Source organism: Anser brachyrhynchus (genome assembly GCF_964034855.1).
Source record: "Anser brachyrhynchus genome assembly, chromosome: 4".
Classification (NCBI taxonomy): Eukaryota; Metazoa; Chordata; class Aves; order Anseriformes; family Anatidae; genus Anser; species Anser brachyrhynchus.
Genome location: NC_137698.1, coordinates 68,097,439 through 68,162,150, shown reverse-complemented (window position 1 = coordinate 68,162,150; position 64,712 = coordinate 68,097,439). Strand labels below are relative to the sequence as shown.

Here is a 64,712-nt window from a genome sequence, read left to right as displayed (position 1 = left end):
GACTAAGAAACCTTGGTATTTCAATTTGCATTCCACTGCTTGCTTTTCTGCCACACTTTGTATTGCTCAATAATAGCTGGTTATCCACAGACCATGCCTCACCTGACGTGCTTTTGCTTTTGGTTGAGTATGCAACATCTCTTCTATAAAAAATGAGACTGCTTCCTATTCACCCAGGAGAATTTAGAGAAGATCTACACCTGCAGGGAAGTGTAGAGCAGAGATTTCTGCAGGAGTATTTCAAGCAGGAAATCATACATATCAACTCTGTAATTTGGCTTAGCAGCAATAAATAGATGTACATCAACATCAAGTGTCCCTGAACACTTGGGATTAGTGTGGGAGGAAGTAACTTGCATATCTCTACAACCAGAATGAAGGTAACAGCACCTTAGATTTGCTTATTGAAGTTAAACAAAAAGGAAAGATTTTGCAAAAATGAGTAGTTCCCTCTGTCAGCTTTTGAGGGTTAACTAACACCTAGTTTGACCTCTTCTTCACAGGCACTTTTTCTAGGGGGCAAAGTCTGATTTTAAATTTTGACTTGCAATTGTCAGATTGTCCATGCTGATGTGTACCAAAAGTATTGGATCACCAACATGCTTGGAGTTTGAAAAGGAAAAAAAAAAAATACATCCCACTTCATATTGGTTCAAATAAGGAAATGATGAAACTGCCAACTCCAGATTCCAAATGAATTAAGACGTTTATATTTAGCTCCTACTATTTCTGTTTCAATTATAAAGCATTTCTTGTTGAATACACACCACCATCTCAAATGCTCCAGTCTACATAGTTACTTGGAGCCCCATAATTCATCTCTATTTTTAGTTTGTTCAGAGATAGGGGCAAAGGACAGCAAGGAAATGATCCAAGCTGGTGTTTTTACAGGACCTTCACAGTTGCTGCTCTAGGAATTGCTCTGGAAGAGACTCAAACCTGGCCCAATTCCCATTGAACAATTTATCCTACTAAGGTAACTGTCACAGCTTAAGCAACCCTTTCCCAGCTTTTGGAAGGGTGGGAGAAAAGTGTTCTCTGGTAGAGCAGAAGAAGCAGTTTTTCTCAGTAGGCATCTTAGACTTACTAAATGGTACTTTGTGGCCATGAAGAGAAGAATTAAAATGGTCACACCTTGAAAGAGAGAGACATTTAATTTGAATACCAGGCCTGGACATTAAAGGGATATTAGTCTGTTGGAATCTTTTATCCCCACTATTCAGATTTTCATGAAAGATTTGCTATTCCCTAATTGTACATTAGAAACAAAAGCATTTCCATCTTATATACACTAAAATTTCCAGAGACTTTTAAAAATGCTTAGTATGTTGCATGTAGACTGCAGTGTGCCACAGAGCATTTCATATTTACCCGTAGCTTGGACTCAGGAGGTGAAACACGGAGTGGAAACACAGAAATAAGATTCGGTCCCAATGAAGGTAAATGGCAGTGGCTGCAATGGACTGAAGAAGACATTTTTTATTGGCTAAAAATGCAAGACTTCAGTTTTGTAAGTAGAAAAAATCAATTTCTTAGCAGCTGGCATGAAGAGATATTAAACTGATGGAAAGTCTGGCTGGATGGCGGAGATACGGGCCCAAGATGTGAGTTTTCACTTAGACTTACACCAAGATGTGAAGGTGTTTGGGTCTCAGAAACCCAACTCAACCCTTGGGAGAGTGTTTTAGCTTTACCATTCAGACAGGTGCATGGGGCTTTTCCAAGTTCAAGGGAAATTAGACTCATCAAATTTGAATTTAGCCAGCATAAATTTGGCTGAACTAGGTTTGGCTCAGTTGCTTGGTGTAATTAGATGAGCTCTCATAGGAAGAAGTTAGGAAAATTTAAACTGGAATACCATTTCTACTGCTAAAATGAAGTAGGATTCTTGTGTCTGAAATATTAATAAATGAAATATATAATGAGATATATATATATACATATAAATAAATGAAATATATAATCTGGACCACACAAAGTCCTAAGTACTTGTCCCATGAACAATCAAATACTGGCAGGAACATGGAAGGGATAAGGTAATGTAAGATAGATATCAAGGCCCTCTTCAAGGTACAAAGAGGGAGATGCATATCCCCAGTATAGTGTAAAAGACTGGCAGAGAGGTTAAAGGTTATCTCCAAAGAAGTCAGATCTAATTGACTAATACCCTAAAGTCATAGGTAGGATATAGAAAACTCTCATTCAGCAGCTGTTAATCCCAGAAACAGCTACGCTTTACTGTTAGCGTAACTTTTCTCTGTAAAGTCTCCCAAGTGCACATGCGTGCTTTCCTCACCACGACAGACCAGAGGTCAAGCCTGGCCAGGAGCACTTTTAAGTTGCATGAAAACTTGGAAGCCCTCAAAAGGAAGGAAAAAATAAATAAATAAATAAAATCAACTAACTTTTGAGCTCTCAATTCCTAGCCCAATCTGTAGGCATTAGGTTATGACCTAAAAGGTTAATGTTGGCTCAACCTTCTCTACCTCCAGCTACTTTTGAGAAGTCATCTCTGAGCTGTTTCTTTGTGAATGCGTGAGTTTTACCCTGTCTTCTGAGGCTGGAAACCCAGATGATGCATGCTAGTGCAATGACAACACATCTCAGTGGCCTCCACGGAGGCTTTCAGGAAAGTCTACGCGTGAAGGTTCTGGTGCTCAGTGGTTCCCAGTGCCCATCTGTGGTGCTGGGTGCATTTCACCTGTCACAAGCCCCACTCTGCAGTACCAGCCCAATGCATGTCATCTCCACCCTACCAAATTTAGATAAATTCATTAAGTTTGAATTTCAGTCTTAATTTAGCTATTCTGTTAAATATGGGCTTAAATCTCCTATTAGAGCTACAGACAGGATCATACACAACAATGTCGTATATCCAAACTCAGTCCTAAATATTAAACTACTTAACTATACTGGAGTAGTATGTATATACAAGCTGTCTAGGAGGTAGAAGATAAATGTTAATGTCTTAGTGTTTATAGGAGAGTAACAGCACTTTCTTCATAAGAGTAGTTTGAAACTTACAATACAAAATGATCACTAGTGTGTTTTGGAAAAAAAGTATTTACATCAGAAGGTTATCCAATCTGATTAGAAGGATTTTAGAAAGTAAGTTTGGCTTGAAATAGCTGCACATCAAACAGCTACTATCTCAAACAAAATTAATGATTAGAGAATAAAGCTCTATATACCAATATGTCACATACAGGCTGAGTTAACAAAATTGTCATAAATGTTGCAGACAACATGAAATTGTGTGGGAGGCTGATTTGCCAGAGGGTCATGCTGACATCCAGACCTCAACAGGCTGGAGAGGTGGGCTGACAAGAGCCTCATGAAGTTCAACAAGGGAAAGTGCAAAGTCCTGCACCTGGAAAGGAGTAACCCCAGGCACCAGTGCAAGGTGAGGACCACCCAGCTGGAAAGCTTCTCTGCAGAAAGGGATCTGGGGGTCCTGGTGGACACCAAGTTGAACACGGGCCAGTGATGTGCCCTGGTTTCTAAGAAGGCTAACGGCATTCTGGGCTGCATTACGCAAAGCTTTGCTAGCAGGACAAGAGAGATAATCTTTCCCCTCTGCTCAGCATTGGTGAGGCCACACCTGTAGCACTGTGTGCAATTCAGGGGCCCCCGGTACAGGAGAGTCATAGATATACTGGGAAGAGTCCAACAGAGGGCCACCAACATGCTGAAGGGCCTGAAGCACCTCTTCTGTGAGGAGAGGCTGAGAGAGCTGGGACTGCTCCTCCTGGAGAAGAGGAGGCTTGGGGGGATCTTGTCAAAGTCTATAAATGCCTGAAGGGAAGGTTCATCGGGGAAGAAGCCAGGCTCTTTTCAGTGGTGCTTAGGGCCAGGCTAAGAGGCAATGGGCACAAAGTGGAACAGAAGAGGTTCCCTCTAAACATCAGGAAGCACTTCTGTGCTGTGTGGGTGAGTGAGCATTGGAACAGGTTGCCCAGAGAAGCTGTGGAGTCTCCTCCTTGGAGATCTTCAAAAGTCACCTGGACATGGTCCTGGGCAACCTGTTCTGGGTGGCCCTGCTGGGGAATGGGGGTTGGACCAGATGGCCTCAAGAGATCCCTTCCATCCTTGAGGTTGGATTCTGTGATTCTGTCTCCCATACTAAACAATAATTAAATATAGATTATTTTTAAAACAACTTGAAAATTAAGAGAAGCTTGACACTGTAGGAGATCATTTTGAACAGCAATATTTCTTTTAGCAGCATATATCTTATAAATAACCAGAGAATTAGAAAAGTCTTCTAGGAAATATGAAAGAACTTTTTAATAAAATAATCTTACAAGGAAAAAAAAAAAAAAGAACAAAGGAAAACAATAGTGATGACTTCATTGTGACCACAGACCTTGACTGAATGCTGAAGTTGCACTTGCAAAGGTATTTGTTTTGCAAACTATAAAATTTTCTGTAGCCTGTTCTGAACTGCCTGTGTCTAGCACATTTATTTTATCAGTGTTCAAATAACATCTAATGTTTTTGATCCTCTGGAAGATATTTGTTTTGTAGAGCTCATCCAAGTCCACACACCCAATGATGTCTCTTAGACTCCTTATCCTCATACGACAGACTGATTTTTCATGTGTTGCAGCAAATTCCTGAAAACATACAGCAACCTGGAAATCATCCTAAATCAACTGCTTCTTCTCGGAATAACACATACTGACTTACTGCATTATGAAGGACTGAAAATGCATAACCAAATTTTGTAATAGATTGTCCCAAATGGCTTTGAGACAATTCTCCAAGGATTTTTACTCTGCTCAAACTGATATCATGCATTTATTCCATCTCAGTGTGAAATCTGAGCAATATAATGAACCATGGAAGTGCAGATATTGCACATACAGACTGACTAAGAGGCTGGAACAAACACCATGAAAAACAACACCAAAACATCCACAGACCTCAATGAACTTTGGGTCAGACCTTGAAAATTCTCACTGTTTTGTAAGATGATTTTCTTCACCTGTACACACACTCACAACCAAATTCCTTTATCTATTAGTCAATTATCTGAGTTGCAAATAATACTATGGACATATATGCAATCCAGCTGGTCATTACAGATTCTTCTGAGATGATTAGACGATGTGCCACATTTCTCCATTGTGTCTCTTCACTAGTTTGGACATGACAATGTTGCTTCAGGTCCTAAGAGAACTCTGTGTACTATTGAAGAAGCACTGTTGGGTGAGGGCAATGCTCTCTCACAGGATTGTACTGACCAACAGTCTTTTATTTGTTTGTTTGTTTTTTGTCTGAATGTCTTTGACTTTCATTACCCTGCAATTGGACGCAATTGAAATAGAATAGAGTTTTAGTGGCTGAAGTTTGTTGTTGTCTTTTCCCTAAAGAACTAAAGTGTCAAGGATTCATCAAATAATGGTTATGCTTGTGTTATCCAAAATCAGATCACAGACAACACATTTCTAAGTGCTAGTGCCAGATTACCAGCATCAAACACTTGGCATACTTGCCATAACTAGCTTTTGAAAACACTACACAAAAATTGAATGTTTACAATATCTCTATAGGAAGCAAGTCTTCCCTTGAAACATGTTTGTTTAAGGACTGTTCCCCAAATGTAGGGGAGAGAAAAGTGATTTATAATTTGTTCACAAAAATGCTGTCTAAACATTAAGGTGGGTGTCATTTTGGTGTATTCTGAAGAGATGAAGGACTTATGCTTGCCTAGATGAAACACTATCCAGCTTTAGCTGTGCCTGGTAATGGTATAAACATAGCTGTGCATATATGCATACGCTTACACTTGTATAGCTGATTTTGGCCACGGAAAGAATTATACCAGTAAAAACTTTTTATTAATATACATTTTTATCTCTCTCCAAACCAGCTTTATGCCAGGATATATACACTGGAAAAATAATAACGTTCTTAAGCAATCCCAGCTTCATGATTATAAGCACTGCCTGTCTCCCTTGATAGATACTTAAGAAGCTTTTGATCCCTCTTCTGAATGCTTACTTCAAGGATGAAACATATAAAAGAGGATAGCTCTCTATCTTTCCTGCAGAAAATGACATAGGGAATGGACCATTTAATGCCTCAAAATAACATTAAGTGGACCAAAAAATTGAAAGTTGGATTTGGCATGTGACACGTTAGTAAATCAGCTTTCCCTTGCATCAAATCCTCCATTATTTTTAATAATGAAATTAATGTTTTAGCTTTTGCCTAAGTAAAATATTCACTTAATATCACTGAATATTTCAAAGAAGTATTCAAGGCAGGACTGAGATTGTTACGCTATGTATGTTGTGCTTAGAAGCTGAGGAAAGTCTCAGTCTAATGGAAACCAGTAAGAGATTTCCCAGAGGACTTTGGATGTGTTCAGAGCTATTCTACAGGGCAGGTGAAAACAGGTGTACATGGTGAGGAGACTTTCCAGTGGCAGAGCAGAAAGGTCTGCCTCAGCCTCCCTTGCTTGCTCCATCCTCAGAAGTATTTTTGTATATGAAGATTGATTGTAAGAACTATTTAAATTTGTAAACAATAAAGTGTGCACATAAAGTTTAAACCTTCAGTTACCGTTTGGAGGGTTATTTTCTAAGAGATTCTGGCAAATTAGGAAATTCCTCCTGCAGCTGTGAGTCCTTCTATTTGAACATCTGAAATTCCTCAGCTATCAGCACGTTAGCTCAAGCCTTGGTGACTTGTAAATCTTTCTTGGCATTTTATTTCACAAGGTCTAGTTCAAGCATTACATGGAAATTACATTTGCAAAGAGGCCATAGTTGAAAAACCTGACTCAAAGAGAGGCAAATGTTTGTTTTTTTTCACTTTAAAGGCAGCCCAGGTAGATACCAGTGACCATTTAGAAAAGCAAAGATGCATTTGGAGCTAGACAATCAGTGTAGGTCTTTAACAGGAAAAAAAAAAAAAAAAAAAAGGAGAGATTTTCCTCATTACTAGTGACATAGAACACAAGGGATATCTGAAGATCTGAGACAAGAACGCACTGTCTGAAAATCCAAACTTGAAGGCAGGCACAACCCTGACACAGCATTTACCTTGCCAATAGCTGGTGACAAGCAGATCCGCCCACCCAAAGAATGCTGTTTCAATTCCCACTTCTTCAGCCTCACTTTAACACACCCTGCAGGCAGTGGGAGAGCTGCCTGCAGCAATTTGAAGCTATCAAGGGCTATTTGAGCCTGTGTAGGAGCTTTATAAACATCCGTCCTGAGCTGACCTATGATATAGGTAATGGTATACACAACTGAGAAACAAGAAAACTATTTCTATGATGTTCCTGATGGTTTTTCTGTGAGTGCCACCCTGAAATCCATTTTCCCTGGTCGTTGAGAGCCATGACCGACTTGTGCCTGTTCAGAGACCCAGTTCATTTTTTTCCATATCACTACTGCATGAGTGTCTCAACTCACCCAACACAACCCCTTACCCCTTGGTTAGGGACTCCTGCTCAGACGCATAAACCTGAAATTTCCTGAACTCTTGAGAACCTAGATCAGGTCTTCTGCTAATCTATTCTGTCACTGGCCTATGGATTGTCATATTCTTCAAAATGTATGTTTTTTGTCCCCTTAGGATCCAGAATAACTTTTTGCTAGAATTAGACCCCAGCTTAGCCTAGCGCCTTTCAGTGAAGCACCTTAAATGAAGAAATAGATGCCTCTCATTTCCAAATATTCACACAACCTGTGTACTCATTATGTAGGGGACCTTGGTTTCCATTGCCTACATTCTAGGCATGGTGCCTTAGCAAGTGATGGCAGATGGTATTTTCACAACTTTCCTCCACAAAATGAGTGATTTTTCAGTAGATATCCACAGCGTTATATTTCCATCACAAAAGTCCAAGAGCAGCCCAATATTTTGAATCCCCTCTGACAGACTGGCATGCACTCACTCAGACGTGCACTTGTTCTTGGATAGATGATGTTCACAAAAGACTGAGGGGAACTGCAGATGTGAAAGGGTTCAGTGACCTTCATGAGAACATACAGATATCCTTAAATTTGCCTGAGTTGACAAGAGAGTGTCAACGATGGAATGCCTTGATCATTGCTCTGTCAACAATGAAAAAGGGATTTCACCTTCTGCTCAGGTTTTGTTCTGCACAGAGTTGGAACACGTCCTGAGAGAGAGGGGACATGGACCTTAGGAGGAAGACTGACAAAACATGTGAAGCCTAGGGACACCGAGAGGACTTAAATACTGATCTGCTAACAGGATTTTGAAAGAAATCCATATTTCCAACACTAACAATGTACACTTCTAGAAATCTGCACAGATGGGAATTCTATTTCTTTGAAAGATATGAAAAAGTTCCAAGGATCTATGTTTATTATTTAAGTACCTTACACTCCTTTGCAGACTTTGGCCTTTCCTTTTTATTTCTGACACTGATGTTATTCACAGCTTCCAGATCTTTACAGGGAAAGTGACATAGTATTCTACTATGTGCAGTCAATAAAAATGCAATCAGAGATGCAAAAGGCAAAAACCTTTTTTTAAACCCTAAACAGGAATTATGTATTATTTAATGGACTACCTGTAGTGCAGGGAATTGCTTTGGGGCAGTTGGAAACAGGGTCCAAAACTCCTGCATATATTCAAAGCAAATTGTTTCCAGACAATGACAAAGTTTTCAGGATTAATAAAAAAGATGATATAGTGCAAGTAGGTGGCCTTCAAAGAGGTAAATTCTCCACCCCTGCTTCTTGAAAGCCAGCTGTGGAGCTTTTGACTGTGGGACAATCCTCTCCAGTGAATTTGCAGGCAGATGTTGCTGTCAGAACATTACGTTTTTCAGAATCAGTGATATAAAGTCGGATGTGGGACACAGGTTGCATTTGTATGCTAAACTCCAAAATGGTGGCCTTTTGGTGTCTCCATTTGCATCAGTAACTTATAGGCCTGGTCAACACCTCCCACGTATGCTCTAGTACTGACAATGGAGAAAAGTCTGGCACATCAGTTACCTCAGAAGACAACAAATTTCCTTTTCTCTCTCTTATACATTAAAGATTTTTACAGCATGTCTACTGGGCAAGGTTCTTCATGGAAATGCCAGCAAAAGTTTTGGCGGTTGTAAGGTTGATTTGTCATCCATAAATGCATTGGGCAGAGCACTCACGCAGCCTGTGAAACACCTATTTCCAGTTGTGTTTTTTTTTTTTTTTTTTAGCCTAAGAAATATCAAATACATGTGTCCCAGGAATGGGATATAAACATTGAGCTGTTGGAGGATGATTTCATGCACCCCTCTAGCCAGCCAAATTTCCCTGTAGTTATAAAAGAATCACTATGCCAAAAGAATATCCTGCTTTCTTCAGTTTAAAGAATTCCTCTGCAACGGTGGACTTGGGTTGCCGTCCTAACTGTAAGAACTGTTTAGGTATCTTGTCTAGTTACTATGGATACTGTAGAAATAGGATGCACAGTTCTCAAATGCAGTAAAGTTGGAAGAGTGTCTTCCAATCTTTCAGGGAAAGGACCCAACTACTAGATTAGAGTGTTGATTTCATTGCTTATTCTGCCTCATTCACTCTTTCTTGGGCAAGCCTTAAGAATGTGATCAACACTTATTACAATACCATTGCCAGAAACTTTCTTTCCTTCATCCTTAAAGGTTCACTTCATTTCTAATTTGCACATTCCATAAGCATAGCATAGGAACATACTCTGTTGTGTGCTCTCATTGTTTTATAAAACTAGTTGAAAATAATACGACAAAAAACAACGGCAAAAAAATCCTGATGATATTGAGCTTCCATTGCCTTCCTTGCAAAATATTTCAATCTGAAGACATTTAGTATTAAGCAATACTTTTAATATTCAGCTTATAGTTACACTGAGTTCATCCTCCTTACTCATGCCCCTTGGGCTATCACTCCCCTTGCTGTTTTCATCCTTAAACAAATAATTTTAAAAGGTTTTCTTTTATCTCTTATTCATCCTTAGGCCAAATTTGATTTTTTTTAAACTTTCAGTGCATGATTTGTTGAATTAACCCTTTGATTTCTCATTCAATACTGTTCTTCAAATTCAACATATATTTTTATTATTGTTGCAATTAAATTATCTAATACCTATCTGATTTTTACATATTAAGCTCTAAAACACTCTCTTGAGTGTAAGTACATTTGAGTCTGGATGTATTTAGTGTTAGAGGTTTAGTTTTCACTTCATGATCCTTGTTAAATCTTCTTTATTGAAGCTAATATTTTAAAGCATCTTTCTCCAGTTGAATGTCTTAGTTCAAAGCAAATCAAATGGGGAATATAATTTCACCTTTTTTTCAGATTTAATCTTATTTATTCAACCTGAAACTATTTCAATTATCTAACTACTACAGTCTTCCAGGCTCTCTCAAAATCTATACTGCTTCTAGACAGTAGGTCCTTGCTCTTAGTCTGGTTACTTCTTTTTGAGTTACCTTTTTCTCTCCGTTTTTATCAGGAGAATTTAGAAAACTATCATGTTCTAGCAAGTAATGCTCAGATGGCTGAAGCTCGGCAAGATGACTTCTCCATCTTCCACCGGTTTTGGCAACTGCTTTGATTTCAGTATAGTTTCCAGTAACAAAATAAATAATGGCTTTTAGTAAAGCTGGGCCTAGCACCAATTTTTGCAATACTCCTTATGTTCATCTTCCCTTCCAAATTGGTACTTTGCCATTATCATTAACCTTGATTTATGGTCCCTTGTCTGCTTGCCAGCCTACTTGAAAGCATAGTCATCCAAGTCATTTTTAATTCATTTCTAAAATGAGACTCCATGCCATGCTATTATAGAGTCCAGATTCAGCAAATATTCTGAATTCCTATTGTATATTAATCCTGCCACTCCACTTTACCAGAGATGTCAGTCTGAGGAGAATACAAAGTCTAAGGAGTATTAAGAACCAGCATTCCCAGAACAGAAAGAATAAGGGAAATATGTTTGACAGGTTGAAGAGATGACTCTAGAATTCAGAAATACTCATATGCCTTTTATGTACAGCAGCAGTACAGACCTCTTATTTTACCATTATGCCAAGGAATCAGCTTGACATTGCCTTTATTCATTTTCTTCAAGAATTCATAAGTGTGAGCTCAATTCATCCACATTATTAGAAACATAGTTTATTCGTCTTGGTATTAGTCTTCTAAATACCTTCATGAAAGTTGGCATTCTGAGGGGGGAATTAGTTTAGTATGATTATCCTTGATTTATTCAATACAATCTCATTGTACTCTAAGGACTAAATCCTCCTCTTTTTCAAAAGCTTCTTTTACAATAGTAATTGCTCTCAAAGGTCTTAAGATTATATTAAAGTTACCCCACCCCATCATGCCCTTATTGCCCTGATTATTGTTTCCTGTTACTATGTACTAATCAGTGAGAAAGGTGGTTAGCTTTCTCCTCACTGAAAATCCATCTCTGCTTGATTTTTTTCCACCTTCATCTTTATTGATAAGAGCAATGGAGGGGATTGAAAATCTGATTCATACATGACTGGGAGTGCAGGAACTCTGAACCTAGGTAAGGAAAACCTTGCTCTCTGTAGTGGGGAGAACTAACAACCCATCATCCCACAGTAGAGCATAAGAATGCAATGCAGTGGTAGAAATTATTTCCATCAAATCAATGGGGAAAGGGAGCTATAGAGAAGCACCTCTTCCCCAAACCAGAAGGGGGGATTTTCTCCAGCCTTTTAGGAATGAAAAGGAACCAGCATCTGCTTTTGTGTTCCACTGAGATGAAGAACTAGAACCAGAGTCCCGAAAACATTAGGTATTGGTGATATACAGCATTTCAGATATCAACCTGCTAGTCCTGTATCAACAACTGTAATTAGAAATCTCTAGTATTTTCCTAAAGATAATAAAAAATATAAATAAAGATAGGAATAAATTGGCAAGCAAATCTTTCTACTTGACAGTATTCCTCATTCCTTCTTCTCTCAGTTTGGTGAGCCTTGTTCTGCTGGAAAAGCATAATTTGACATATTTTGATATAATATAATAATTTGAGATAGTGTTAAACACAGTAATAAAATTCTCAAGGGAGTAAAATAATTATCAGCAAGGATGGTGCCGGAGTAGTTTGTGCATTTGATAACATTGATTCTGGAGAATAAACATGCACCAGTGGGAAGAGGTGAAGAAGAGCAAAGCTTCAGTCTCAGTTGGCAGCCAATAGTTGTCATTGCACTCCAGGAAACCTGGAGCACAAAATCTCATTAGGTGCTCTTTGATTCAAACAAACTGATAAGACTGCTGTGGCCTTCAAGCTGGTGCTTACAGCTGTCTCTGTGCAAAAAGATAACAAAAGTAGTATAGGAGCCTTACGTAGGCAACATTAATTCTTAAAAAGCAACAAAAAATGTTATGCAAAGCCATAAAGTGGCAAGAGGAAAAGATGTATGTGAGAAGAAAGGACATTAGGTGCCCAAGAGAAGGTTAGGGATTAGCTAAAGCAGGTAGAAGAAACAATGTGATTTGGCTCCATCAGATCTGGGGATCTTGATTGTCTCAAGAGAAAGTTGTGGCACCTGTGAGAGCTTGCCCATTTCATGACACTTTTTTTTTTTTTTTTTGGAGAATCCCAGATTCGAAGAAAGGGAGAGTGGAAGAGAAAGGAAGTGGAAGAGGAGGGAAAGAGAGGACAAGAGAGGGGGATGAAGGAGGAGGACAAAGAGAGCGGAAAAGTGAAGAGAAAGAAAAAGAGAACGGGGCAGGGAGAGGGAAAGAGAGAAAGAGGGAAAGAGAAAGAGAGAAAGAGGGGCCATCATGTCATTGGTTTGTCCACCAGTTTTATCCATGAAAAAAAAACAACACACTGTTTTGATCTCTGTCTTTTCATTCCACTCCCCCTTTTGTTTGCCCAGCACAGTTTCAACATATACTTCAGAAAACTTTGGTGGACCTATTTGTCTGAAACAACTGTGCTCTTTCTTCTTTGTTTTCATCACTTTAACAGCTGCTTTCCAGCAACTGACAAAGAATTTAGGTCTGCTAGATATTAGTTATTACACTGCTCTCTTGCTCCAACCTCCATATGCACACCCTGATCCTGCTCTTCCTTATCATAAAAACATCACAGAAAATACGCTACATAGCTAGAGTTACAGTAAAAATGTTTCTACACACAGAGGTCCCTATTCAGCTGTTGCTCAATACTCTCTCAGGGAAACTTGACTTCAGTGGGAGTTGGTCATGTAATGACTGAGCAGAGATTTCAGGGCATGAACTGCAGAGCACAGGAACTCCCACGGAAATTTTATTTAGAAGATCAAGGTAGTGAAGCTTAGCCAACAGGCTGTTGTGGGAATAGAAAGACCAAAACTGAAATGTTTCAACTTCTGCCTCTGGTTAGGATATATTGCAAGTTCAAAACCCAAATTTATATAACAGTTTAAGCATTTAAAAAATTTTATGACATCTCAGGTTCTATTTAAACATGTTTGTTATTGTTTTAGTATTATTTTTTTTTTACCATGATCTAATTTATAGACCTAATAGTAGATTTAAGATATATTGTAGGTGGAGTTGGTAGCATTGCCTACTATTAAACTTTTCTAACACTTCCACTTATAAGACCTTGTATTCAACAGCTGATATTTTTGCCAAACCTGAACAATTTGTGCTAAAATTTTACATGTTGCATGGAAAAATTAGCCTTGGGCTAAATTTTACTGGAAAATATAATCCAGAATTGCATAACTGTTCAGCTTTTTCCAAGGATAAAACTGCAAAAATAAAACATTTTTTTTTGTGACGTTAAAAGTATACAGATATTTTCTTGGAGAAGCTATAAGTCTACATTACAATACGTACTGGAAACACTTTGAAAAGAAAGCCTTCTTACAGGGAGAATGCTTTCACTATTTTCCACCAAATCTAGACAAAGTTTTACAAGGTATAAATTTCTATGGAATCACAGCTTAAACGGGCTCAGCAGAAACAGCTTCACTTTTAAAATCTAAACAGCATCAACTGTCCTCACTGAGCAGTCTTAAGCTTCTTTCCTTTCCCACAGTGCTGGGCTTTCAGAATGAGAAATAGGATACCTGTCTTCTCCAGATTCCTTCCTTTTTGGGGCACAGACATTTTTTGGTAGAGGAAGCTAGGTAATGCAAATGGAGAGGAAAAATGAACTTGGATGTGAGGGAACAGAGAGGAGAAATTGTCTAGGGAGAATGAAAGAGGAGGAAAACACAGACTGGTGAAAGGAAAGATGCTCTGAAAATTCTTGAACAAAGATTTAAACCTTTGCTAGAGGATGGGAACTGGGTCTGGCTGAATTACATGGAATAAGAAACCCAGGAGAATCAATGCAGTCATATGAACATGTTGGAAAAGGTGAGACACAAAGTGACAAGTTGGGAGTCATAACATACTTTTTTTAGCTTGCAATGTGCACCCAGCTTCCTAAGTCTCATCTTTCTCTGTTGCCAGATAGTAGCTGGGAAACCCATTGGGGTGATCTATGTGTATTTTCCTCTTCTGCAGCTGGTTTCTATGAATGATGTCAATTTACTTCTGCTATAAATTATTAAGCTACTTGACAGCACCCTGCTGAGTTCAGCAATGACATCTCTCTCTTTCTTTTACAAGAAAAGAAATAGGAAATCAGGCCTTGACAGAAGTGGGTTAGGTAGTTTAAGATGACACTGTCCACTCTACCAAGAAGTTGATTATTTTTTCTCTTGGGGATTTAATTGTCACCACAGCTGGACCATCATTAGATGAATGTTAAAATATTTCATATGTGCCTACATATAGTTCTTAAAATATAAATTGTTCGTTGTGCATTATTTCATTTTTTTTTCATCGCATCAGCTTTCCTTATCTGTGTCCCTCATGTAAGGATTTTTATGCTGGATACCAGACTTTATATTGCCCATAGTTCAGTTCAGTGTTCATTTATTTGTGTAATCAAAATACAAAATGAAAAATCACTCTAGATACTTTTTCCAATTTTTATATACTAAACCACTACCAAAAAAAAAAAAAAACCAAAAAAAAAAACAGAAAAATGACAGCATTTTAACTTTGTTGCCCACCAGTGCCAACAAAGTTTTCCCTTTCATTCAGCATCAAACACAGGAAACTCCATGGAGGTAAATTCTTCCTCTTGCCTACAGCAGAAAGATTTGAAGCCTGTCTTGAGCTAAAACAGCTTACATTTTGTCTTTGCTCTCCAAGTCTTCATACTGCAAGGCTCAACAGAAAGGTTTCAATTACTTGCTAGCACTCTGATCAAGAAGCAGCATTGGTTTGGGATTTTCTTAGAAAAGCCTTTTCACCTTCCTGAAACGGCAGAAATCTGAGAACAATTATCAGAGGAGGAAATTATCTGCAAGCCTAAGAGCCTGCAGGCTGAATATTAAAGCAGTACTATGCATTTGAGGAGCAATGGCTTTGTAGCAAGGCTGAAGGCTAGGCTGAGGTGATCTGATTGCCCAAAGCCCTGTCCAGCCTGACCTTGAGCACTTCCAGGGATGGGGCATCCACAGCTTCTCTGGGCAACCTGTGCCAGTGCCTCACCACCCTCATAGTAAAGAATTTCTTCTTTATATCTGATCTAAATTGACCCTCATTCTGTTTAAAGCCATTGCCCCTTCCTTATTCTATCACTGCACTCCCTGACAGAGTCCCTTCCCAGCTTTCCTGTAGCCCCCATTAGGTACTGGAAGGCCACTGTAAGGTCTCCCTGGGGCCTTCTCTTCTCCAGGCTGAACAATCCCAACTCCCTCAGCCTTTCTTCACAGGAGAGGTGCTCCAGCCCCTTGATCATCTTTGTGGCCCTCCTCTGGACTCATTCAAATGCATCCATGTCCTTCTGTGGGCCCCGGAGCTGAAGGCAGGGCTCCAGGTGGGGTCTGACAAGAGCAGAGCAGAGGGGGACAATCCCCTCCCTCACCCTGCTGGCCACTCTGCTTTTGATGCAGCCCAGGACACGGTTGGCTTTCTGGGCTGCAAGCACACATTGCCGGCTTGTGTTGAGCTTCTCAACCAGCAGCTCAGGTCCTCCTCCTCAGGGCTGCTTTCAGTTCATTCTCCGCCCAGCCTGTATTTGTGCTTGGGATTGCCCCAGTCCAAATGCAGGAAACTACTTGTGTATTTAGCACACAAAGCAAGGATTTTGGTGGAACAAAGGCCCCAGTGCCCCAAAATCTCAGCCTAGCTGGTGCCTGCTGTCAGAGCAGCACTTGATTTGCCTGAGCAGTTTTTTAGCACTGACAGCTGTCCTAGCTGGGGCTGCACGCTGCCCCATGCTCACCTGGGATGAAGGAACAACTCATTCCTCTGCTTATGCTCACAGAGGTCCAGGCAGCTGATTCTGAGAGATTCCTAATTTCAAAAAAATCCTAACCCTAAAAACAAAACAAAACAAACAAACAAACAAACAACAACAACAAAAACCACCAGATTACCGTTTGTATATTTTCTTGAGGTTTTCTTCCTATATTCTGCTCAAATAATTTTCAGTGAAAATTTTAGTTCTGCTAAAAGATTTTCTCCTTCACACTGGGCACAAGCTGTGTACCCACCTTTCTTTGTTCTCTTCTGGACCTTGGGAGGATCTAGCACAATGGGAAAGGAACGGGAAAGTTCCAGTTCCCCACAGCACAGCCCATGAGGCCAGGCCACTTGTATGAACAACATGGTCAAATACCTTACATTCAGTGCATGTCTGGACCAGCAGTCTCTCATTTTCCTGTTAAGTCCTTAAAGCATAAGAGCATTATATAGAACAAGAGCACCACTTTTTTTTTTTTTTTTTTTTTTTTATGAGCCTTATTCTCTCAAAAAAAACAGATGTAAATGTCTAGCCACAGAAGACCCTAGGCACTAAAATGAATGGATACACCATTCTGTAGGCTTGAATCCAGAGTTTATGCTCTGGAGAGGGATAGTATTCATAACATATAAAATCCTTGTTCTTAATTTTTCCTATTGGTTAACATTAATCTTCTCCCTGCTTAATGCACGTGTTATGTATTATCCAAGATGTCTAATTTTCCTTCTGCTCTTCAAAGGGAGCCTATGTACTTCATAAACACTTCTTTGCACTCAGAGGGTCATTGAACTAAAAATGCTGGTGTCTAAAGGTACCAAAGTCCTCCTAGGAAACCAGCTCAGATACCTCTTGGGTAGATTCGTATCATGAAGTTTCTTGCCTGTGTGTGTAACAAAATTTGGTTTCTCAGTTTACTTGGCTTATCCAAAACATTCACAGCCTAGAGACTTACCATCAGAACAAACAAACAAACAAAACCCCAACAATGAATATTTACAGAATATTTACAAAAGATATGACAGAATCTAAACACTTTTTTTTTTTTTTTGGACACAGAAATGGAGGCATAAAGAACCTTTGTAACACAGTCACAGCAAACCATTGGTTGGAGCGTTGCCACTTTGCAATTCTGATTAAACAGTTTTCCATCCACCCACTAGAGCCATCCAGCATATTCCACTGAAGGCTGTGCAACTAGTTTGCTAATACTAGGGGTTGAACTAGCTCAATCTATTATAGCTTCTCCTTAATGTGAATGGGACTACAGAGACAAATGCTATTATACTAGATTCATCCACATTTTCCAGTTATATTCCTAAGTGTTGCAAACACCTAAGCAGAAGAAATTAAACTTCTGTTTCAGATTCTCTCAGCCACATCAGTTATACCATAATCATAGAAATGTTGAGTGGAAAGGATCTCTAGAGGTTATCTTGCCCAGATTCCTACTGGAAACAGGGTGGTCACCAGTGCTGGATCCAGTCACCTGTATTTGTCCAGCCTAATCTTGGAAACCTTACAAGAATTAAGACTTTAACAACTTTGCAACCATGAGTCAATCTAAGCAAATTTATCACTGAATGGAAGGCACCTTCCCAGAGGGAGAACCGGCTCTGGTCATGTAGTCTAGTATTTTGTCTTTGAGAATACTCTGCAAATGCTTAGGGAGAATATGTTAAAAAAGGAGCACATAGACTGATACTCTTACAGCAGCTGGGTAAACTAAGGAAAGGGAAGTCTTTTATAAGAATATTACTGTACACAAAAATACAGATATAACCTGAAGCTCAAAATCCCCACATCACAGGGGAATATTTTTCTGGAAATATAACACAAGCACAAAATGTCATTGATTACTTGCCCTGTTCTTACTCTCTTTCTTTATGAGATGTTACTGGCCATTGTAAAATATAGGATACTTGGCTAAAAATACCTTTATTCTTTCCATACCCTATGAAGTTCATCATCTGGGTTTTTGTTTTAAAAAAAAAGAACAGGCTGAAAACTGCCAGGTTTGGATCACAATCTTTAATCTTATACTACTAAGAAAGACAAATGTTCCAAATCATGAGATTGTAATCACATTGATCAAGATAGAAAACTGGGCTAAGACATTTAAGAAGGATTTCTTCAGTGTCAGTCTATGACATTGTTGGTTTCCCTGGGTAGTCCTAAAAATTGTTGTATCTTTAAATCTCTCTGCCTTTGCATCACAAATTCAGTAATAACACTGCTCAGACATGTTTCAAGAATATATACCTAATCTATAGTTACAACCTTCATATGTCATGCTAATAATTGTCATTAATAAATACCCAGATAAAAAAATTAGAGTTGTATCATCATATATTTGAGGTACACACATTAAAAGCATGGCCCAGATCAATTTACAAAATAGAGAATTTTATAAAAAAATAAAATAATTTAACTTTATCTTTAAAATGGTGAAGCAATGATTATTTCATCTCCAAGTCTTTGAAGAGCAGACAGCATCACATAGATACTGAGTATTCTGAGTTTATGTAAAGTTATGAAGACAAATTCTGTCAGATTCTCTTTTCCATTATTTTCTTCTTTCTGTACCAGTATTGTTTATACACCCCTTGGTTTCTCCTTTCCTGACTCAGACATGCATCATCTCTACTTCTGGGAAAATATTATTGACATTTAGTCCTTGGGTGTCTGTCACTGGCGGGGGGCAGGGCGAGACTATCTAATGCATGGAATGTAGGTCATGAAAAGCTGAGGGCATTCAACATGTTTTTGAACCAGAAAACAGGCTTTACTGGAATGGGAAAATAAGAAATTAGACAGCTTCATGTGATTTAATTTTAGATGCTTCATGAAACATCACAGCTGCTCCGCTGGTAACGTCTTCTCTGGAGACAATGAGCTGAATTTTCTTACAATGGCTTACTGCTGGTAGGCGAACTAAGCAAAATTCAGTAATTAAACAGAGAACAGAGCTCTTTCTTTTTTTTTTTTTTTTTTCTGCAAAAATACTGGGGACTCATCATTCATTTTCTCCGGTACAGCTTGAGTGTGCATGAAAGCTGCTACGTATATGTTGAAGCTTAGACGCTACCTCATCATCTCCAGCCCCATCCAAGGTGATTGGTAAAGAACACTCAACGTTACTGATGAAGGAATTTGGGACAGTTGGAAAGTGCTTCACAAGTTTTTTCCATTTCACTTCTTCTTTCTGGGCGGTCCTTACCAAAGCCTGCTTTGGGCTTTGGCTCTTCTCTACCCAAAGCTGGCCAGAATAACTCCAGTTATATAACATTTGCCAGACACTCATCTGTTCTTCAGACTTTTCCTTTTCACCACGTTACCCCAGATTTCCTACCTGCCTAATAGCATTTCCTCCCCTCCCTACTTGATCAAATTCTTTCCTCAGCTGTCACGACCTCTGTGAAATCCCCTACATAATATCTGTAATTATTTTGTGTCCCTAACTCTTACTTCTGGACTCCAAAGATAAAACATAACACTGCTCTTTCTCTGACCAAAATTGAATGGATGCCTAACAAGTTACAAAGGGAAATATTCATATCTTAATAGTTGGTACTACCTTAAGAAGCTCTCATTTCCCACAGAGTCAGTGGAAAATAATGTTTTTTCTAACTTGGGCACATATACTAGACACAGTGAGTATCCTTAAATAATCCAAAATTTGTGATACTGAAGCCTTAGAAGCATTCATGCAGGAAACATAATTTCTTTCTAGGAAAACAGAAATCTCTTTTTTGTGGTTCTGTATTCCTGCTAAATTTTTAAGGAGTGAAAAGGACTTGCAAAGTATAAATATAAAGCCATTGGTCGTTGCTAGTGGTCCTTTCGATGTTCTGCTCCTCTCCTTCTGCCACTTATCAAGTGATGTGTGCAGAGCATCCCTTTGGCTGCCAGATGTCACGCCAGCTCAGGTGTTAGTCATAGCCTGGGCATGATCCTGAACCCACATCTCCCAAATGGTCACTTATGTCCTGAAGTCAGGCTTGTACTCCTAATTTCTAACGGTAGCCAGGTGGTTACTGAGGATTTTGAAGACTACTGAGCCTACTGATTTCCAAACCAGTGTTTATACAAATGGGAGGCACAGGATGTTTAACGTCTGTCTGCTGCACTCTAAGTGCAGTTACCAGAAACCATGCAATCCTCTATCATTATTTAATAGCTCATTTGAGAATAACAGGGTGATTCTCTTTTCAGCTGTTGTGGCACAAAAAACACAGCACAAGATTACATAACTTCAATCACCTATCGACAGATTACAGGGGAATTAGTTAAAAAATTATTTGGGGGTTGGATGTTTCTGATTGCATGAGTCTAACCTTAAACCAAGCAGCATAAAACATTATCAGGAAATAAGAGACATTTTTCAGAAGTTACAGATAAATGCGTATTGCAGGTAATTTATCAGTAAAAATTCCTTTTATGAATCCTCAAATTTGTCTGCAAATGTAATAATGTCAAGGAGAGGAAGCAATGCTGTAGGATAAATGACACACAAAGATCTCTGCACTGGCAGTAAGAAGAATTATATCACTTAGCCATTTGAGGATATGTGTTGTTTCTCCACCTGATTTTTAACAATAAGGGGAAAGAATTAATAAGAATAAATTTTAAAGTGGCAGTTCAGATTTCCATATGTTATAGTACATTTAATTGGCTCTTATGAGGATTGGAAGGGAACTATTGCAAAGGATGGATCAGAATAGTGTTATTAAAGAAGAGAAAATGAATTTGCATATAAAAATCCCTTCTGAAAATAGCATGTCCAAGGCCTAGACATTTCAGATTTTCCCGTAATATCCAAAGACAAGAGAACATACTAAACTGACATTCAGCCCAGGGGAAAAAATTTGGATGGAGGCACTGGTTAAACAGAATGTAACTCCAGATATGAGTGAGGCTGTCAGGATAAGTTTTCCTGGGTAATTAATCCACAGAGGAGAAAAGTTCAGAGGTAAAGCAATTAGGAATGGCTGTACCAAACTGGAGAGAAAAGTTAAATCAGATGTTTCAGTTACTGGCATGGCTGTATTTCATGTGGATTTTATCACCCAGTTTACTACCAATAAAGAATCTTGAAAAAAAAAAAAATATATATATATACATATATATATATTATTGTCAGCCTTAATTTAAAAATTAAATATAAATAAATAAATAAATGAATAAATAAATCTGATTCAGCTAAGGTATAATACTTAAAACTCTCAGACTGTTAACTTCTATCCCAGTTGTTCCAGCTTAGACTGGAACCTTTGAAAATTAACAGACACCCACAGGAATGCAAAATTTCAAAATACAGTACTGAGTACTGTTGCATGTCTTTTTCCACTCATCTACCTGATATAAAACTAGTAGATTAAAGTAGAATTGCATAGCAGTTTGAATTTAAAAAATCTGGATATGTTATTAAATTCAGACAATAAGCAGTAGCAAGCACAGAGGGAAAATTCTACAATTCAAGCCATGATTTTTCTTTTCAATAACATTTTTGCAGCTCTGCTCTTTATACACACTGAGACTCCTTAAGTTCAGCCTTTCCCCTCTGTAACTCTTTGGCGATGCAGTCTGCAAGCACACGTACCAGTACTTTAGATCCTTTGAAACCAAACCTTTTCAGCTTCTCCCTTGACAAGAGCTAGTGTGACAGCAACACCAGCTGCTCAGACTTGAACTTTCTGAAGAAAAATCCACAAGCACACCAAACAGTCAAAATGAGCCTGTAGCAGATACATGCAGCCTGAAAATTAGAGGTAAGTCAGAGCTCTAACACCTATAGTGGGTGTTTGTACTATGTAGTTAATGTTAGTAATTGGCAGCATCTTGCTTTAAACAATAAATCAGAAATCTCTTTTACTTGGCTGAGTGTCAGGTGGCCCACTTAAAGAAAATAAGTGCCTGCAAGACTGAAAAGTTCTCAAACTGATAAGAGGTTTACATTAAAACAACTTCATGCCAGATTTCGCCACATTGAATGCATGCAACAGATAACTTGCACATCTGCTAATGGCATATGTCATCCCTCGACAACTTCAGTTTACATTACACTTTCTCTTAAGGAAAAAAAAATCACAGATTTTTTAAAGCTTTATTTCTTGAAATTTCCCCTTTCCACTGGGTTTATTTCTGAAGAAAATAGAAATCTACTTTTCCCTGGAGGCTAGCAGACAAGGGGTATTTCAGAATATGTATTTGGCTCTAGAAAATAATTAATGGACCCTGAAAGGTGTTGTCTGGTCAGTATTGTAGTCACTCCATTTTCATGTTTCCTTCGTAATACAGCTGAAAGGCACCAAGGTTTCTCTTTGGCTGCTTGCAGTATCTGCACTATGGAATGAACGCAATCACTGGAGCAGCAAGATTGGCCATGGCTCTCATGTTGATACTAATGAGGTTCCCGGTATAATTTCCATACCCCCTCTAAGCCGATGCTATAAATAACAATCAACACAGCCTTACATGGCTAGGTCTTGATAAAGTTTCTGATGGTGCCAAAATATCCCATTTCTCTGCATGCCAGATGCTTTTAATAAAGCAATTTCCATATTATGGAACTGTGTTTGCATTACTCTCATCCCTCTGAGCTGCTTGCAGTGATGGTTACCCTTGGGTCAGCTTTTTTCCCCTTTCTTGCCCTTTTGCTTCTGTATAAGCAATAGCATCATTATTCTCTGGAGCCACCCACAAAGAAGAAAGGATGTGTACGGACAACCTCTTTCTGAGCACACCTCACATTGATTTAGGACTTTGTTCCATCAGGAGAACCCATTCAGTGCTCACTTCTACTGTCTTTAGGAAAAAAAAAAAAAAATCACTAAAACCAGCCAGAAACTCAGTGCAATTAAAAAATCAGGAGATAGGAAAGGACTCTAAAGCCAAAATTAACCCAGGAACATTGCATCCAAGTGACCTGCTGCAAAGTACCTTCTCCAAAGCTGAGTCCAGAGCTCTGTGCTAGGTTCTGAGCACCTGAGGAACATCCCATTTAAAACTGTCTGTTTTAACAAGCAGCAGTGTCACAAGTATACTGTATTGAAAGGGTGTATGCAGAAGATAGCATGATCAATAATGGAAGATTTAGAAGACTCCCATAAAATAGCTTTAATCTGATCCTCGGCAGTGTGTATGTTTTTGTTTGTTTGTTACCTTTAAAAAAGAGGCATGGAGTTTAGACATTTCTCAGCATCGATGACACTTTAGAGAGATTTCAATATTGTGATACTGGACCTCAGTACTTAATCTCAGTTAAGACTTAATTTGAGATAATTTATCAGACCCTACTCCTCATATTCTAGTTTAATCAGATTGGGTCTTCGGTTTTTCTTTTGGGGCAGAAATCACACTGTGCTCACAGGATACTGAGTAAGAAATTCCATTTTTCCCCATTCTTGCTCCTAATGCAATCAGCTAACGTATTTATTGTGATTCATGAAACGGATCTGTTGAGAACTTAAAGGTCAATCAGTCTGAATGAACTAATTCCATCTCCTATGCAGAAACGAAGAAATAAAAGTCATGGAAAAACAACAATAACAACAACAAAAGACCTTTTCCATAATGTTTGTTTTCCACTCAGTACAAAAGTGAGGCAATTGCTGTCTCTTCCTGCTCTTAATGAGGGAGGTTGGACCTGACTACAGCACATCTGCTGTATGGGGTGGACTGACAGATATTCCCCATAGCCCACACTGGGATAAGGTCTTCAGCACAATATCAGGGAAGCTGAGGTGGAGATGAGGGCTTGCACGCAAGCTTTAGGAATGATCCCAGAACTGCTCAGTCCATGACAACTTCTGTTCACTGGCTTCTACCTCTGCAGCTCTGCAGTTGCACTATAGTCAGTGTTAGGGAATTTCACAGATGAAGTCTTTTACTATTGATGAGGGAGAAGTAGAAAAAAAAAAAAAAAAAGAACTGTATTCCCACACTCTTGCTTATGCTCTGAGACATATGCCAGGCACACAAACAGTCTCAGCCTAAATTCTCAAAGCTTTTGGGAAATATATCAAACCACAAATCCAGGTTCAGTCAGAGTGAGTGTGTGAGTCAATACACTTATTTAGAGTTCAGTAATAACTGGGCTCAGACCATAGACTTCAGGCTTCGCATGCAGAGTGGTCAGTTACTGCTCTGAAGAGGTACCAGTAGGAAAGAAGACCCAATTCAGTGCAGTACGTACAGCAGTTACATGTCTAGTTTTTCAGAGTAGTATTTGTATTCACTTATGTACCAGAAAGAAAATGAAAAAAAATCTAATAATAGTTGCATCAGAACTACATCTACTTTATTTAGAACTGGAAAGTAGGGTTGTAAAGGTTATTTTCTGAGATCTGATAGCTCTTTACTAACGGATAGACTTTTATTACACACTGCTGAGGATCAGATTAAAGCTATTCTATGGGAGCCTTCTAAATCTTCCATTATTGGCCATATTGCCTTCTGCATCACCATAAATGGGTTTGGAAAAGTAACAGGAAAAAAAAAAAAAAAAAAGGCTGATCTAATTGCAGAAGTAAGTAAGTACAGACTCAATATTCAAGGAACAGTAAAATGCTATGGGCTATTTTTTCAGTTTTCAGCCAAAGATTTAAGAAACCTTTTTTAAAAAAAGTCTTGCAGTAGGTCACCAATAATTGTGAGATTCTCCCAGGGGAACAAAACATCTGTTGTAAAGAAACAGTTGTCACAAATTCATAGAGTTAAAAAAATACTTCTATTTCATACTCAAAACCTATTTGAACAGTAAGGTTCTGTTGCAAGAGATGGCATGTAAATAATTTCAACATGTATAAGAAATGTGTCTCCAGGCTATAACAGACTAAGTGTTGTCACTGAAGTTAAATCTTTCTGTTCGTATATCCTACTCCACAAAAACCATTATGAAACTGACTTTCCTATTGGTTCATATTTTATCTTGCTTCGGCATCTGTATTGAAAATCCAGTCCTGTTTATTCCATGTTTATACATCTGGGGTAGACTGACAAACTCTCACAGTATTAGAGACTTGGACCAAAGGTTGCTACTGCAGCTTACACTAATTTCTCTTTCAAGTAATCACAGTTACTTGTGCCTTTATATTTCTCACTTCAACATCAGCAGCGTTTATGTCTTTAGTCTAAAAGCCTTCATCCTTTAGGAAATATTAGTGCAAAATACTGTAGTCCATCTCAGCGACAGCTTGGGTGCAACACGGACTCCTCACATACTTTAAATGAAGCTTAAGGTCCTGATCCCTTTACTCCACAATTGTCAATAGCTGAGCTAAGTATATTTATAATTGAGGAAACTCTTAAGCTATTATGGAATTCTTGATCAGGGTAAAACTCTTTTGAATTGATTTAGCTAGAAACTATAGATCATTGCTTAATCATGGTACTTTTATTGATTGCATGTTCTCCCTGAGAAGAGAATCAGAGAATAACAAGCTATGACTGCACAGTCACATTTATATTCATTATGATATTAAGGATAGGAAAGAATAGAGCAAAGCGGAGCGGAGCGGAGCGGAGCGGAGCAGAGCAGAATAGAATAGAATAGAATAGAATAGAATAGAATAGAATAGAATAGAATAGAATAGAATAGAATAGAATAGAATAGAATAGAATAGAATAGAATAGAATAGAATAGAATAGAATAGAATAGAATAGCATAGCCAGTGCTCCACATTTAGTTTGTTTTATCTGCAATTTGATCTTGCAATGTTTCAAAGGGATCTGAACACTTTTAGCTTGGTTTCTTAAGAAGGAGTCAAAGTAGTAATTTATACAGATCCTAAAACTGGCTGTATATTTTCCAGCTGGTCAGCTGGCTTAAACCCAGGTCACCCCTTCATGTAAAATTATAGCTGTTTTGTGACAAATGTAAAAGGAGTTTGTTGCTCTTAGTCCAGTTCTCAGCAGCTTGCAATTGTAATCAAATAGGCAAAAACTTGTCTGTAGTTGCAAGAAAGAGGAAAGTGATTGATTGATGTCTGGATTTATTTTGTGTCTTCTTCATATTGCTTCTCTGGTTCACCACTAAAACTGGAGTTCAGCAGTATCTATAAGCTTATCTTTCCCTCTAAACTGCCAAAAAAAAAAAAAAAAAAAGGCTATTTTGAGGAATTTACTATTTTCCATGCTAAAAGAAAGCTTTTTTTTCACGTAGTTTTATTTCACTAGAACTAATGAATAAATACCTTACTAAGGTATTTGATTTACAGTATTGTACGTAGGTAATAATAATGTAGAAACTCTCATTAAAAAGAATTTTCTGCTCTGGGACTCCCTTTCTTTGCACGATACTTCCCCATGCTTTTCTGCTGCAATTATTTGGAGAAGATGGATTGGCAAAAAGGAATTGTTGGCAGTGGGAAGGCAGGGTTCACAAAGCTAGAGGCTATTTAATTTGGCGACCTAACGTAAGTGGTGAGGCACATGAAATATAGTTCTAGTATGATCTCTAATGGGTCTTCTGAATGCTTTAGTAGCAGGAAGGCTGGATGCCTTCTTGCATCTTGAGGAATCAAAGAAAACGGAATAAATCTTGTCTTCTATTTTTCTCCTGAAAACTGGCTTGCTCAGAAGTCTTGCCAGTATCAAAATAGCTGCCTGAAGAGTTTATACTGCATAATGTGCACAAATTACTTGCCTTATATTAAAGTCACCTGTTGCTATATCATTTCGTGCATAAAAATAAAGAATACCAGCCAGTTTGTGCATAATCTGCTTTCTAACAGATTTACGAGGAGGCTGACAGGTGACTCGTAGTTAGCCACTTCCAGCGCACCTTAAAGCTGTCAGCTGTTTTTCATAGCGCAAACACTCCCAGCTTTCCAAACAGCTCCCAGATGTCTCCGACCTTCCAGAATCAGATGCGTTGTTAACGTGCGCAGATATTTATGAGGATTTTTTTGCTGTTCCTAGTTGTTCACATGTTGAGATACTTTGCAGATGGCCGATAATGAAGGCTGTTTGCCAAAAAAGCCGACCGTTTCAGACAAGCGCCTGCTCTTGTTGTTGCAGATCGTTGTGCAGATAAGATCTGTCAGCACAGGCACAATTTCTGCACAATAACACTTTACAGAGTCAGCCAGGCCCTTTTGCTACTGGCCACGGGCACACTTCTACCTGGTTGAGATCAGTCTGGGGGACACACCATGTTCAAGCTCTTGACACAACCTAGAGACGTGATTAAGGCCATGGACTTCAAGAACTTGCCATTATTTGGTGCCCTTTTATTTTCTTGGATGGTAACAGATCATATTAATGGACCTCTATATCCAAATATTAATGCAATCTTCTTTAAATATTTCATAACATGTAGGAAAGAGAGCAGCAGGTCCCATTTTACAAAATATTTCCCATTGGAGGGAAATTTCATTTGGGACTTTTTCCCTTCAAGTCCTATAAAAATGGAGGGCATCCTTTCCCTTTGACTGCTTCCAGTTTTTATTCAAGTACTGGACATTTCATCTCACAAAGTTAAAAGAAAGTGGAAGATCTTCAATCAAGGCTGAATTTATCTTGTTTGGCATTAGCTCTGAGTTTTTCCTATGAACTACATTAGTTTACAGAGGTTAAAAAAAGAAAGGTTCAAGGGATACTTTAATTTTTTTACTATTCTATCTTAAAATTATAAGAGCCTTAATACCCTGTTTGAATTTTCTGGCTGAAAATTGACACAAACCAAACATACATAAAAGAAAAAAAAAAAAGTTTTCTGACAAAGGAGAAACAGAGAGCATGAAATGAAGCCAGGAAAGCAAAACCCGTTGGACAACGGATTGTGGCTTATCAAGATTAAATAATAATAATCAATGAAATTTAAATTGTCAGCTGAAATGCAGTCCAAATTAAACATTGGGAGGCTTAGAGACATCATCCTGGGTAATTGGGCACGTTGCCTTTGCCCTGCTGAGACACTGAATTCAGACATCTATAAAAGCACATATTCACAGTCATGAACTATGGTTTCAGTGACGAGACTGAAAACCAGAGAGGAGGCAATCTCCATTTAGACATCTATCTTGTTGTAGACCACACAGGCTCACTGAGCCTCTTTTTTTGGTGGTGGTGGTGTTTCTCTTTTTTAATCACACAGAGACAGCATTTGTGATTTGATAGCAGAATATTATTTGCCTGAGTGCTTCATGTCAGTAACCAGTGACAGTAAATGGATGGGGCTGAAGCATAAGGAGTGTTGAACAACTAATCCAGCATCAGTCACACTATGGAATATATTTGAATTGCAAACCTCCTAATTTTCAAATGAGTTGCAGAAAACGTTTTATCTGCACTAGAGTTTATTTACCTTAGCCACCTCCTCCTTTGCCTTCATACTGTCACAAAACTCATTCCTGTGATCTGCATAAAATGCAATCAAAATCTTTCTTTTTTTTCTTCCCCCAGACATTCAGATCAGTTTATCATTTCCAATTTCAGCTCATTATATGAGCTTCTAAGTTATTAGCATGACTCAAAGATCTCATCACAATCTACCCTTGGATGCTTATTTATATGCTTATTAATTAGAAGGCCTTAAAAATGTCAGGGATCTTCCAGTCTCACCCGGAGCAATCCATGGAGCATCACTACAGTTCAAAGGTTTACAGAAAATTAACATGAATCATTAGACAGCTTATAAAACAGCTGGATAAGAGTCATCTGAATCTGCTGATAAAATAATAAAAAATAAATAAAACAAAACAAAAAACCTAGCTCTACATATAGCTGTCTAACTGCACCCTGAGTTACTGTTAAACTACAAAGAATTTCAACACCATCCTATAAACTGATCACCACATGTGGTGTAATCTCATTTGATAATACCTCTGCACTAATCACAGAAGGAAATACCTGTCAGACGATGTGTTTTCTGCACTATTGCCAATACTCTGAGCAGGGTGTTTTATCTGACAAGGGTCAGTTAGGACAGCTGTTTTTAAGTTTCCAGTATCAGATATGTTAACATCTGCAAGGTACAGAATTCATCTTTCATCTTTGTATTTCCCTGATAAATACCTCTGCAATTCTTTTATTCTTCTGCATATTCATCTCCCTTTTTATATGTTATAAACATATAGACTGTACACATGCATGTGAAACGAATAAAAGTGAATGCATCTTGTATGTTTTATAGTATCTATAACCTGGGGTTAATTAGATTTGTGTGCTATGTTGTCACTCATAAGATCAGTGATACCATGGGCTTGCTACCAGTGGCAGACGAAATACTTGTTGGAACAGCAAACTGTGATCATTCACTTGCAGAAATTTGCAGGGATGTTTTAATATTCACATCGTGAGAATTGCAGCATGGCCCAGACTGCAGAGTTCACTGATGTACTGATCATGTGCTTAACTTCTAGCATATGTTTTACTTCACAGATTTTAGGATCAGGCCCTAGGTTTCTAAGGTGCACTCATACTGGAGCCACAGACAGACTGTTTATTAAGCACCCAGCTCCAATGACTGGAACTCTTGGGAGCAGATGAGTATTAATTTAATGGATAATTAATCTACCTGTTTTCTCTTTCAGCTTTTGAGCTGTATTACTTTGTCAATAATTCTTCCATTTCAAACGAGTCAAGGTGGTGTTTACCAAGGCTCTTGAGACTGCATGAGGAAAATGAGCAGACTTATTTTGATTCATTGTTGTAACAGATTGTAAACCTCTCCTCTGTTTTTAGAAACATTTACCATAGCAGCTGAAAAATGATTTTTCAAAATACTATTGCTACTGCCATGGGATTAGATTTTGGGTTTAATCCAAAACACCCTCTGTGCAGTTAAAATCCCCTTTCCTAATCTTCCTAATCTCTGCATACACAGAAGAAGAAAGTTAAATAACACATTTACAGGATTTTTCTTTTCTGTTTTGGGTGGATAATTTCAATCCAAACCTACCCTACCTGCGTAGCACATTACATTCCACACAACTTTCTATTTGCTAATCTGGGCACAAAAACAGGTGGGGAATTATCAGTGAGAATGAGATTAATCATTTTTGGTACCAACAGCAGAAACACTTCTGCTACACAGTGTTTGTCAACCAGTAAGCCTTAACTTCATGCAGTTCTTTTGTATTTTGTGTAACTTTAAAAACTGGACATGAAGCAGATTCTCAGAATGGTGCAATTTAATTTAAGACTTTTATTAGAGTGAAATTCGATTTGTTTCCTATTATTAATGTATACCTGCCATTAAAAACCTGATAAATTGTGTACAATGTCAAAATATGACTCTTATGGTTTTCTTTTGCTTGATTGTAGGAGACCAAATATTGGTAAGATTTCTTTACCTACTGCTCACATATAGTGTGGGATTAAGATATATCATATACTTATTAAAAAATTTCTGTGCATTATAATAACTACCCATACACAAAATAAAAATGCCTCCTCTCTCCCTATATTCAATCCATGGTCTCAGTGGGCTCTGTGTTGTAAAGTACTCTCATTTCTGTCTGAGCTACTGCTCTGGTTTTGGGAGATAAATACATATATTGAAATGTTTCAGTGTGATTGGAATTGTCAAAATGAACTGGTGGGAAATCTTAGCCCCAGGAAAGATGTTTACATTCTGACTTTTTCTCCCCTAAATCAGGACACAGACCAGTGCTGTGGTGTCAGAAATTGTCACACACATATAAATTTTATTTTACGGTCAGTCTCTAGCAAATATAGTACCCATGAGCCACACACGGTGAATCACATAATCTATAAGGTATTCAGAACATACCACCTACATCTTCTGGAGAACCTGGACCTCAAATGCCATCAGAATAGGTTTGTATAAAGACACAGACAGATAAATAAATCTCTGCATCATCCAGCCACTCCTAATCCCAGGCAGAGCCCGCTGACACTTCGCTTCCTCTTCTTCTTCTTCACCCATGTTAACAGAGGAAAGGGGTCAGTGTGTAGCTCTTTTTTTTTGCTCAGAGACTTCTTCCTTTCTTTTTCTTCTGTAAAACAAACATACAAAAACAAAACAAAACAAAACAAAACAGGACCACAGAGGCTTGATTTCACAGAGGGTGCATCTGTGACTCATAAACCCATGCTTGCACATACAAAATTTAAATGTATCAACATCAAAATCTTTTCTGTTCAAAACCTAGGATTAAACAGCAAAACTCCTTGCTGTCTGTTCATTGACCTGAGCAAGATGATAACTGTAGCAAATTTTTACCTTATAGAAGAGGAATGGCAGTGTCATTAAAGGGGAATTATAGTTTTATTGGAAAACAGAAAACACTATATTTTATACTATTTTATCATCTGCAGAAGCACATTCCTGAACTTGATCAGATGGAGGTGGATAAGGAACCTCTTTTACATGAGCAAGCTGGGAGAGATAATTTCTGCCCAGATGTTGTAATTAATAGCAATTGCTGCAAACCCCCACAACCATTACAATTACCTATTGGCATCAGGCAAAGGTATGCCTGACCTGCAGCAGCCCACAGAATTACGGTAATCTACCCAAAATCCAAAGAGGGTTTTGCTAGTTGATGGGATAATTTTTAGGTGTCCTTTAGAGAGCCATTGTGCCTTAATCTTTCATTTGCCTGATCCCATGCCATTATGGTTGACAGCATTAGCAATTAACTCTACTGGCTCATATTTCCTCAGTACTATGCAAAATAAATGTAGTGTTATGAAAATATGTCCCAATGAAAAAAAAATACTCTTAGACAAGGTTCACTTTTCTGTTAAGAAAATACCAATTTTATTTAATTACCTATCCTGTTTTGGAATACAGTTGTTCAAAAAGTATGTTTTGTAAATATTGTCCCAAGTTAAGGTAAAGCCATAATGCCTATCAGTGCAAAATGAGTACAGATTCCATTTTTTCTTTTCAACACATATTAAATTGCTTCAGTGGTACAACTAATTTGTAGAAAAGCTTGCTGTATTTTAAAGGGCTGGTGGTGATTTACAGGAGGTAGGCAGGCTGCTTTCAGAGGCTGCTCTTTTTCAATTTGCCAGGATTTACTCATGTCTTTCTTTTTTCTGCAGCTGCCGTTGCAGATGTGAGGCCCAAAAAAAAAAAAAAAAAAAAGAAGAAGAAAAAAAAAAAAAGAAAAGAAAGAGCTCCCTCAGCTCCCTCATACCATGCTAGATTTCTGTTTGTGGTTGTTTAGCCTCATACCAATAACATTAATGGTATTGGTCTGCAAGAAATCAGAGAACTTTTACTTAAAAAAATCTCACTAGTATTCAGATAATTTATTTTAAATAAATAAATAAATAAATAAATAAATAAAACCCAGAAAAAACAGAAAAAACATAGACCATATGTGCATACATTTTGGTGAAAGAAAATGTGGAACAATGGTACATATTTATCACTGCACCTCTCATCACTTTCTCACATTCTGCCCACTGATTTCTTCTCTTCATATAACATCTGACATCCCAAACCACTGAGAAGCTGTAAAGGGCTTTTCAAAATGTCAGAACTCCCTTGACTGACCACAACATTTTTCCTGCTTTCCCCTGAATGTGGGATTTCATTGTAAGATTTATAGGCCAGAATGGCAATATTTTAGTACACCAGAATGGCAATATTTAATCCCAGAGGAGTAACATATTTCATATGTTGAAATCTTTCTGTAGAGGCACAGCTGGCAGCTTTATGCCCCTAATGTAAGCAATAGCAGGTTTTTCAGGGGGATATACAACTTGCAGGAGGTGACCTGCACAACTTGCAATGAGAAACAGCACCGGTGTCTGATCACAAAGACTACCAACATAATGGACTTTCAAGCTCAGATATTTTTATGTACATAAAAAAGGTATTTGGGAGTATTTTTTGTGGTTTCAATGTATTTTTCCTATGTTCCTTGCATCTGGACTTACAGATGGGAAAGAAACAGCTTGAGAAGTAACATGGCTAGAAAGACGAATGTAATTAATGTATTTCAGACTCTGATCGGATAACTTCTATCAGATAACATTTTGTGTAAGGTAGGAACCATCATTTTGTTACCTTCAATTAAAAAAGGTATCCAATGCTTTTCCAAATATACCTTCTAGACAATACCATGAAATATCACTTATTACTACACTCAGAGTTCATTTTTCCCATTGCCCCAGATCTTTATGAATTAATTCTCCTGGACTTGAGACAACATTCAGATTTTTTTTTACTTATTTGAAATTAGGATTGAAATTATGCTGGTAACCAGAGGCAAAACCTTCGTTACAGCCTGCTGTAAGATCATTGGGTTGAAAGTCACCTCACCAACCTTGAGATTTGTATGACCCAGACATGTACATCAATTCTAGTCATCTGAGGTTCTCTTTACGGGAAGGACGCTTGTAGTAAATAGCTTTAGGATACAATTTTTGGATCTGTTTTACACTTTCTGAGGAGAAGAAACTACCATTTCTTTATCTTGATGCTAAGGGACATCTAGACAGGTAGCTCAGATGAAACAACTGGCAGTCTACCTGACATCAACCCTGATGTGGGTTTCCTCCTGCCCAGAAGGAGAGCAGACAAGTTGGCACTACTGCTGTATCAGTGCATATCTTCAAGACCAGCTGAGAAGCTAGAAAATCATCTTCAAAGACATTAGCACTGTATTCTCAAGCTTTACTGTCTCTGCCATTTAGGATCTTACCGAGAAGATTGTTGAAGGCTTCTTGTTTTCTTGTTGTGCATTGGGTTAGTTGTCAGGGTTTGATTTTGTTTTATTTTTCCCAAGCTGTATCTGGGATTTCAAGCTGCAAACCATCGTGCCCAGATATTTATAGCTATGGAGGTAGAAGTTCTTTTCATAGTGGAGCACAACTTCAGATGGATGCAATCGAGAAGTCATTGAACTTCGCAGCTGTGCAGCTGCGTCACCAAACCCCTCATGCTGCCCAATTATTTTCCTTGGCGACTGCTTCCTTTAAGAACTTGTTTTTTCCTGACTATGCCTCAGTTGGCTGTTTGTGAAGGCTGGCTGGTGTTTGTTGAAGAAAGAAAGAGTGAGCAGTTGCTTCTGTTATTCTCTAGAGAGCCTTACAAGGAAAATGCTGTTTAATATTGACATATTCTCACAGTCTCCAAAGGAGCCCTTTGACGGAGAGGGAGGGGAAGAGGAAGGAGGAGTGGGGGAGACCTGCTTTGTCTGATCTTTCTCTCCAGAGGATAAAAATCAAAAGAGAAAAAATAAATACCTTTTTCTCTCTCTCTTTCTTTTTTGTTTGTTTTGTATTTTGTTGAGCACTTTTTGGTAGAAAAATGCAATATAACATTGCCCTGCATGCTTGCCAAAAGATAGAGATTTAGACCAGCCAACAATCTCTTCTAAACAGCTCTGCTTTGACTGCTGGTGGTTCTGCTTCTTTCTGCCTAGGTTTACACTCCATGGCGTGGCCAATACGGTTTTCTACTGCACAACCCCAACAAGCTGTGTCTGCTGATCCAAGCACTGGGAAGGTCTGGATACAAGACCAAATCTACTATTTGTGGAACACCAAAGTTGCAAAAATAATCTGCTACTGTGGGAAGAAGGATGAGGACAAACACAGACCTGGACGTTTCCCCAGGCACCTTCAGTTAAATGAAGATTACAGGAACCCAAGTAAATAAAGGGAATAAAATAAAATAAACATGCTGCTACACCCCCTTTTCCTTCCCTTTTTTGGTCTTCTTCCCACTTCAAAGCAATCCTCAGACTTTAGCCCTAGATGTGGGTACAGGGAGCACACCCATACTATCCATAACACCACCTCTGGGATAAGCTCTTAATCTTGCACGTCTTTGAACACCAGTTCCTGGCTAGCAGTGCCTGAACAGAGGCAGCATCATTTTCTATATCCTGTAGTGTCTTCAGTTTAAAAATAAAATAAAATAATTCACCAAACCACTACCCTACACTATGTTATGGTCCTGAAATGCTCAGCAAAGCACTCCAGACTTCAGAGCTTATGAAGAAATAAATAAATAAATCATATTTATTCTTTATTTCTGGTAAACCAACAAAGCCCCAAGCAAGAAACAAGTAGTCAAAACAAAATTAAAATAGTGTGAGACTGCTGTCTGGGATATATGGTGCTACAGAATAGCTGATGCAAAACCAGTGGAGAAAAACAAACAGAGCAGCTGCTGTAGAGGGCAAAATGCAGAGGTGCAGAATAGCCACGTTAGAAGAAGCTGTGCAGAAGAGCTTTGCAAAAAGGAGCCAGTTCAGGAGCAGTCAAAATAGATATATAGAAAGGAGGGACTTCTGGCTGCCTGTGGTTGTGCAGAACAGATACTGAACAGCAAGCAAGGAACAGGTTCTGCAGAAGAGCTGCTGTGCATTGATTTTCCTTTGTGACCACTGAAGCTCCTCAATAGCTCATATTTCCACAACCTTTTCAAGACTTTACAGATCCCCAGAGGACAAAATTCCTGGAGGTGCGGCGAGTACGGCTGTCTGGTGTAGAGCTACAGACTGCAGATCACTCGCTTTCCTTGCCTGCCTTTTACATGCAGCATGCTGCAACTCATGCACCTTGTTTCATGTCAGTTCCTTCACAGAGCTACAGAATCCTCTGTAAGCGGAAGGCACTCCCTTGTTTTTCATTGCTTGCAAATAGAAAAAGCCTGTCTCTCCACTGACATCATATTTTTGAACTGTTATCAGAGGTACAACTGTAACGGAGCACTTGTATAGTGGAGAAGAAAATAGGCAGAGATCATCAACCACAGGAGCTGCTGCTGAGGATGGGGCTTAAGAAAGGTGAGAAGGCGTGTGCCCCACTGACTGCAGTCTCTCTCTCTATTACCTGTTCCTCTCAAGGAGAGTTGTGCATGTTTAGGGATGTTACCTCTCCCTCGAGCCAAACTGCTCTGAGGTTACAGAGATAATAATAAGATGCCAACCCTGCAGAGAGGGGTTTTCAAATACCTAGTTGAGGCAGCTGTACAGCAGTCTTGGCCCAGTGTCATGCCCATGTAATTATATAAAATATTTTTTTTTCTTTAAAAGATTTATCTCCTACAGGGAATATTTTTTTTCTTGTTATTCCATGCTTCGTCCCCTTCTTGTTTTCTACTTCACACATACTTTGTAACAGCCACCATTGCCATTTACTAATGGTGTTGTATGCATGATACCATCTCATTCCTGTCTTCTAATGTACACTGAACCTGGAAAGTTGTCTTTAACTTCCTCAGTCCCACAGCAGCCACAGGTAGGCAAGGATGGTGAGAGGGAGCTTGGAGTCAGGGGTTAGACTGCTACAGTGCTGTGCAGGCCTTGCAGGCCTTGTAGGCCTTGCTGGGTTGCAGCATAGAAACTTCCCAAAATGCTCATGTCCTTCAGATTGCCTTTCAGCAAGGCTTTTGATACTGTCTCCCACGACATCCTGCTAGCAAAGCTGAGAAACTGTGGGATAGATGAATGGACAGTAAGGTGGGTTGAGAACTGGCTGACTGGCCGAGCTCAGAGGGTGGTGATCAGTGGCACAGGGTCCAGCTGGAGACCTGTGACTAGTGGTGTTCCCCAGGGGTTGGTGCCGGGTCCGGTCTTGTTCAACATCTTCATCGACAACCTTGATGAGGGAATAGTGTTCACCCTCAGCAAGTACGCTGATGATACGAAGCTGGGAGGAGTGGCCGACACCAGAAGGCTGTGCTGCCATTCAGTAAGACCTGGACAGGCTGGAGAGATGGGCAGGAAGAAACCAAATGAGGTTTAACAAGAGCAAGTGTAGAGTCCTGCACCTGGGAAGGAACAACCGCATGTATCAGTACAGGCTGGGGGATGATCTGCTGGAGAGGAGCTCTGCGGAGAAGGCCCTGGGGGTCCTTGTGGACAACAGGTTGACCATGAGCCAGCAGTGTGCCCTGGTGGCCAAGAGGGCCAATGGGATCCTGGCGTGCATAAAAAGGAGCGTGGCCAGCAGGTCAAGGGAGGTGATCCTCCCCCTCTACTCTGCCCTGGTCAGGCCTCACCTGGAGTACTGTGTCCAGGTCTGGGCTCCCTGGTACAAAAAAGACAGGGATGTCCTGGAAAGAGTCCAGCGGAGGGCCACAAAAATGATACAGGGCCTGGAACATCTTCCCTATGAAGAAAGGCTGAGAGACCTGGGTCTGTTCAGCCTGGAGAAAAGAAGACTAAGAGGGGATCTTATCAATGTTTATGAATACCTGAAGTGTGGGAGACAGAGGGATTTGGCCAACCTCTTTTCAGTGGTTTGTGGGGACAGGACAAGGGGCAATGGCCACAAAATGGATCACAAGAATTTCCGCACCAACATGGAAAAGAACTTCTTCACAGTGAGGGTGACGGAGCACTGGGACAGGCTGCCCAGGGAGGTTGTGGAGTTTCCCTCTCCGGAGATATTCAAGGTCCGTCTGGACGCCTACCTGGGCAGCCTGCTCTAGGGAACCTGCTTTGGCAGGGGGGCTGGGGACCCAATGATCTCTTGAGGTCCCTTCCAACCCCTACAACTCTGTGATTACTGATCTCTCTACTTCCTTACTTTTGCTCATTAGGCCTTGCAGAAACAATGAAGTGGCTTTAGAAATCTTTGTGGTAATAAAAGGGTTGTTGGACAAATGAATACCAAAAATTTTCATCTTCCCAGCCCAAACTTGACTTGGAAAAGCTGTAGCTGCCAGTTTCTTTGAAAGATTGAGATCAGACTTCTGTAAATTTTTTTTTTTTACTTTTTTTTTCTTTTTTTACCTTTTTTTTTTTTTTTTGAATGAGGGACAGGCAGTAATTGCATACTGCAGAAAAGTTGCCTGAATATTTCTTTTTGTAAAGAGACACCAACTGCCATTTTATACGCCAAAGATCTTAGCCCAGAAACAAAGATAATAAGGCTGTATTATAGATCCAGTGTTAACTGCTGGCATCGGTGATGCTGACTCTGTCTTATGACAGAGCAATTAACCTTTTCAGGGAACAAGTGGCAATTAATAAAATCCGCTCTCATATCTCAGCAGCTAAGGGTCACACAACAGCTGAAGTGACACATACACTATTGTGTAGAAAGGAAATGACTGCTTTTTTGTGTTCTGTTTTCTTTTTTTTTTTCCTAAGAGAACCACATCTGACACATTTCCTCAGAGTAAAATCCCCCCAATGCAAAGGCACATGACACTGTTGGATGTGTAAACTCCACAAGATTTTCAGACAGAGCTTTGAAAAATGGGAAGTGTTGGTGGAACACAAGAGTTTTAGATGAGTAGTGTCTCTCCTCTGTAGTGTGATGACTGAAAGGCCAAGGCACTCTACAGAGTGCACTGCTTAAATGTTAACATTACTCTGTCACTTTCAGACTCTGTTCAGTATTATTGTAACAAGAGTTGTAAGAAATTTATTTCAAAGTCATTGTTGTGTTACCAGGAAGCAATAAAGCTTCTGTTACAGTAAGAAGCACCACAGATATGGCTAATCACTCTGTTGATCTTACCATATACTCAGTCAAAAATTTGAAAAATTAATAACTGTTGAGAATATTTAAACTTGTCTAATATTAATAAGTGGATACAAACAGTCCAGCATCCTTCATGAACTATAATATGGTAGTCCTAACATGGTACACACTTATGTATAGGCTTGAATTTAGCTGTGACAGTATCTTTCTACATGCCACAGTTATCTTAAATTCAACATACTTATGTTTTTTGCAAGCTTAGATGCAAAGTTTGTAACTCATGGGAAAGTAGTTAATCCCCCTGAACAGGGAATACTATACAGATATAACTAAGTCACATTTGTTGACAGGGTTAACAGTTCACATTTTAGTGACAACATGGGTGTCATGCCATTACCAAAGACATAGGCAATAATGTGATGGAAGAAAAAACACATTCACTTTCAGGATTAATATAACCTATCTTTCAACTGTATAGCTGCAGTCACAGATAGCCAGCATGTAACATGTAACAAGATTTCTCTTTTCTACATGCTTGCTATCATACAAACACAAAGGCACAAGACTTGTAACAAGTTAGTTGGTATAGCCTGCATGTCTAGAGTTGACTGCTACCTAAAGAGGAGCTTCTAGTTGCCCTAAGGATTTTGGTTTGATGAAAAAATGTCTTAAATAAAGACACAAGTAATCTAGACGCAAGTCTAGAAACCACAGCTAGATGTATAAAATGCTCTAGATAAATACTTGCTGTCTCTCTCTTTGGTAATGGTAGCAATATTCACTAAGAAAGAAGATAGGTATCCTAAGCCTCAAAATTAGATCTGGATTTAGCTTTCAGCAATTTCTGTGCTGTATTTATTACACATATCTCACATGCTCTAGCTGGAGGTTAATAGTGCTTCCTTTCTGCTTCTTGTCACGTCTTTGCAGAATAGAGCATAACAGGAACCCAGCTAGATAGTCTCTAAATGACATCAAAGCATGATTCATAAATATGGGAAAAAAATAGTGTAAATAAATGACTTGTGTACAAAGCATTTCTAAACATAGCCTAAATACGGGCTGAATAATCATACCATAGGGTTGCAAAGGGGTTTCATAGCATCAGGGCCCAATTTTCTGCAAGAAGATTTTGGCTTGAGAGAGTCTATTCCAGTCTGACAGAATAGGGAAGGTAGAAAACACTTGTTTAAAAAGAGGTTTACACCAACACTTTATTTGTGTAAACTTTAATCTCCTTACAGTAGAAACTTACACAGTACAAGCCAAAAGTAGTATAACAATTTTACAGCAAAGCTTACCAGTAAAATGCAAAACTAATTTGTATCAATTTTTTTAAAAAAACTGTGCACTTTCTCAAACTTAACTTTGTTCAGCACATTGTTTTGATTTATATATAAGGCATTAATTCTATAAGAATCATTTACTATATTCCAAAATCGCATGACCTAGGTGTAACACTCTATAGCCTGATACCATTTTTGTTCCTTTTGATATTTACAGATTTAATCTACCTGCGTTGACATGTAGCATACAAGCACTAAGAACAAATACAAGCTTTGCCAATAGTAGTTTCACATTGAAGAAGTTATACAGAAAAAAAAAAAGCTCAATTGCAATAGCTTGGTTCTGCTGCAGCTATGACTGTAATTTAAGAATAATTTACCCCTTTGGCGTGTTTTCTAGCTTCCAGTTGTATTTTCATCTTTCAAAACGAAGAATTAAACCTGCTCTGAAATCTCCTCAAACTGGAAGTAGGCACCATTTCCATCAGCTACCCAAAACTTACTTTCCTCCTCCCCAACCCCAGAACCTGTGTCTTAAATTGCTTTGAAAGTCAAACCTGCAATACGTGGCATAATTGAATTCATTCTAGCTACTATGTACAGAAATGGTTCAGGCAATTAAGTTAGTCCACCTTGTCATTAGTCAACAGGAAGTATAATTACTGTAGCTGTAAAGGAGGTATCTAGTGTTCCAGAATAAGTGAGTTTAATTATGGTGGGAGCTTCCTCAATTCTATTTACATGACAATTTCAGGCTCAATGTTAAATAACAAGTCATCATTTCCTCTTCGGACTTCAAGTAGTAGAGGTGATTCATTCATCACAGCCTCCTGCAGGTCACTGGAAGTCATCAAAGGACGCCCATTGACTTTAACAATAATATCTCCATCTTGGATCCCTCCTCTGCAAAGACAGAAGAAACAGACAGTAAGTATGCCTTCTGTGTAGAGAAGTACCAAAACTCACCACCTCTATGGCTGATGAAATGAATTTTTGTGTGTTTTAGTTTCCACTGAAGCGGAATTTCACCCTTCTGACTGGAACAGAATAAACTGTAGTGCTGCTAAATGCAAAGTTAGTCTTGCAATATTTCATTGAGGATTTTCTTCTAAAACAGAAAACAGACCAACAGCTAAAGTAGTCTAATTCTCTTTGTCTTCATCAAAACTACAGCAGAGGAGAAATAGAAAAGACTTTTAGCCAAGACTTCCTCACTCCATCCATTTACAAGAATATGTTTTTATCTCTAGAGTATGTACGTCAGGCATTGGAAATCGAACACTATCAAAATTTCAAGAAAAGCAGTGGTGTACCAACTGAACAATAGGCAAATTATTTTTCTCTTGCTGTTCAAAGGTAGGCCACAATGGCCAATTTTATTGCCTTTGCATCTTTTCAATAATTCCTGAAATAATTTATAGAAATGCTATTTATTTTCCGGTTTTTCTGTAAAATAGTCTTTTCCTCTAAGATAAAGCATTGTCTCAGACAATAGTTCAGACAATATCTTATGTGAGTGCTATCCTGTTTCCTGTTTAAACTCAGTCCAAGTTTCTATTTATAAATATTCAACATACTTTTCCAACACAAATTTGGTTCATTAAATGTAGGATGTTGTTTAAATTTGCACACTGTTCAATACTGCCTGGTGTCATTTAGAATAGTTCTGGTATCGGAATATTTCACTGCACTAGAATCTTAGCACAATTTTTTTTTTTTTAAACCCACAGGCACTATTTTAAATTGTTTAAACAGAAATCAAGACTGCTATAATGATGTACTTGAATACGAATAGGAATACTACCTACTAATATCTATTTGGAAATTTGTTTATGATGAAGAGAATAATGTGCTCTACATACCTATGAGAAGGTGAGTTCGGAACAACCTCGTGTACATAAATTCCACTTCTGACATCAGGAAAATCAGCATTATTGTGTTTCAGTTCTTCCACCAAGCTAAAAAGAACACAATCACATAGCATTTGATTCCACTACAAAAGCAGTAGCATTCAAAAATTCATATTTAATCTCAAATTTATTTATTCTCAAATGTTTGTGACTAAAAATGAATGTAGCACAGAAATAGTAGCACTGTGTCCTACGCGCTACAGAGGCAAAAGACATTTCTGCCCTAAAGAGTTAACATGGGCGATAATGCAGAAATTTGCTAATGTTTTTGCATTTTTACATTTTACAAGATAGTCTTAATTCATATAACAACATAGCTTTTGACAACTTCAGTCATCACGTAGGAGATTAGAACTGTGAGTTTTCCAGGGAAACTTCATCTTCCTCAAATTTTCTCACATATAAAACAGGTTGTGCTTGCCTTTTTAAAGAAAGACGACAGGAACCAGCTGCAAAATAGAGGCACTAAAAACATCCTCTAATTTCTGAGATGACAACATTATTTCAGTTCTGTGTACTGTGTGGATTAAAACCCACTTCCAGAAACAGAGAATTTTTAACTAATGATGGATTTCTCTGCTGTCAGTCATGAAAACCTGGGATCCCTCAGATTGAAAGGAAGCTCAAATGGCTGCACAGAGCTTCACTTTGTTTTATTTTTTATTAAGAAAGCTAACATAATTACATGACTAAAGCAAACACATGGAAAGAAATAGCCTTTTCCTGAAAATAGGCCTGGAGACATCTTACACTGGTTCATTAGACACCTCAAAGCCAGTAAAATCTCACGTTGTGTTCATGTCATAGTTACACAGAGAAACATTCTGAGTTCCTCTTTATTGGTGGCAGTCCAGTGATGTTAATGCCATTCCACTGATTTGTTCCAGCTGAGGATCTGACACTTTGGGGAAGATTGCAAGAGTCTAACTCAATAAATAAAGATGGCTTTACTACAAGCCCAGCTGGAAATTGTCTTGTTTAATTTTTTAGTCTACTGCCACTTTGGAAACGTGCCTACTGCTGAGAAAGAACAAAAGTGTAAGAACCCTCATTTGTAATCCCAGGATCTGTCTGGATAACAGCAAGACACAAAGCAGTATGAGAAAGAAAAGAGTAAAAAAATAAAATAAAAAAATAGGAGGAAGGTGTCCATATCCTGCTTTTGTTAACATGTAAGCATGAAGCTTTAGTTTTGAATTTTAGCAACTACTTTCTTCCCAATTTGTGGTTAGACATAAAATCTCACTTCATATAGCCTCTACTGGCACTGAAAAAAACGTCACCAAACCCTCAGGCAGCTAATCTGCTACTGGCACTCAGAGTAACCTGAATGCAGCAGCTTGTTTAAATAACACCTAAAACCTGGTGTCACTGCAGACATCCTTGTCAAGAACAAAAGGAAGTATTCAGGCCCTCCCTAATTTCCCTCAGCTTCCAATAGGTCATTCACAATTCCCAGTATTTAGAGGCAGTGCTTTTTCAAGTCTGAGAACACACATTTCACCAATACAATTAAAATGTTAACAGGCTTCCAAGAAGCTAACTGTGTAATCCACATACTTCTGGATTCTCTGGAGATTTATAGCAAAAGCTGAATGGCAGAGTTCTGAACCACAACGTATCTTGCCATTGATGCTATGCATAGTCATACAGATTACCTTTCCAAGATACTTACGCAGGTGTTATTGTCAGCATTCGGATGCCAATGAAACGCTTCTTGCTATCTGAAAATAACATAAAAAATATTGAAGAAATTCAGACAAATACTGCAAATATAACTATTTTTCCCCCAAAGTACTTGTCAATTAAAACAGGAAGTATCAAATCTAAAAACGAGTCATACACATCTATACTGAGCCCATCTTTTCTTTCACTTAACCTTGGTATATGGAATGACAATCCTGCTCTCTGCCAGCAAGTATGAGAAACTCATTTATGCTTTGTAAGAGTTTTCCTTCAGGAAATTCAGGAAAAATTCAGTGATTTAGTATCATACGACTTCAGTAAATAGAAGATTTTATAACCAACTACCATTTCATCTGAAACTGGTCAAAACAATTTAATCATACAGTATCCTCATTAAAATTGTAGAAATGGGATTTAAAGAAAGGGAAATTTCCACCTTTCAGAGAAAAGACAGCCTTATAAAGATGCAACTGAAAGGCTCACGGTGAATTCTACTCCAAAGAATGAAAAGTAAGTTTAAAAAATAACAAAACAACAGCATAGACCTTACCCAGGACTCTACAGAATTTTAAATCATCCAAATTCACTCCTTCAGGAACAGCACCAAACTCCTGTAGTTGCCTTTTAGCAGTCATGATATTGCACAGCTGTTTTGTGAACAAATGCAGTCTGATGACTTCCTGGAGTGAGTGCTTCAGTAGTTAGTTATATCCGGTATGAAACAATATTTCCCCTTACTTGTTCCAGCATAACTACTCCACAATTTCTTTGAGCTTCCCTATATTCTCATGTGAGGAAAAAGATTGAAGAGGAGTTGTAGAGCCTCCTCTAACTCTTATTCTTTCCAAGAAAAATAGTCCCAAGTAAAAGAATTAGTCCTAAATTTTACGCATGTCCAATATTCCCATTAATGTCAGTGAAAATCTTGAGTACTAAAACAGGGAATTTACAACACTCTAGACAGTCATATCTGTAACCGTCATCTCTGCTTTTCCCTGAAATATTCTGTCTCTCTTGTATTCTCTTGTATTAGTGAAACTAATGAGATCACAATCAGCTATAGCAGAAGCATCATGACGATGTCCTATTACTCAAAACTGAAGTCTCATAAGCTTTGGGCACAGCCATGAACTAGCACACTCATAGTGCTTCACAAGTCTACACAGGGTATACAAATCTTTAAATGTTCACTTTAAGAAAACAAAAACAAAACAAAACCTAAAAATGGTAACTCCAATACCTGAAAAATACCCCACCCCCCACCTCCACCCCTTTTTGCAATGTGGACAGTTAAATGATGAAATTGTGAAATTGTCTTCCTTAGACTGCAGTCAACCACATAGATGACATATTCTCTCGGGACAGTTTACTGTCTGCATTAAATACTTTGCTGTCAGTCATTGCCTGTGCAATGCAGAATACAAACAATAAGCTATGAGCTATGGGTTATTTAAGCTGCAGAATCTAGATTCCTCCCCTTCCCAATCACTGTCATTTTGTAAACCAGAAAGCTTCCGGTAAGAAAAGTAAAGAAAGTTTTAAGTCTTTTGTTTTGCTCATGTCCATCCAATTTAAGCCAAGTGAAAAGTCTTACGCTAAGTTTTCATGAACAAGTAAAATTGACTGCTTGTTGTTGTTGTTTGTTTGTTTTTTAGAAATATGAACAGAGACTGAATGGGCACAGACAACCAGTTATACTATCTTATCATCACAAGGGGCCTTGTGATGGGTCAGGATTGAGTCATACAGGCAAAACAATATGTGGCACCTGGAACTACCTGCCAAATATTATATTTCCTCTGCAAATAAAAAGACTCAAAACCTGTCATTTTGGCAATTTGTGCAATCACGAGGCAGAAGAAAAAAATAATTGAGAGAACCGGAATAAAGGGAGGTCATGCATTTAATAAGCACATCAACCAGCGTGAAGTCCCAGCAGAGGTTAAAAGAAGGTTAATATATTACAACAGTCAGGCTGGACGATTGTGAAATCACTGCAGCTTAAAGTTTTAGTAGAGCATGGCAGAGGGAGAGATTCAAATCACATTTAGTTTTTGTGAACACCTGGTCAGCTTGAACACTGATTCCAGTGGTACAAAGTCAAGTAAACTAGCCTCAGCCATCAGCTTAAAATTAAATCTGTTTTGTGTTAATAGAAAGTGACAAGCAGCTGACATCAAGTATCTAGATGCAGTTCATTATTTAAGGAGCTTTCTGTTGCACAGTAAGGAAAGCATTTATTTTACTGTTAAGCTGTTTTTAACTGATGCTTCTAACAGTATACATAGATTGTATATAGATATACAAACCAGCTAGATAAACAGAGGCTGAAGACAGAAGTGTTTATAAACTAGCAAAAAGAACCAATAAATTTAAATTAAGGAGTCAGTCACTCAGACTCTTCATGGACATGAACATCTGTCACATGAGCATCCCCACTACAGTTAATATCAGTGGGGCCAGGATATCACCAAGGTCTGAGTGAAGGAACGAAACCTGCACTCTTTATTCAAATGGCAAACACAATTCCTACTTCTCCACTTGCTCCTTTTACACTTAGATCATCTTGCAGGTTGCATGAGCAGTCCTGAAAGCACTTACAAAAGATATTCCACCGTCAAAAAGAAATCAGGAAAAATAACTCCAATCTATAATGCTGAATTATGTGCAGTGTATCTTCAATACAAACTGTATAGCTTAATTTATTCAATAGCAAGAAATTCCTATTGGTTACTAGCAAAAGGCACTGAAGTAAAAAAGGAAAAAAAAAAGTGAATGCCAAAATATATAGACTGATTTCCACACGTAAAAACACAACACACAGATGATTAAAATTGAGACATAGATGGAAACACTTAATTTCATGCACCAGTTTAGGAATTCTTAACTATAGAAGTAGGTTGACATTATGACTTAAATTCAAAATTAGCAAAATTAGCAAAGTTTCAGACCTTTCAAGCAGTAAGCATAATCTGTACAAAGCACAGTAATTTTTTGGTCAAAAATACAAAATAATTTCTAACGTATCAACCATACAATACATTAGGTAACAAAGAATGTTTAGATAATTCATTCAAATGCCATTCTCTTCTACTTCCGCCATGCCCCGTACTTAGGTAGATTATATATTTGTATATTTCCAGGTATATAACGGATGAGACTTCGAGAATTTATGCCTTCTACATGAAACTGGCAGTTAACTGATCAACTGAAATTTAAAAGACTCAAATCAGACTTATTTAATGATACCCTGAGTATCTCCTATAAGCCAAAGTGAATCTGGAAAGAGATGTTTCCTCTGGGAATTTTATCATCTTCAGGCAATATGATATTTACAGCAAGATGGTAATACCCTTAAACTTATTTCTATGACCTAATTGTACCATAAGGGTGGATCCCACTGAAACTACTGAAATGTAACTGGAGCAAAATAAAGCATGATAAAAACATCCCAAAAATTCTACTTACATAAATTCTTTATGACAAGAAATAATGTCTATAAAACAAAAATTAAAACTATTACCAAATGCCTAAAAAATGCAAACTAAATTTCAGACATTATGAAAATATCTGCTAGAAGTTCTCCTCCTCTATGCATCAAGGGCTTTAAATGACTACTCTTCTAACTGAAGTGAAAGTACAGGGTTCTTCAATAAGTAAAAAAAAAAAATAAAAAAAATTGCCTGTGCCAAGAGCCTATGCCAAGCAGTGGAACTTGATGATGCTAAGAGTCAGTGTGAATCCTTTTCTTTTGATTACAGGGTAAAAAGAAGCATCAAAAATCATGAGTGTCACATGCCACCTAAACTTAAATCCTTCACTATTTTTTTTAGGGGTCCATAGGCGGTACCATCTCTAGGTCCTCTAGCTGGGCCTAGCAGGTACACCACTTTGCAGAAGCAAAGGTGCCTGAGGGTGCCTAAGGAAACAAGAGGGCTTGTTTCAGTGGTGGCATATCCAGCCTTCACCTTCCAGCCACAGTGACCAAGAACCCGCTGGCAGGTGGTAGGCTTTCAGCCTCTATAACCTGCAGGGTAGACCATCACTCTGCCTTGTCTTGGAGCGAGCAGTTTGGTTCTGCAGGGCAGCATCACCAACAATATAGGCTGCTTCTCTCAGAAGGCAACAGAAATGGAACAGTTGGTAAACTGAGTAAAGAAACAATTTTTTGACTTGTTGACTGAAGTAAAATTATGTCAGCTACCTTGAAATGCCCTTTTCAGTACATAATTAGTAACTATTTTCATCATTTTTTTCCAAATCAACAAGGGAAAGCAACCTGATTTGGGGAACGCAGCAAAGCTTGAATGAAGGAAACCCAGTCAGAACAGTGATGGTCTCAAATATATAGGCAGATGCATAACTTTGAAGTCTCTAAGGGAAGTTTCTGAATTAAAAGTGTCTGATGGAACACTGAGCGGACAATGGTGTAGGGAAGCAATTCTGGCATCAGAAACTGGATGAACTGAGGAGGAGAAGATTAAAATCAAAAAGATTCAAGAAAAGCAGCAGCCAGCAGTCATGAAGAAAGATGAGTAGCGTGTGGACAGATAAGTTGGCAAACAAGGTAAAAGGTTTGGCCTGGATGAAGTATTGCTAGATCAACGTTGGCTGTGTAGCACATACTATGACACCTACTAGTACAGTGTTAGACACGAGGCACATATGAAAAGCCCAGAGCACTGTAGTCGCTGATACATTTAGAAGTATATGTTCTTTGGTTCTGAGATATTTTTTTTCTCTCCTATGAATCCCGATAGAACCCACATAGTTCTTTAGGAATTAGCACGTAGTTGTTCTTCCCCATGGGTCTGAGGATCTATCACAATATTCAGTTACATAGCACAGACATAGATGACCAGGGCAAAGAAAGATCAACAACAGATAACGTGCACACCACAAACCATTGTTGGATAAATGTTTTATGAGTTTGCTCCTTATTGTCCACAGTACATCTTAATATCCTTTTCGCTTGGACAATATGTGAAAGAGGAGGAGAAGACTCGTTGAGTCACCATCTGGTCTCAAGGTCATTTGAGACTGTCATGACTCATTTGTGACCACAGAGGTCCTTTTCCCCAGATTAACACAAGTAATATCTACTCTTTGGGGCTGTTAATAATAAAGCAACACTCCCTCTTCTATGAAGAAGTCTTCTATTTTCAAGTCCAAGGTGTTCTATATGGTAAAATAATGTTACTTCTTCCAGCAGTAGGATCCCAGACCTCTGCCTTTTTGCATTTCACCTGGACTTCAGGTTAGAGTAATAACTGGAAGATAACAACATCACTGTATCTTGCAGACCTTACCTTTATTTTGTTTGTCAAGTGACTCTGTAAGGAACTGAGTGATGCGGTCTGATGGAATAGCAAAGGAAATTCCAGCTGTAACCTTCAAGGTGTTAATTCCGATCACTTCACCATCCTGTTGGGAGACAGCACTCAATTAATGTGCTCCTAAGTGACAGGATTCAGCTCACAACCTAGCCTTTCATTTTAAAGTCTGGTGTAAGTAACTGTAGAGTGTTGTAATCACTCAAGAAATAAACATTACTTCTAAGGGAGGATCTGGGCTCTGATTCACAATCCCTCTCACATTTATCTGTGATGGCCAGAGAGATTACAGTACAGTTTGTTCATCCAAGGTACATCCAACCACTCATCAAGATTTCCTCTCTGCCAAGCAGGCAGTGGAGTCAGAATTCACTGATCTACAAAATCAGAGCTGGTTTTAAGTAATCTATTTTAAAAGCAGTTGTGTAGATTGAACAAGTCCCATCTTTGCCTTGTACCCCAGGTTTCAGAGCATGAAAGAAAATAACTGCTCCTACCAGAACCTATTTTCCTCATTGCTGTGTAAAATTTCCTGTACACTACAGGGGAATGTTTCTTGAAGGTGTATGAACTGAAACTCAATTTGCGTTGCTTGTATTAGCTTCAGGTTATCTGCCCACCATTAGCCTGAATAGCTGGAAGCTGGTGTAGTCTCTGAACCTTTTGAAAGAAATATTCTTCCACTTATTTCAAACACTTTCTTAAAAAAGAAGTCACCTGGACTTACCAGATTAACTAGAGGTCCTCCAGAGTTGCCATACTGTAAAAATGACATAAGGGAACAATAAATTTTTGCTTCACTGTAGGAAATGAAGATTGCATTTCAAGTAGTATTTTGTTTGTAAGCAATTGAAAGAGAGCAAGACATTTCTTAGGCAGCACTGAAGGATTCAGTACTGATCACAGAAGATTACAAGTAGGTTTTACCCCACCTGCTCACATCTCTTAGGATTTTTTTTTCCTTTTCAGTAAATGGCATTAAGCTAGGAGCAGTAACTTAAAACTCAAAATTGTTCTGCCTTAAATTTAAAGAAGAATCACTAAATCACTAATTAAAATGGGTATTTTGATTATTCTAAATACTGTTAGAACAAGGTTTTGAAACAAGTAATTGCTGGTTAAAGTTATATTTAATTGAGGTACATTCAGCATATGCACAGTTTTTAAGTAGTTTTATTCATCAGTTTGGTTTGTGGCACTGTCAGTCTCTCATTTTCCACTGGGGAGAACACAGTGCTTTGGAAGTTTAATCACCTATGAGGTAGGTTCTACATAAGGACTGATTTAATAGCCACTGAGAAGCACTTCCCTCTAGGGAGAGCATATAGCAGCTCTGAGCAATCTGAAATTACCTAATACCTAATGTCCTTCAAAGGAAACATCCAACAGGACTACAGGAAGTGGGAGTTGGAGAATTTCCTTGTCCATCTTCATGTTGGCTCAACAAGTTTGCTTTTGAGCAAGGCCAGACTTTTCAAGTAGGTCTACTGAACAGCCAAAAGCAGCAACTTACCACTCAAAATAAACAAAAGCTAAGTGATGCATGACAGCAACATGAGCCATATAAACTGTTTACACTTAGATAGCACTGAACAAACCTTATAGATTCTCAGAACAGTAAAACAGACATTAAAGTTTTAAAATAAGCTTCAAAGTTCACATTTAAACAAAGAGATCAGTTTCTTACAATGTACCTTGTCAGTGATCAGAGGTTACACGCTTGGTTTGTTTTATGTCTCACTGACACAAAAGAATTGAGACTGATTTTTCAGCCTTGCTCAGCCTACCATCTTTGATCCACTTGTCCTCTGCTTGAAGGATCTGCTTAGTGAAAGAACTTTAGCACAAGCAATATAGCTCCATTTAGGAGCTTATGGCCCTGTTTTCTCCTGCTCCATGTTCCTGCTGTCCTAGCATTTCTCAGAAGGCAGCTGCATGCACATTCCTACAGTAACGTCTTGGCTAAGCCACAGGAATGCTCTAAGTAGACCAGCACTCAAACTCCTCCCATTCTCAGGAGAAAACTAGTGCATTAGCTAAGTACACAGCATCCCTATGCCAGGGACTATCTTCATGTTTTGTGGTCTCTGATGGCAACTTACACATGTTGTCATTTTTCTTACCTACTCTACTATCAGTATTCCATTTGCTCTAGTATTATCTGATGCACTGTTATCCTTGTGTAAACTTGTCCACTAGCTTTTGAGTGCAGTGAATGCCTAAGTATATGCAAGGAAGCAGTCTGATCTTGAGGAATGTGCACAGGCGTGAAGTCAAGAATCCCATGTTCTAATTTTGCCTCTGCCACCAATTCAGTGTGTGCTTCCAAGTAAACCATTTTGCATAAGTTTTCCTGTCTTCTTTTTACAACTGAAAAAATTAATTCCAATTACATGTCTTAGGACCTTCAGCTTCTGAATCATACAAAGACCTTTTTCAAAAAGTTCATTTTTATGTCATATCTTAGCACAAAAGTGTAGTTACCCTTGTTTTTTCATAAAATTTATCTCAACAGCTCTGTCAGAATACATATTTGTCAGGAGCTTTGCATGTGTAAATGAGTCATAATGCTTAGTGTTTATGTGAAATTTGGTATCGAAGTCCAGCAAATAAATGCTGAAAGTATTTTTCTTTTAATGTATAACAGATTTAAGCTGTAAAATTTCGGGCCATTTCCCACCTCAGATATGCATGCAGTGCTCTTTTTAGAATCACTACAAGTTATACACACACCCAAGGACTTCGCTGAAGCACTCTGGATCTCTCCAAGCTGAAGATCTGAAGAGGTATTATTTTCATGTTTTCCTATACAACAGGCAACACTAGGGGGCTTTAACTCTGTAGAGTATTTCAAAGTTTAACTTCTTTTACATCTAGACTCTTATTTGAATTATGTGATGCTCAAAGGGAAAACAAAACATGAAAACACCCTCCCTCCCCCCTAGTCTCCTTAAAGAAAAACAACAGAAAAAAAACTTTTTCTTAAGTTCTTACCTTGGTGTTCTCATATTAAATTCAAGCAGATGCTATCAACTTGATTGCTCCATCTGGTTCTAATGGATGGAGATGAAAGAAACTTTGGCTCTATTCTACAGTATGCTGGGCCAGACCAGCTGAACAAGCACAGAGAGAAATGTGTTGATTTACTGTGGGTCTATATAATCATGTCTTACTGCACAAGATCTACAGAATGAGATGGGTCTGTCATATGTAACATCTTCATGGACAAACTCAGAGAGGTCCTTTTTATTTAACATCCCTTTTATGACATTAATGCCTGAGTGCAACTAACAGACAGTGTGTAGTCTTATAAAAATAAGTGCCTATCACTGATTTCAAACACAGGGTTCATTTGGTGGATTTATCTGTTAAATAGGGAGGGATTTCAAAGTCCCAGGACTGTGAAGCTCAGTTTCTCTTGTACCTAGTACTTACATTGATAATAGCATCTGTCTGAATGTAATCCATATCAGAGTCCCGCAAGCCAAGTTCTTTGCCATCTCGCTGAGCAGTGCTGACAATACCTGTTGTCACAGTGTTCTGTAAGGCAAAAGGGCTTCCAATTGCCACCACAAATTCTCCTGGTCTCAGATCAGCAGAATGCCCCAGTAACAATACTGGCAATTTTTTCTTAAATAAAACACAGAAGAAAGAAACAGCCATTAGTTTATATTGATAGTAACTTGCTTAGAAAGATAAAAAACTAGCATGAACTTAGGAACACATACTTTCCATTACATTAATGTAACTCTCTAGCATATGCCCAAAACTTACATCAGATACCATTAGTATACTACAGGGCATTACTGCCTTAAACTGTCTTCAGAAACAAACTGCTAGCAGCAGTAATTCCAGAAAAAATGTTAACAAGAGTCTGAACCAGATTTCCCCATTTTCCAGCAGATTGTTCCCTCCTCCTCCTGGAAACAGCATATAAACCAGCTAGAGATCAGCCTGCCACTCCCCCTACATTACCTGCCAGGGCATGTACTGGCTCTAAGCTAGAATGATTAACTAAGACATCCTGTGTCTTCAGGTAAAGACAGGAGAATATGGCCACATACTAGCTGAGCTATATTCCAATCTCCCTCCCCTTTTTATTTAAGCATTTTCTAGTACAAAAGACAAAGTAATTTAATTCTAAGAGAGGAAATTTTTTCCAGCCCAAGAGAAACTGTTTGTTCAGTACATTGTTGTCTCCAGACAAGGAATCCCTAAAGTACATATTCCAGTCAATATGTCTGCACTAAATGAAATTGAGATAAAGTTACCAAATTAATTCATCCAGGTCTTTTTGCTACCCACCTTAGGGTGAATCTTTATTGTTGCAATGTCAGATTTCTTGTCAATGTCTCTGATGGTTGCTTCATAGGTGTCTCCATTCTGTAGCTGCACTTTCAACTGTTGTCTCCCTGATATAGCGTTGGTACTTGACACCACGTGGGCATTGGTCACAATTAAACCAGAATCAGACATAATAAACCCTGATCCACTGGAAAGTGGGACATTTCGACCGAAGAGAGGGTGCCTATACAAGAAGCAAGTAATTGTAACTCAAAAGGGAAACATAACTTAGAGATGATTACATCAGAAATCATTTACCACCTTCTAGCCAATAACAAAGCATTTGATCACCGATGTTATAACCATTACCAAAGCAAACAACAACCCCACAAAAAAAACACATTGATGGAGAAAGTATTTCTTGCAGACTGATTGCAGTCAGCCAGGGAGATAGAAACTGAGCTTTTTGGATGCCTGGCATGGTCCTTTTCCTTTGGTTTCCAATTCTATCTTCATAGGTTTCTTTGCAGAGGAGCTAGGTGACAAAAATGGAAGGAGGAGGAGCCCATCTGACCCACTAATTGCTGCTTCCATATGGGAAGAAAATGACAATAGTAAGGCTGACAAATGGACTGATCCTCTAATGGGAAAAAGCTGACCAAGGACAAAGAGGAACCTTGTGGCTGGACAGAGGAGCAAAGGAAGAGGTGACGTCTCAGGGAATCATGAAGCACAAGTGGAGAAAGGCAGGAAAAAATATGTCTGGAGACTGAAAGGACTGGGAATGCAAAAGACAAAAGAAATGAAAAACACTAACAATGGGTAAGATTTGGTAGAGAATGACGTTTGTTGCAATATAGACAGCTAAGACTTTATAAACTGTTTAGAGTACTATGACTTTTCTCTGTGAACAATTGACGTTATGACCTTAAATTTGTTAGGGGAACAGAAAATGCTGCAGGAGATGAGAAAAGGTCCACAAATTCTTCCTTCTTCCAAGATGTGGTCCGTATTAGGAAATTGTTTGAAAGTTCTGGGCTATTCAGCATTAAAGAACTGGAGTCAATCCCAGGCAGAAGGCAGTGCTACAATTAGCACCCAGCAGGCTGCTGGACAAACATTTACTTATAGGGAAAGAACAAACAATCTTTACTACATATAAAATGCAAAGATCTTGAACATATTCAATTTTAATGTTCTCTCATAAGACCAATAGGACTATGTGCATAAAGCAAGGTCTCAGAAAGCCTGATTATCTTGATTTTGCATAATAAAAAAGCCTGTAAAAATATCTCCTGGGTAGAGAGATATTCAGGTAATGGAACATCTATAATATTTGCAGTAAATTGTTCTGACAGCTGGTTGGCTTGAATACTCAACATCAAACCTGGCTTCTCAGCTTCAGTAATACTGAATATCAGTATGTCTTGGTCAGCAAATTTAGAACATTTTTCCCTATCAGAAATCATTCATGTGTTTAGATAGGTTAGAGATGGTCAACAAGGCTCTTAATGTTCTCCCTGACAAAATAAAACCAGCTGACATTATGTCTCACTGAAAGTGGAATAAACAACAAGGTGCTATGTTTTTTCAGCTTATTTTTGGACTTGTTTTTTTAAACTCTGGAGATATTAAACATAATCTAATAAGCAACACATCTTAGTTAAGGCTGAAGAGACATCCAAAGATGAAATAGACTTATTTTTTATGTAAAGTACTTTAAAGACTCTAAAACCAATATAGTAGATCTACTAAACAGGAGCAAAACACAACTTGGGAATTGTGTTATTCATGTTATACCTCAATTTCACAATCTTTGTATCTTCCTTCTCTGAATAAACGAGTCTGCTGTAATGTTTCAGATTACTTTGTGAATGTCAAGAACTCAAAAGTTAGCACACCATTCAACTTGGTTGCAAACAGAGGAAAAGGAAAATATTTAGACCTTCATTAAACTATGCAATTACAACTCAAAGACTTCAAAGCATTACCTGAGGAAAAGTTCAATGTGCACAACTGCAGGTGCAATCTTTTCCACCACATCCGCTATGAAGTTGAATTTATATCTTGGGCTGCTGGACTGTAGGTGACCTATACTAGCAGAAAGAATTGGATATGTTAATAAGACAATACCATTTTTACTAAGTAGGTGAGATGAGGAAGAGGCTCTACATTCTAATTTCTAAATGACATCAAATTATCAGAAGCAATGCTTTGTGCCACCATGATTTGCTCTAAGTTCAGCTCATGCTGAAGAATGACCTCACAGTAGGTCTTGTACTCCAAGTCAACACCTGGTCTTCAGGAGTACTAGATTTGCCTATTTCTAGATGACATAATATAGTAATAGGTACAGATAAAGTCCCAAGTCTTTAAAAGGAAAGGGGGCATGGGGCATCACCCAAAAAGGAAAGATACACAGAAAAGAAAGAGAGAAGTTTGATAAAGAGATCTCGTGCATTTTGGTATGCTGCATAGTTCTTAATTTAAAGGTCACTTTCACCAATCCATATCTACAGATGTATTACTGACCATCAGGCCGCACCTCGAGTACTGTGTTCAGTTTTGGGCCCCTCGCTACAAGAAGGACATGGAGGTGCTCGAGAGAGTCCAGAGAAGGGCAACGAAGCTGGTGAGGGGTCTGGAAAACAAGTCTTACGAGGAGCGGCTGAGGGAGCTGGGCTTGTTCAGCCTGGAGAAGAGGAGGCTCAGGGGCGACCTCATCGCTCTCTATAGGTACCTTAAAGGAGGCTGTAGAGAGGTGGGGGTTGGTCTATTCTCCCACGTGCCTGGTGACAGGACGAGGGGGAATGGGCGAAAGTTGCGCCAGGGGAGGTTTAGGTTGGATGTTAGGAAGAACTTCTTTACTGAAAGGGTTGTTAGGCACTGGAATGGGCTGCCCAGGGAGGTGGTTGAGTCGCCATCCCTGGAGGTCTTTAAAAGACGTTTGGATGTAGCCCTTAGTGATATGGTTTAGTGGAGGACTTGTTAGTGTTAGGGCAGAGGTTGGACTAGATGATCTTGGAGGTCTCTTCCAACCTAGACGATTCTGTGATTCTGTGATTAAACCTTTGTATTCAAGTTGTTTACGAGTTACAAGATTACAGCACCATGGAGTCTAACCTATTTCCAAAAAAAAAGTCTTCACTGATCTACCCGATTCTTTGAATTAATTCATAAGAAACTAGGTAACAGAGAGCTAGCTGTAATTGTTTACATCGTCTTTCAGATGGCTTTCACAATAAAGTGTTAAAGGACCTACAAAGTCAGAAAGTGAGGGACTTTACATTAGCACAATATCTAGACAATATCTTGAAGCAAAGACAGGAACTTTGGAACTGACACACCACCAGTATGAAGGAAGAAAGTATTAAAGAAACCAGATCAAGACAATTAGGCATTTCTCCATAGAAGTCCATGAGTTCTTTTTCCTGTTACTGAACATGGGATTTACTTTTGAGGGTAAAGAAACCATGCTTACATTTACAAGCTAAATTTATATGGTATGGTATAAACAGACGGAACAACTTGGCAGGAGCAGATTCAGCCTATTATTTCTATGTACATTCTCACGCACTCTGAAAAATCCTTCCAACCAATTGAATATACTTCTTTCAGTATTTGGTTTAAAAGAAACACTGCAAACAGGAATAGCAGAGGTCAGACACGTGTAAGCACAATACACTTATTTATTTTGCTTTCTGGGGCACTGAAGATTGATCTTACCTTCAGCTCACAAGCAGCTTGCCAGATTACGCAGTATATCCTTTGAAGTCTACTAACATGACTTTAAATGGTTGCATACACAGCAGTGTACACTGACAGGATATAGTATTATCATCACACTTATTATAATAGAAATGGCTACACATCTATGAAAATCAGTTGGCAGGACCCTCAGCTGATGAGCTATCAGAAAAGTGGGGGGTAAAGCATTGTGAATGCAGGCTTTTTTCAGTTGGTGTACATCAGTGAAGCTCTATGTGAGTCAGGGCAACTACAACGCTTTGTATCTATTGAGTGCTGAACTGTTCCACCCGTGCCAAATTGTCACAGCACCGCACTCGGCCAAAAGCAGAGGAAGCCTGCCAAAGAACTCAGCTTCACACCACTGCTGACCCACCACCACGCAATCATCATGGGTGGCAGTGGCTTTCCAGGTACAATTTGGGGTAAGCAGAAAGATAAAATCTGAACGAGACAGCGGATTAATGTAAATATTGAAAGAGTGGAAGAAAATAACACGCTGTAAAAAAGAGAAGAGACTGTAAAACTGAAGCAAATCTTCTCTTCTTTCCACACCACACTGAAACCATTTCTGTCTGAGCAAAGTCCAGAACCTTGGTGCTGGGGTGAGAAAACATGAACACTCAGACCTGAAGGTGAATCCAAACCTGTCTTCCTTGGAGGAAGGGGAAATTTCAAACAAAGGAGATTCAAGAATAACAGACATGCAAACTTTGAAGGAAAAGTCTAGCTGAAGATCTCCTGGCCTGATGAAAGATGAACTGTTCGTATTAGTTTCTGGTGGGGGCTAAATACTGCTGAAAACTAACTTACAATCTTGAGATGCTTGCATAGAAACTGACTTTTCTTGAATCATTTTCTGCAAGCTGGGAGTGACAAGAAGCTTTAGCCACATTAGATGGCATCCAAGGAAGCTCAAACTGTGGACCAGGAAGAAGTAACTGGCAACTAATACTTGGTCTCAGATGTACAGACTGATTTAAGGGAACTAAAGTGTTGGTTATTATTAAGAAATAACAGTGCATTGCACAGTTGTTAAACCACTGCTTTTCATCAGAAGTTCTCAATCTGCTTTAAAAGGCAGGTATTGCAGCCTGAGAAGCAGAAGAGGGAATGAATGTACAGCGTTGCCTAAGCTGTATAAAGTCATCCTCAAAGAAGTGTCACAGCTGGAGCAATAGAAACAGGGTTTTATGTCAGACCTTCAATCTATCCTTTAATTTGCATTAGGTGGTAAGGACTAGCTACTGTTCTTACTAAAACATAAAACTAATCACATCTTTTTCCTTCCTCTCCCCTGCCAGACATTCTTGCTGTCTCTCAGTTTCATGCAGCTCTCAGACCTCTGCTGGACTGAGAATGTAAAAGCTCCACTTTTACAGCAGCTTCAGGTTTTTTGACCTATTGACCTAATGAGATTTCCTGCATATTTTTTTTAAAGGTCTCTTAATAGCATCCATTCTTTTCCATGTTATTATTGCATGTTCAAGATCATATCACAGCAGTCAAAGCTAATTTATCTTGGCAGAAAGGCAGAATATGATGCAATTAACTCTCTGTAGAACAGCCAAGACATGAAAAGTGTTGTGAGCAGGTTGTACCTGAAGCAAAAACAAACGTACATTGTCAAAGTCTTTAGCTCTCTGCATCTTTCTTAATCAAAATAACTAGATTTTTTTCCAATCCATACCCACAAATCAACCAGATTCAGCAGATCTGAAATCTCATCCTACCATTTAAATCAAGTGATTAAATCTTGATAAGCTTTCAGGCACCTCTAACGGAGAACTCAAATTCCAGACTTGGGTATAAGTGTATGAACTGAAGTTAAAGATGTTCAGTCTACTCTGTTAAATTTGATCTTGCGTTTCCAGTTCTATGGGTTCCAACTACTATAGATTTACATCCAATTGGCTAAAGCTAAGCAACCATCAGGTAAGAGCCCATTATTACCAGCTAAAGACTTGGATAGTAGCATTATCTACATCATATGAGTTCCTTTAATAGCTTTATATCTATTTTCTTGCGGAGGAAATAGACTCCCTCCAATCACATTAGCACCGATGTAAATCAGGAACAACTTCAACAAATTTGTGGAGTTAACTAGTATGAAAAGAACTGGAAAAAAAAATTAGTAGAAATAAATTGTCATTATCTCACTGAAGACAATAAAGCTTGAACTGTTTACAGTTGCAGAAGACCGAAAGTTTCTGAATATCTGCCAACTTATTCCCTGTGGAATCAAACCAAATTGTATTCAACGCCTTCTTAAAGACAATACATTTTATCAAAATCCACAAATTTAAATTCATTAGGAATTTGTGAGCCTGGGAAACTCATTCTTTTGAGGCTGTTCCGCCATTACCCTTCTAAAACCAGCTTCAGAAAGGATCTGTATGTTCAGCAAAATTATTATGTCTAAGGGAGGACTGCAACCTGGCAGATCCGATCACCAGAGATAAACACTGTCCCTACTGCGCTTTCATGGAAAGAAACAAAAGACAAATAAAAGATTATAACGTCTCTGCTTAAAAAACAGAAACATCTGCTGGAAACATAGGTTCATGGGCAGCTTTTCTGATGAATTCAGCATTAAGATCAAGTTGCATAGCTGTGCACTGACCATAAAGCCTTGGTGGGTTTAATGCCACTTTATGGTTCAGGCAACTTGCTTATACAGTGGATGTCTACCATGCACAGATGAAAACAATTTTGTGACCCAACACCAAAGTGGCTTTCTTGTGCAGTACAGCAGTCACAACAGCCAGACAGAGATTGGCACATGCCTTCCTGCACAGACACCTAACCACCTCACTGACTTCAGAAGCTTGTTATTCCTCCTCCTCAAGTGACTCTCTTAAGGAGACGCAACAAGAACATCTTTTTCCTGTCAGATATCTTTTACAAAAACAGTGAAGTGCTACACTCTGAATATATACCAAACATTGTACTATGTTCATCCTCACCTGCAGGAACTCAAACCAAACTCAGACATAAAGAAAACAATCAGTAAAGGAATGTGACTAGAGTTTATTTCCAGCTAATACCCTGCAATGCATTTCCCTAAATACAGCTGGAGGCAGGTGTAAAGCTTTGATGACAATAATACCATTAGGAGACCTCAGTATCTCTTACTGGGCCAGTTTTTCAGAAATGCAAGTAATGATGTCCTCAGTTATTCCCCTGCATCTTCAAGGTTACACTCTTGCACGCTCGAAATGCCCTAGGCAGAACAGTGTGCAATGACCCTGCTCAAATTTTAACTGTATTTTCAAGTGTTTCTTTTCAGGAATGAAACTTCTAGACTCCTCGCTTGCGAAGATTTGACTGACATGGGTAATGTTTTATATCATGACTGCTTTCTGACAGTGACTTCAGTTATGACTTCAATTCACAATGCAGAGGGCAGACTTTCTCAGGCAGAACCCTGCGAAAGATCAGTATTAAGGCCAATGGGTCTTGTTTCCTGGAATTTATTGAATTTATTTCCTCAAAGGTTTTCTAATTTTTTTCCTTGTTGCACTGATGAAACAACACCTTTATTTTTCAAACAAATTCTTTTTGTTTTTTCCTTTGCTTCTGCATCCTAGGAGAGAAAACCCAAATTGTTTGACATATGACCTGCCTTCCAAGAAACCATTAGCAAAATAACATTGCAGAGAATTATTAACTGTACCGAGAATGTTGTATTGAGAGCTGATAAACAGCCCTCTGTGCAAGAAAAAAAATCTGACATAATTTGGCAATAAATCGCAGGTGACCTCATGAACACGTTGGGTGAGGAGTTTGACCCTTTAATAGATTGATATGTGACATTAAAACTTCAATTTGCTATAGCGGTAAACAGATCTCTGTAAGAATGGGTCTTTGACTACAGAGGTTGTCTTCCATAAATGTTTATGCCACTACTTACGCGCTAGCCTGTACTGCTTTGTCTTTGTGACAGAACGTGACAAAAGGCAGGTAAAAGCTAGCTGTTTCAGAAAGCTACCATACCATAAGGTACCTTGTGTTGAACAACGAAAAAAACAAACACACAATTATATGTAGTATATAGTTTAAATATGTCCATAAGTTCTGCATACTATTCCCATCGGTGTCTTCAATACGTCCATGGGTTTGCTCAGATGCATAAGGCTGATTGCATGAATAGCCATTTCAGCACACAGGCACACTGAAGAAAACCCATAACAGAGTTCCTGCATCGCCATGCAGTGCCCGCCACCTTGCAGCTCCCTGCATCTAAAACTTTCAACGTAGCATGGTGTTCTTCAAGCTAATACAGGTCCTTAATAAGAAAAAAATCATTTTAAGGTTTGTCAGCTTTGGAAATATCACTTGCTTTGTCATTCTAGACACCTCCCTGCCTTTCTGTACCTACTACTCCTTTTTTCATGAGCTCATTCACCAGACTTCTGTCACTATGAAACAAGGGCTAAATTTGCTTAGCCTATCTTGGTTTATCACTGCCTGAATCTAACTTAGCTTCAAGGTAAGCAACTGAAAATGGACACAAGCGGAAGTTTCAAGAACTGCTCTCCAAGTCATTGCATGTTCCGAAAACAACCTAAGTCATGCTATGTAAGGCTACCATTACCTAAGATTGTTTTAATGTATGCATGGTTAAGTAAAATTGGATTTACATTGTAACTAGGTCTCCAACCTCTGAGTCATCTGAGGCCAGATTTCTTTCATGAACAGGGAAAATAGAGAAACTCAACAGCAATTTTAAACTGTCGATTTTCTTCTAAAGCCTCTCATTACAGCCATTGCATGTTATTGTTTAAAAAAAAAACAAAAAACATAATTGAGTTCTATTCCTGGCTCAACCACCAACTCAGTTTGACCTTGGGCAAGACACTTGGTTTCTTTGAGCTTCAGTTTGTGCAGCTGAAGAATTGAATAAAAAAAATTAAAACTTCACAGAGAACCAGATGCTTCATCTAAGCTGTGGTTTACTGGGACAAAAAATAAAGCCAAAATAAAGCGAACACTAAAATAGTTGCTTGGAAAAAAAATTGTTACCTCTACCTTACTGCTCTGAATTCCTAAGCCTATTAAACAGTATACTCAGGAGGATTCCTTAAAGAAAATGTCATGTATACCAAGCCCCAAGCACTCTGTAAGCCTAAGATGCAGGCTAGCTCACCCATTTTGGTTAAACATTCTTGTTATTTTGAGTGGATCAGTTCCAACCAAATATTAGGAGTACTAAAGCTAACGGATGCTTATGAGAAAATGAACAGACAAACAGCAATTTATGATTGCTAAACACTGGAGAGACTGATTATCGCAGCTCCAGCTAGCATTGGAGCAGTTTTTGGCTCTGACAAGCCAAGAAGTAACTTCAGGAATACCATTTTACCCCCTCCCTCCTTCTGCCTCCATTTACTTTCTCAGAAAAGTGGGATATATGAAAGCCCTCCTATTCACAGAAAGGTTTTAAAAGGCCAACAACAGTTGCCCTTTTCCCTCCGACTCCTCCCAATAATTTTTAGCAAGCTTGCAATCTATGAATAAACAGAATGGTTGGTGGTTCACCTGACATAATGGATGCACTAATACATGATTTAAAACCCCACTATGCATATGACTTTTCTTTCCAGGAATGGTATTAGAAAGCTAGTAGAAGCACACCCTTAAAATAATATACAAGGAAGTATGGAAAAAGAAACTAGCAATGTTAGCCCTTCCATAAAGTGACCAATTTTAGTAACAAAAAACAAAACAGAACTCCAACATGGGTGATTACTAAGCTTTCTGATGTTATAGCCTGAAGTTACCACTGATATTACAATATCGTAGGTCAAGCAAAGGCCTTGGTATGTTATTGCAAAACAGAAGACTGCTTGATATCGTGAGTGTCGTCATTTTAAACCATAAGGAAGGTTTACAGGCATCGTTCCCCCTTTAAACTCCACAAGACTCTAGCTATAAGACTTCTTGTGAGAAGAAAGTAAAAGAGACAAAAGACTACATTTAGATGTTTTATATACTACCTGGTGCTTTTTTTGCACTGTCTGAGCTACGCTACTTTAGCAGGCACTTTCTTGCCAGGATACGTGTCAGGGGAATCAAACTAACCTCTGATAACATCCCCAGGGACAGTCCCAGAGCAGAGGCATTTCCAGCTCGGCACCCTGTGCAGGACATGGCACCATGGTTTTGCAGCACAGCCCACGCAGGCGATGCCATTAGCAAGCATCAATAATGAAATAAACGTGATGCCAGCAGTACTGGAGCAAGCTTGTAGCACTGCCCGGACAGCGTGCCTTGCACCCTGGCTTGAAAAGGGGCGACCGACCTGAGAGCCTAACGCCTGCGCTCACTGCCATGCGACAAACCACGCACGCCTCATGCTCAGCAGCATTCACAGCACTGAGGTGCCTATGGCCATGCTATCCCAGGGCAGCCTTCCCAGTCCTCTAAGCCCACCCAGCGGACAAAGGAAGGGGATTTGTGCCGTTCAGAGAGGACTTGAGCCCCCCACTAACCCCTGCCCCGCACCACAGCGAATGCTGACAGCAGGATGAGCTGCCTTGCCCCTGGGGAGCCTCGAAGCCCTCCAGAAGCCCCCAGCCCCTCATTACAGCCTGTCAAGCAGCACTCCCCACACCACCCACCCCAGGCAGACCCCGCCATGCTCCTACCCGATTCACAGGCTCCCTTCTGGACCTGGGCGACAGCGGGCAGGCCGTGCTGCAGCGCCTTGCGGCTCACCGCCTTCAGCTGGCAGACGTTGTCGTAGGTGCGGCCGTCGCTGCCGCACACCTGGGCGCTGAGCTTGCACTGGCAGACCCCCTTGGCGAAGCGCTTGCCCATGGGGTAGCGGCAGTCCAGGCTGTCCCCGCAGGGGGGGTCCTCCTTGCGGCCGCACGAGTCCCCCTCGCCCGCGGCGCAGATGAGGCAGCAGTTGCAGCGGTCGGGGACGTAGCCGCTGGGGCAGCTGGGGCTCGGGCACTTGGAGACATCGCAGCGGGTCGGGCACTTGGCTCGGGCCGCCGGGAGCTCGGCGGAGCCTCGGCTGCAGCCGAGGGAGAGCAGGAGCAAGGGGCTGAGCAGCGACACCCGCATCCTCGGCGGTGAAGGGGTGCGAGCCCGCCCGGCCCGAGGGGAAGGAAAAAGGAGGAGGAGGAGGAGAGGGGAAAAAAGTGCGATCGCGGTGCAGCGAGGGAAGGGAAAGTCGGGCTTGGTGCACACACGGGTGGGAAAGTCCGGACTTCCCCGAGGAGGAGCGAAAAGCGGCAGATGGAGAGGAGGAGGAGGCTGCGGGATGAAGAAGACCAGCTCCGTCCGTGCGAGGCGCGGCGCCCAGCTGCTCCCCGGCACTAGCTGGCAGCGCTGAGGCGCCCAGCCATGGCCAAGCCGCCGCGCAAGGTGGCCGGGGGAGGCAGTGAGGACACACAGGAGCGAGAGGAGCAAGGGGGGTTTTATGGGGGATGTGCCCCGGGCCGCCGCCGCCTCCAGCGGCAGTCGCCGGAGCTCGGTGACCGCCAGGCCCCACCCCGGCCGGGGAGGGACGGCTCCCGGCGGACGGGCGGAGCGGGGAAAGCCTGCTCCCCGCAGCCGGGCCCATGCCGCCCTCCTGCTGGGAAATCACTGGCCAGAAGAGGGGAAAGGGTGAGGGGGTGCCCGGCTGCAGCGAGCCACACCGCGGCAGGAGGTCGAGACAAAGCGAGTGTCCGTTTGTGTGGCAGTACACGTGGGGTTGTGCTCTCTGGAGAGCAGGGGGTAGGAAGCCAGCCATTTTGTCTCCCCTCACGCTCGACGTTAACGCTGGCAGCGTTAGTAAG

The 64,712-nt window shown here is 39.3% G+C and overlaps 1 protein-coding gene and 1 long non-coding RNA gene across 2 annotated transcripts; one reads left to right on the top strand and one right to left on the bottom strand.

Annotated features, from left to right (window-relative positions):
* The first annotated feature begins 34,147 nt into the window (after positions 1 to 34,147).
* LOC308194620 lies at positions 34,148 to 35,181 on the top strand. Its single transcript, XR_013950764.1, has 2 exons — positions 34,148 to 34,281; positions 34,653 to 35,181. It is a non-coding gene; the product is annotated as an uncharacterized lncRNA (long non-coding RNA).
* A 4,677-nt stretch (positions 35,182 to 39,858) lies between these two features.
* On the bottom strand, positions 39,859 to 64,425 carry HTRA3 (HtrA serine peptidase 3). Its single transcript, XM_080592206.1, has 9 exons — positions 63,570 to 64,425; positions 55,164 to 55,263; positions 53,194 to 53,416; positions 52,324 to 52,518; positions 49,616 to 49,648; positions 48,865 to 48,979; positions 43,545 to 43,593; positions 41,822 to 41,917; positions 39,859 to 40,862 (listed from the first exon to the last, which is right to left on the bottom strand). The coding sequence occupies exons 1-9, from the start codon at positions 63,991 to 63,993 to the stop codon at positions 40,697 to 40,699; spliced, it is 1,401 nt and encodes a 466-aa protein (XP_080448332.1). The 5' UTR covers positions 63,994 to 64,425; the 3' UTR covers positions 39,859 to 40,696.
* Between the last annotated feature and the right edge of the window lie 287 nt (positions 64,426 to 64,712).

Bases quoted from the DNA above. Each gene is read 5' to 3' on its own strand.
- HTRA3 (XM_080592206.1), bottom strand. From the start codon at position 63,993: ATGCGGGTGTCGCTGCTCAGCCCCTTGCTCCTGCTCTCCCTCGGCTGC. The intron at 53,417-55,163 runs GTAATGCTTTGA...CTTCTTGTATAG, and splicing joins CACATTGAACTTTTCCTCAG to GCACCCTCTCTTCGGTCGAA. The intron at 48,980-49,615 runs GTAAGTCCAGGT...GTCTCCCAACAG, and splicing joins GAGGACCTCTAGTTAATCTG to GATGGTGAAGTGATCGGAAT.